At 44.9% G+C, this 71,133-nt stretch overlaps 1 protein-coding gene across 2 annotated transcripts; it reads left to right on the top strand.

Annotated features, from left to right (window-relative positions):
- Positions 1–19,528: 19,528 nt before the first annotated feature.
- Positions 19,529–66,259, top strand: IPO5 (importin 5). 2 transcript variants are annotated; one of them, XM_040991198.1, is made up of 28 exons: positions 19,529–19,608; positions 25,912–26,019; positions 30,328–30,421; positions 34,913–34,993; positions 37,146–37,338; positions 38,928–39,030; positions 40,728–40,824; positions 41,026–41,130; positions 44,492–44,614; positions 44,700–44,820; positions 47,272–47,359; positions 48,899–49,005; positions 50,210–50,334; positions 50,426–50,515; positions 50,607–50,780; positions 52,598–52,816; positions 53,357–53,440; positions 54,518–54,650; positions 54,736–54,857; positions 56,089–56,185; positions 57,959–58,131; positions 58,945–59,056; positions 59,140–59,195; positions 59,953–60,075; positions 60,894–61,113; positions 61,687–61,915; positions 63,452–63,593; positions 63,902–66,259. In XM_040991198.1, the coding sequence occupies exons 3-28, from the start codon at positions 30,332–30,334 to the stop codon at positions 63,986–63,988; spliced, it is 3,294 nt and encodes a 1,097-aa protein (XP_040847132.1). In that variant the 5' UTR covers positions 19,529–19,608; positions 25,912–26,019; positions 30,328–30,331; the 3' UTR covers positions 63,989–66,259. The 2 variants fall into 2 exon arrangements, with proteins under 2 accessions (XP_040847132.1, XP_040847133.1); XM_040991199.1 differs by lacking the exons at positions 19,529–19,608; positions 25,912–26,019; positions 38,928–39,030; positions 40,728–40,824 and having other exon boundaries at positions 30,305–30,421; positions 37,146–37,245; positions 41,108–41,130.
- Positions 66,260–71,133: the final 4,874 nt, after the last annotated feature.

Below are 71,133 nucleotides of genomic sequence, written 5' to 3'. Positions count from 1 at the left end.
GGAGCTGGATGGGAAGCAGGGCTGCCGGGATTAAAACAGCACCCATATGGGATCCTGGCGCGTTCAAGGCGAGGACTTTAACCGCTACGCTATTGCACCAGCCCGAAGACCCAAATTTTAAGCCTGAATCTGCTGCCCACCAGCTTGACGAGCTATAAAAAGTCTTAGGGCTTTATCAATAAAACTGACAAAAAGAATAAGGAGAATTTTCACAGGGGTTGTTATATTATGAGAATCACAAAATGACAATGTATCATTCACTCCATCTGTATTTAACAAGAATTGAGTAAAAGCTTGCCGGAAAACATAGCCACATAGTAGCAAAAGCAAGAGATCCCGAAAGCAAATCCATTGAGCAAGCTACTGTAAGCTCCTTGCTACTGAAACTATCCTCTGAAGGTCATTTCTGGGTGGGTAGCTTCAGTTTGGCCAAGCTGAAAAGCAGTAGCCCAGGTTTTCTATATCCTTGAAGGGGGCTCTTACTCGCTCTTCCATTCCTCCAACAAGCATTTTGTGGGGAGCATAACAGTAATAACAGGCTGTCCTGTCACGTGTAACCCTGCTTTTTGCTTTCACCATGTAGCTAAACTTAGTTCTCCAAAAAAAAAAGTGACCCCTTTTCTGGTAGCAGAAACCTTATAAAAAAGACCAAGAACAGGTGCAGGCAGACCAGCACTCCTTCCTAACCTTCTCTCCATTTTTAAAAACTTTCAAAAGATTTGTTTCACTTTTGTTTGAAAGGCAAAATTACAGAGAGATTTCATTCATCCTCTGAGTCACTCTCCAAATGGCCACAACAGCCAGAGCTGAACATATCCAAAGCCAGGAGACAGGAGCATTGTTCAGGTCCCCCATATGGGTACAGGGTCCAAGGATTAGGGTCATCCTCCACTGCACACTAGCAGGGAGCTGGATTAGAAGTGGATTAGCTGGGACATGAACCAAGGCCCATATGGGATGCTGTTGCTGCAATGGAGTATTAACAAAAATACTATACCACCACTACAGCCCCACCTGGCTGGGTCTGGGCCAGGCCCAGGTCAGCCCCACCTCCTCTCGTTTTCTTAGCTGCATTAGGATTTGCAGTAAGGCCCATGGAAACAGGGGAACCACATCTGTTCTTTGCTATTTTAAGTAGCTCTTTAGAAAAGAAAATGCAAGTGGCAAGCTTGTGTCATTTTCCTGTAGGGCACTGTACCCTTCCAATGCTGATTTCATGATTTCACAGGATCTGTGTGCTTCCCACACTTGAAAAATTAATTGGCATTTAGTACTTACATTAATTTCTTTCCAATACAATAGGTTGAATAAAGTGGCAAAGGAAAAATGGCCATGAACAGCTGAAGGCTATAAATGATCAATAAACAGACAAGAAATCAGAATCCAGCTTGCTCCCAGTAGTTAAAAAAATCCAAGGCCAATCAGAAAGGAACCTTCTTTTTCTAAATTTCTGTGAGTTAGGGTGGGACAAACCAAGAAGCAGGAAGCAGTTTTTCTGTTTCTTTCTGCTGGTTCACTGCTCACCTGGCTGCCACGGCTGGGTCTGGGCCAGGCCCGGGTCAGCAGTCAGGGGTCCCACCAGATCTCCCACATGGCACACAGTCCAACTTTCAACTGCTTTCCAACTTTCAACTGCTAAAGAAAGAGAAGTCAGATCCCATCCAACGTCCCCTCACCACACTCTTCCAAGTTTTAGCAGATGCATTATTGATTCACCATCAGAGTTTGCACTTTGTATTTTTCATTCCTCAACTGTAAAAGGAGAAATTTTGGTCTTATTCCTAGAGTCAGGATTCCTGTCTATACTGTCACTTTTCCATTGAGTTGTATTTGGCTGAGGCTGATGTTTCTTTAAGGTCTCAAAGAAGCTGTAGTGCCTGCATCTTCTGTTAGTCAAAAGATCTGGATATTGGTCTTACTTTGGGAAAAATTGTAGCTAGGTTCTCACTTTTAACAGCATCCCATAGGGACCTTCGCTCATGGGTGCCTTTCCGTAGGGTCCTAAGAACCAGAACCCCTTGTCTTCCAACATGAACACCACCACACAAGAATTAGAGGCCAGCCTGCCCTTACCTCCCACCAGTGACTAGAGCTTTCTTCCCCATCAAAACACCACGCACTCCTGTTCCATCTTTGTGGAACAGTCACTGTACCAAAAGTTTCATTGCTGTGGGCCAATCTATGTCCAACTTTTATTCAATAAAGTGGATCCTTTCAAGCTGCAGATTCATATCTTCCCCTTCTACTAAATAATTCACCCTCTGAAATCTTTTGCTTCTATTTTTCTGGAACAGGTGTACCTTCAAATCTTTCTTGACACCCGGAAACATTTCCTAAGCATTTAAATACCTTTAAATATTTTTCTATCCCATTATTTAATTTTTTAACCTTTTTTTGTTTGTTTTTTTGCTTGCTTATTTTCATTCTATATGAAAAGCCATAGAGAAAGAGAAAGATCTTGCACACACGCTGGTTCACACAGCACTCCTGAATGCCCACAATAGCCAGGGAAGGGCCAAGAGCCCAGGACTCCATCTGGGCATCCTGTACAGAGAGCAAGGACTGAGCGACTTGTGCTATGACCTGCTCCCTCCCAGATTGCAGATTAGCAGGTAGCTGGATCGGAAGCCAAGGAACCAGGACTCACACCAAGCACTCACACACGGCATGCAGAGGGCCCAAGCAGCGACTTGCGTCTCTAAGCTTCTCCTCCTCCACCACATTCAGGTTTAATGAAAATTCATTGAAATATTTTTATGTTTCATTCTTTCCTCTTTTTCATGCATGCCATGTATGTGAAACATCCTAGCTTTTCCACAGGTCTGTGCCTCCGTCATCCTTCTTAATGTGCTCATTTATGTTACATTCTGTTTGTTTTCTCAATGTGCCATCTACATGCTCCTTTGAGATGTTTTGTTGTTATTATGGTTTAAAAGATTTATTTTTATTGGAAAGGCAGAATTACAGAAAGAAAGAGAGAGAAAAAAAGATCTTCCATCCTCTGCTTCACTTCCCAAATAGTTGCAACAGCTGGAGCTGAGCCAATCTGAAGCCAGGAGTCTATTCCAGATCTCTCACATGGGTCCAGAGGCCCAAGGACTTGAGTCATCCTCTGTTGCTTTCTAAAACCATAAGCAGGGAGCTGGATCAGTAGTAGAACATCTGGGACTCAAACCGTTGCACGTATGGGATGCTGACACTTGCAGGTGGAAAATCAGCCTGTTGAGCTGTTTTTATGAGCCTATTCTTAGTAAATATGCCTTTCATCTTCCTTTAGTTTGCTGGTTTATGTTTCATTTTCTGTTGCCCTGCTTGGTTTTTCCAAAATGCACTGTGGTTTTTGAGCTCTTGATTCACAGACATAGCTGTATCAGAGATGGCTTGTTTTCCCTTTGTTCCCCTTGTAATGGTGCCATGCTTGCCACAACTGTCAGCTGCCCTTGGGGAACATTTTCCAAGAAGCCATTTGCTTTCACGACCACTTGTTTTCTTCCCTGCCCCACGTTTCCTGCTACTCTCGTTATGCAATTCCATTACCTTGTGCTATGATTTGTTACAGGTGACAAAGTAAAAATTACTAATTCTTAAATATTAGACATTGTTGGATGAGTGACTTTTCCTTCTGCCTAATAATTGCAGAAATATCAGAGAGAGGGGCCAGGATGACGCCCAGGGTATCGGGTTCACAGGTAATCGCTTTGACACATTGTGGCATAGTGAGTAAGGCCCAAGGACCTGTGCTGTGGCCAGCAGTTAAAGCTCCCTGCCGCCGGCCACCTGTGGCATAGGAATCTCATTTGAGTGCCATTCTGTGCCCTAACTGTTCCACTTCCAATCTAGCTTCCTGCTAGTGCACCTGGGAAATCAGTGGAAGATGGCTCACATGCTTGAGCCTCTGTAGCCATATGGGAGAACTGAAAAAACCTTCTGGCTCCTGGCTCCTGGCTCCCCATTCCTGGCTCCCCATTCCTGGCTCCTGGCTTTAGTCTGGTCCAACTCTAGATATCACAGCCATTTGGGGAGAGAACCAGCGAATGGAAGATCTCTCTTTCTCCCTCTCTCTCTGTAACTCCACCTTTCAAAAACACAAAATAAGCGTTTAAAAAACAGACATAGAATTTTTATTGAGATTTTGGGATTCTTCAGGATCTGGATTTTTTTTGTCATATTCTTGGTTTTTGACAGTGTCAAATTTCTCCCCCTTTGGTGCTGCATATGAAGGCATTCAAAATGTTTGCAGAATTAAAAAGTAATTGTATTTTGGCACAAAGCATTTTGAAATTTGTGCAGTTTCTTATCACAAAAGGCCTTGTCCATGAGCTTTTCAAAATTTCATATTTATCTCATTTATTTGAAAAGCAGGAAAAGGTAGAAAGAAAAAACATACTTCCATCTACCGGTTCACTCCCTGGAGACCTGCAACAGCCACAAGCAGGGCTGATCCAGACGAAAGCCAGGAGTCAGAGCTCAGCTCAGGCATCCCACAGGTGGCAGAGATTCCAGCACTTGACATCACCTGCTGCCTGCCGGGATGCACCTTAGCACAAAGCTGCATTAGAAATGGAGCTAGAGTTGGAACTTGGGAACTTCAGTATGGGATGTGAGGGTCCTAAGCAGTGTCATAACTGCTGTGTCATATGCCTCCAAGAGTTCTTTGCACTGAATGAATTTCTCTCTTTGTTCCATTTTCCAAGAAATATTTGTGCTGCTCTTATGGAAAACAGTTCCTCTCTCCCATTCCTCTTCATGGGCAAACCTTCCAGCAAACTTGCTGGGGTCCATGCGTCTTTCTCTGTCCCGGACTTCATTCCACTGATTTCCTCTCAGATCTACTGACATCTAAGTCCAGGTTTCGCCAGCACTGAGTTAAGCCACCCAACCTCATATATCGCAAGTCAGCACTACAGCTGTCCTGAGTCGAGTCAAACATGAGATTTTCTGGAATTTTCTGCTCATTTTTGTTTGGAAACCTTTTTAGAGAAGAGCAGAGAACTTTCACTGTGCCACTTTCAATACATATCACATTGCTTAAATTTTTTGTACTAAACAAAACTTACATCTATATTTAATATGAAAAAGTTTACTTATTTATTTGAAAGGCAGAGTTGCAGAGAGTGAGGTGAGGAGACACAGAGATCTTCCATCTGCTGGTTCACTTCCTAGATGGCTGCAACTGCTGGGGCTGGGCCAGGCAGGAACCAGGGGCTTCATTCCTGTCTCCCACAGGGGTGCAAAAACCCAGGCACTCGGCCATCACCTGCAGCTTTCTCAGGTACATTCGCAGGGAGGTAGATCAGAAGTGGAGTAGCCAGGACTTAAACAGCACCCATATGGGATGCCAGTATCACAGGCGGTAACTTTACCCACTGCACCACCTTGCAACCCCCATGCGCGTCAATATTTAATTCCATTTTCCATGAACACTTTAAATGAAAAGGTAATTTTATTTTGGCTCAAAATTTTGGAATCTATACATATGAAAGGTCTTCAGAGAGCTCACAGAAATACACAATACAAGCAAACTCCACGTTTACACCTTCACACCCAAATGTCATAAGACAGACTCACCACTGTGGGTACGCCTAGTCAAAAGCAAAGAATGAGAGAGACACAGAAACCACTTCTCCATGGCAATTCCAAAACACAAGGGTGCTTCAAAAATGTCATTGAAAAGTGAAAATAAAAGATGTGTTTACTTTAATGCAAAACATCTTTAAATTCATGCATACATTTTTCATAAAATGAATTTTCCGTGGAGTTTTTGAAGGCCTCCTAGGCAGCTGGACTCACGCCTCCAGACCACTCTGCACTGCAAGCAGGGATGATGGGAGCTCACTGCTGCTTCCTAGGTGCAGCTCCCAGCCCATCATGGGAGCTCACTGCTGCTTCTTGGGCTCATTCAGGGCAGCTCCCAGCCCATCATGGGAGCTCGCTGCTGCTCATTCAGGGCAGCTCCCAGCCCATCATGGGAGCTCGCTGCTGCTCATTCAGGGCAGCTCCCAGCCCATCATGGGAGCTCGCTGCTGCTCCCTGGGTGCAGCTCCCAGCCCATCATGGGAGCTCGCTGCTGCTCCCTGGGTGCAGCTCCCAGCCCATCATGGGAAATCACTGCTGCTCACTCAGGGCAGCTCCCAGCCCATCATGGGAGCTCACTGCTGCTCACTCATGGCAGCTCCAGCATATCTCCTTAGTGCCTTTTGGTTCTACACAATGGACTCCTAGCTCTACCTCTGAGACAATTGTTCTCTAGGAAATGACCCATTTCACAGGTAATGAGCCTTGTCAATCTATGCCTACCTACAGAGAACTGGGATCCCAGATAGATGGACTGACTGATTTTAGAATTACCTCTGTTTCCTTTAGTCTTAACTGGCAATGTGACTGTCAATAAAACTTTTAAATATTTTGTGGATTTCCTGTGATTCTGCCCAAGGCAGATGAGTCACATTTATCATTCTTTTTGAGACAGGTCTCCTTCCTCCTTTGTGGGACAATGGCTGTTTTGTGCACAAAGAGACTCTAGCCATCACAGCCTTGACCTTTGCACTAATCTTACTTCTGATGATGCAGTTACACACTTAATTTGGTATTTGATCCCAGTGCTCCTGTCATCTTGAGGAGCTTGCTTTGGTGTTTGAGACCAGAGATGATAAACTGTTACCTCCTGACCCAGTGCATTTTTAGAGCCTTGATATTTTCTTTAAGTTCCACTTACAAATTAAGCAGTTGCTTCTAAAAATATGTTCCATTCCTTTTTTTAAAATGAATTTTGAGGCAGGCTTCGTGGTACAGCAGGTTACATCGCTGCTTGAGACACTTGCATCCGTACCAGATGGCTGGTTTAAGTCCCAGCTTCTCCATTTCCCATCCATCCCTCTGCTAATGAGCACCCTGGGAGGTGGCTGGTGATGGTCCGTGTGATTGGGTCCCTGCCACTCACATGGCAGACCCAGTTCTAGCTGCTGCAGTCATCTGGAAGAGTGCACCAACAGATGGAAGATCTCTATTTTTCTGTTTGCATAAATAACACTCAAAATTTGTTTATTTACATATGAGAGAGAGAGACAGAGAAGAAGCTCCCATCCGTTGACTCACTCCCGAATTGCCATGATCCTACTGAATCAAAGCTAGCAGCTAGGATTTGTGGAACAGTGAGTCAAGCCACCATTTTTTGTTTAGTTTTATTTTTTGTTTTTTAATTTTTATTTTAAATGATGCTTACATAGTTGATCAGGGTGTGTGGGATCAAAGGTTAGGGAAAAGTGGGTGTAACCATTGTTTCCAGGTTACATATTTCTTTTTTCTGTATCTGTGAGGAGAAAGGAGACAAGAGACACCACACCCAACTTCTCACCCACCCCAGCACCCAGGGATGGGGACCGGTCACCCAATATTGACCCAGGTCCTAATGTGGCATATGCTCTGAGGGTTCTGCCCAGGTGGTTTCAATATTTCTGAAATGCCGATCTTGCCAACCAAGGATGAGGGAACACTTTCAGTGTTCATTGGTCAAAACACCATTTGTGACAACAGCATCCCACATAATAACATCTGTTTGAGTTACAGCTGTTCACTTTCAATCAGGTTCCTGCTAATGTGCCTGAGAAGACAACAGATCACAACCCAGAATGTTCAGGCCCCAGCCAGCCATGTGGAAGACCCAAGTGGAGTTTCTGTTTGACCAGCTTCATCCCTGGCTATTACATCCATTTAAGGGGTAAACTGGTGGATGGAGTGTGTGTGTGTGTGTGTGTGTGTGTGTGTGTGTGTGTATTTGTGTGTGTGTGTGTATTTGTGTGTGTGTATTTGTGTGCCCGTCTTTGCCACTCTCCCTTTCAAATAAATGAATAAATAAAACTTAGAGGGGAACGGGCTAGCAGCTGGAAATGAAAAGCTGATCTCATTGTGGGTGGCAGGGACCTCCAGGGTCCAGAGTGCACATTAGCAAGAAAGTGGAACTGGAAACGGGGCAGGACTATGAGTCCAGGCACTAAAATCTGACATCTTAACCAGCTTCTTAACTGCTAGAATGCCCACTTTTGGCAATGTTTCTTGACCTTGGCTCTCTCCCTATACCATACCATTTGCATCTAGGACCGGAAAACTGACACATTAAACATTTTGCCTGGTGACTTCTGTAGCCAGATCCAAAAGTAGATGAGTATCATTTGCTGCCATCCGAGTGAATTCAGACAACAGTCTAGTGAATTGTTTGGGCACTGCATCGCACAATTGTCCCTGGTCTACATTGCTGTGATTCTTGTTGCTTTGCCTGTCTCCCCTAACAGTGGCGTTGTCACTCATCCCAGTCCTGTTTGCTCCTTTCCTGGGCATTTCTCAGGCTGGTGTATTCACCGGGTGACCTGGAGAAACAAGATGGTAACTCCCTGAGATAAGGAGCAGGCAGACTTCCTGCTCGCTCTAACAGCAGCAGTGTTCCCAAGCCCTGCGCTTCTCCATTGTTTCTCAGATGCACTGAGTGGGGACCAGTCACTTGGGCCATGCCACATTGTCCTCCACCGGATTTGGAGGAAAAAAGAAGCAAAGTAAATGTTCTGATGATCATGCAGTTGCCCTGCCATGTACTCATTATAAAAGATCTTCCTTCTCTGAATCAGGAAGCATTGTCTGCCGCCTGCGTCCGGGAAACAGGAATAGACGCACTTATTAGCCTGCAAGCAGGAAAAAGCCCAACCCCAGAGCCAAACATGCCCATCTCCCGAAGACATGCCCATCAAATCTTCAGTAAACCTTGAGTTAACACAAGCATGATCCGGACATGGCTTGAAAAGCAAATCCCACTTTCCTATACATGGACTAAAATGACAATGACATTTTATTTTATTTCAAAGGCAGAGTTAACAGAGCAAAGGAGAGACACACGGAGAGAAATCTTCCATCTGCTGATTCATTCCCCGAATGACCACAACAATCAGAGCAGAGCCGATCCAAAGCCAGGAGCAGGAGCTTCTTCCAGGACTCCCACATGAGTGCAGGGGCATAAGAACGTGAGCTGCCTTCTGCTGCTTTCCCAGACTGTAAGCAAGGAGCTGGATCAGAAGTGGAGCAGTCAGGACACCATCCGACATCCTTATGAGATGCTGGCACTGCAGGCAGGAGTTCAGCCTAATGTGTCACAGCTCCATCCCGTTTTATAACAACACTCAGAAACTGTGCTTACTTTACTGTGTGAATACGGCAAGCATTGCTTGGGATCATTCAAAATGCTGTGGAATTGTAGAAAACTGTCTTTTCATCAAAGAAGTTTTGTCTTAGGGGTCATTCATCAATCTAGCAAGAAAAATTCCAGAAACTAGCCAACTCCACTGCTTGATGCATTCCTAAACAATTACAGTCACCTTTAACTCTCTGTTTCCCAGATGGTATCTGCATTACAAAATAACAAATGATAGAAAAAATAGAAATATAAGAAGGAAGAACAAACAGCACTTGCATATGATCTACCATGTGACAAAAAACTTCAGAAAGCACTTTGCTGAAATTTTACAATAATTGTTACTGTTTTAAATACACAAGCAATGGTGCTGCCTGGCACTTGGCAGCACAGATGCAGAACCAGAGAGTATAAGTTTATAGCTCAGGACACTGTTAATTAGCTCTGAGATGCAGGACAGGTTATTCTCCATGCCTTTGCTTTTTCGGCTGTGAAATACAATTGATTTATTTTGTGTTATTTGAAATAGAAGGGTTAATAGCACTGTTTAATTACAATGAATAGTGTTGACATCCAAAACACTAAAAGAGGAGGGTGAGAGAAAAAAAGAAGTGTTATCATATGCAGGAGCAAGTGACTAGTTGGAACGCACTCTGAATACCCTAAGGGCTGCATGGAGGGAGTGAACACAGCCCTTGTGGGCCTGGATTTGGGGGGGGACGGGGGGGGGGAGTAAACATTTTTCTAAATTCTGGGAATCTGATTTCCTTGATCTTGAACTTGTAGCCTCAAAACAATGAGACAACATATTTCTGTTGCTTAAGCCACCTGTCAGTGATGCTTTGTTATGGCAACCCTTGGAAACTAACACAACACATCATGCTGAATTCCCTTCTCTTTCCTGGCGTTGTCCTCTCTATTCAAATAAGTTTTAGTTGCAAAATGCTCCTACTGGGGACCAGCACTGTAGCTCAACAGGCTGATCTTCCACCTGCAAGCATGGGATTCTATATGAGCACCAGTTCATGTCCCAGTTGCTCCCCTTCTAGCCCAGCTCCCTGCTTAAGATCTGTGCCCAAGTCCTTGGGACCCTGCACTCACATGGGAGACCCAGAAGAGGCTCCTGGCTTCAGATCAACTGAACTCTGGCCATTGCTGCCATTTGGGGAATGAATCTGCAGATGGAAGATGCATTTTTCTATCTCGCTCGGTTTCTCCTTCTGTCTGTAAATATGCCTTTCAAATAAGAACAAATAAATCTTTTTTTTAAATGTTCCTAATGACAAGATTCCTAACTTTCCCCTTCCCCACCTGTTCCCAATCGCACCCAAAGGAGCTCTGGCCTGGTTCTTCGATACCCACTTTCTGAAATACCTGGAGAGTTTTTCACTCGTGACTCTAATGTGTGTGTCCCAATTGACAGGTTGTGAAATATCTGGGCAACACATGTGCATGATGCATGTTACTGTTTTCAACACTGCAGTCCACGTTGGTAAGCTTTAGAAGGAACCTTGCATTTTGAAATGAGCCTTTCCACATAGGTGCTGTCGTAGGTGGAAGTAACAGAGGCGTGTCACACTCAGGCCCACCCCCCAATGGTTACTTCATGCCTTACATGTGGTCCCCTTGTTTTTTTAAAAAAGGGTGCAGGGAGATAATACCTCAAAGTATTTTTAAAAGATTTATGTATTTTTTGAAAGAGTAACAGAAAGAGAGAGAGAGAATGAGAGAAACAGAAATTACGAGAGAGAGAGAGATCTTCCATCTGGCTCACTCTACAAATGGCCATAGCTTCAAGTTCTGGTGGCTCCACTTGCCATCAGGGCCCCAGTAATGGACCTGGCAAAGCAGCAGAAGATGATCCCAGTGCCTGAGCCTCAGTCTCCCAAGTGTGAGACCTGAAAGGAGCTCTGGGTTCCTGACTGTGGCCTGGTCCAACTCTTGCCACTATAGCCATTTGGAGAGTGAACCAGCAGATGGAAGATCTCTCTATATATAACTTCGACTTTCAAATAAATGAATACATCTCAAATAAATAGCCACCACCAAAATCAGAGGCCAGACCCGTGTCCTCTCCCCACCCATTCCTCCTTCACAGTGACACTGTAATGGTCAGTTGATGCTTCCTGTTGTATATCATCACATACACACTTGACTGACAATGCAATATTTTGTTGCCTAATTTAAGCTTTATACAGATGAAAATAATCTTTTCCATCTTTTTTTTTTTGCTAGACAGCATGTTAGTGAATTTAATCCATAGGGTGCATGGCTACAGCTCTGTATTCCATAAAATGAGAATTATATCATGTATTTGTGCACTTTCTTGCCAGTGATTTATTGGATTGATTCCAGTTTGAGGTTTTTACGACTAAAGCCGTTATGAACATTGTTGTACACTGATGCACCCAAGGATGCGTTTTACTAGAAAATTTACCCAGGAAAGAAATTGTAGACTCAGAGGATGTATTTCCTTTCAGCTTTACAAAGAGATGATAAATTATTTTGCAGAGTTCTACCACTTTTCTGTTGTTCTTCTGACTCCTTTCTGGTATTGGGAGGGAGACGTTAGACATTCTGGAGGGTGTGTATCGTTTTCATCTGCATTTTCCTGATGGCTTCTCCATGGCCTGTCATTTCATCCACTGAATGTTTTGATCTCCTCTGTTGTGAAATGTCTATTCGAGCCTTTGTCCATTTCCTGTTGGTTGCTACTTCTTTTCCTTCCAGATCTGTAAGGAGTCTTATGCAAATCCTTTGTCTTTTCTCTCTTCCCCTGTTCCTTTGCCACATCATTATGCTTAACCCTCTCCCAGCTTCAATCGAAGGCACCCTTTAACCCAGGCAAAAAGAAAAGCAGCAATAGAAATGCCAAAAAAAAAATAAATAAATAAATAAAGCCAATGTTTACATTTTGATCTCCTAAATAGATTCTTGAAAAATCCCTTAGCTACACCATGTTCCCAGCAGCCAAACTGTGGGAGCAAGCAACTCAAGGCCTCGTCCACAGATGAATAGACACATGGCACGTTGACACAACAGAAAAACATTCATCCTTAAAAGGGAAGAACATTCTAACCAAGGCTACCAGACTGACGAACCTTGAGGACGCTCTGTTAAGTGAAATGAGCGAGGCAGAAACGACAAATGCTGCGTGATACACTTGTGTGCGTCCCTGCAGGGGTCCCGCTTCGGGCAATAGAACGTGGACCGCTGGTTGCCAGAGGCTGTGGGAAGGCGTTTGGCGTTTTCGTTGGACGAGTGCAGAGCCTCCGTGCTGCAAGATGAGAAGTCTGTCTGGTGTTGCACAGTAGGAAAGGTTGCAGAACTCTGTAAATGTGCCTGCTGCTGCTGACCTGTAGCCTTAAGCATTTAAGGTGGTATATTTTATGTATATTTTATCACAATAAGAAAATCCTTATTAGTACCATCACTATTTAAAATAAACTTACAATGATATGGAAAGGAGTAAAAAAAACATGTTTTAAAAATAGATGACATACAGGAGCAAAAATGTAGAATTTTCCCGTTTCCACAACCTTCGCTGTGACGCTGCAGATCCTTCTGGATGTGGAAATGACTTCAGCCTGTACATATGTTTGGAAAGCTGTTTTGTTGTAGAGCAAAAAAAAAAAAAAAAAAAAAAAAATTCGATGTTTCCAATTAGCCCAAACAATTTAAAATCCAAATCTGGGTTTTATTTTCATGTTTGTTTTCTGTTTCGCTTTGTTTTGTTTTTTAAAAGAGTCGGGAACAAACCACTGAAGAGGCAGCTTTTGAACCGTGTCCTTAAACAAGGACTTGGAAAAGGTGAGATCGCCCCAGGGAGGAGAAGGGAACTTGGAGGAGTTGGGGAGGGAAAACAGCAGCTTTTCCAATCCCATGGGAACAAGGAGCAGCCTCAGGACTTCCAATCCCCACTCAGGGTCTCCACCTTGAGTCTCCACTCCCAGCAAGCAGGCCAGCATCTTAACCAACTGCTGTTAGTGATCATGGCTTTTGGCTGTGTTAAGAAGTCATGGTGGCTTTCTGTGTCCAGTGTGAACATCCTGAGACAGTGAACAACGCACCAGGGGATCTGCTTCAGGAGAGACACCTGTCAGTGTGACTTAGCGCAGGCCACCTGGACCCACCCATGGCCTAGAGCATGTGCCTGTGTCCCTGGATGGGGTCCCATTCCCGAGGAAAGCACCACCGATGACCGAGGGTTGCTTCAGTACCAACAGTGCACCTGACAGTGTCTGGCACCACACCGACCTCAGCTCTTCAGATGCCACTTTTCCATTCTCTTGGGTAGGCCTGTCTAAAGCCAGCCATCAGGAATGGTGCCCTTGTCACCTGTGCCCAGCATCACATTTGATGGTAATTCAACAGCTTACAGGAAAGGACAGAGGAACACCATTGCCTGCATCTGGAACTGTAAGTGATAAGGTTGATCCTCCAGAAGGGTGGCAGTCGGACTCTCAATGAAGTGCCAAACACAAGAATTCCCATGATGTTGAAAGCAAAGGTGAAATCACTGGGAACTCCATAGGGCCTCCTTGCCTTGAAATCCTTATTCATTTAGTCATGAAAACTCTGTGTTATCATGAGTTTTCTAACCCTCATTTTGATGGTGTCAACTCTTGAATATCATGAGATATTTGTCATTACTGAGGTGTCTTCAATTAGCTTGTGGGTCTCAGAAATCATCAGACCTACAACAAGTTCTACCTAAGACTGCAAACTTTTCTTTTGCCCTGTTTACATTTAGCAGTCATGGTACTCTCACTACTGGGCAACACATGGAATTAGCATGCACTAAACACCAGGTACCTGGCATTGTTACAGGCGGTGGGGCATCACAAAGGAGACATCACACATGCTCCCTTGACCTCTGAGTCTGAGTCTCGCCAGAAAGATAGGACAACCTAACAATGAGACCAACACAGACTTGAGGGAAGAGTTAAATAGAAAAACGCTTGTCAATTTTATCTCTCATAAGATCTTTTACAGAGTCAGATTCAAAAGGAAAATCACTAATTTTTTACATGTTCTTGGCTTTGGTCCTATTCATCGTGGTACCGTCAAGCTTGGATTTCTATGTTTGCTTTAAATCTTGCTATGCTTTATTCATTCCACATAAAAGGAGGTGAATGAAATGGCTCCCCATGGAGCTGCACCTCTGAGAGGAGGTCTGTGGATGGGCAGTTCCTGTGTGACAGGCAAGTCTAGCAGGACAGGCTCTCCATGGTGCCACAAAAGGTGGTGCAGAGAGAAGCCAGTGAATAAACATGCAAGAGCTCTTGGAGTCCTTGGAAATTGCGGCCTGAGGAAATCCCCCTGACTGTCGGAATGATGGGGCATCTACCTTGCAGCCCTGCTCAAGCTGCCTTGCTTCACACAGTGCAGCACGTTCTAAGAAGAGCAGGGCGGTGGGGTCTCTGTGGAGCCACATTCACGAAGGGCGCTGCCTCCGATGGGGAAAGACAGCACTGGGCTTCCCGACACTTCCATGCATCCCTGTCATGAGTTGTTATGTTGCTCCACTTAAAATATGAATGTGACGATAATATCTGAGGTTTCTTCTAAGTGTGCAAACCTAACCTTCCCAAAAATGAAAGTTGATGACGGCAGGAAGCTGTTGGAGCCATTAGGGACATAAAGCAGCAGATGAAAGATTCTCCCTCCATCATTAGTGCCTTTCAAATAAATAATGATTTTTTAAAAAGGTTGTTCATATATTTCATAATCACCTTATAATCATCCATTGATTCTTTTTTATGTCAATGAAGAATTTAATATGAGTAAAAACACTATTTTGAAAAAATGAAAGTAAAAACAGAAACGTCAAAATCCATGAGCTATGGTTTTTGCTAATCTTCGCTGGTGAAATTTTTTCTTCTGCCTCATTCATTCTGTTACGGAGACTTTCCACTGAAGTTTTAATTTTCTCTGTTACATCCTTCATTTCCAATAATTCTGTTTGATTTTGTTTCAGTGTTGCTGTTTCCTGTGTGATCCACTCCTTCCGTTCCTTGAACTCCTGTTTTATATGCCTCTCGTTGTTGTTAGAAGATTTAGAATGAGTTTTCCGAATTCTGCTATTTTCTCCATGTCTTCCTCAGTTAACTCAGAAGTTGACAAAGCCTTCTGCTCCCTTGAAGGGGAGTCTTCAGTAATATTCACTGTGCCTCTGTCTCTTCCTTTGCTCTTGGTCATTGTACTTCTGGTTACAGATTCTTAGGGCAGGTTTCTAAATAGTTTACTATTTGGTTTTACTTATTGCAGTTGGTACCTAATTCTTTGTTTGCAGTCACTTGTGCCACTCTCTCCAGTGAGTTTCAGGTCTCCATTCTTGCATTAGGCGTCTGTCATGGTCTCTGTAGGCCCAGCTCCTGACTTACCACTCCCCTCCTCCTGTGATCCCATGCTAAGGTTGACCATGTCTGTACAACCTTTCTCCCACTCCCAATCTGAGCATCCCCAAGGTTAGGGAGATGCCAGATATCCTAAAATACTAGGTTTTTGTTGGTGCTGATCTTGTTGGAACCTGCTGGCCATTGGGTCTTAGCGACACCCGGACCTATTTTGACCCATAGGGTACAAGATTGATATTCTTTTCCCTGTAGGACCAGTGCAATGCTCTGATCTGGAACTGGGTTTACTCCCAGGTCAGCACATGTGCAGCTCACTGTTAACCCTGCAGTCTTAAAGCCTTTGCCACACTGTACAACACGGGAGCCTGATGTGCCATGGTGGAGATCTGGATCTGCTGGCTGTTAGGTCTGGGAGCTACCCGGACCTAGTTTGGGTGGAACCTGTAGTTTGCTAAGTTGGTGTAATGCACTGAGCCAGAAATGAGTTCACTCCAAACTCCATGCACGCTCAGTCCTGTTCCACAATGCTTGCCTCCCAGCACAAACTGGTGACCTGATGCAGCTCTCTTGGGGGTCTGGGCTGTGAAATGCACCCTGTTTCCACACAGCCTTTGTGGGGGCTGCTACTTTCTCTCTGCTCCTGATCAAATCAAACAAACCAGCAGGACAGACAGTTCTTGGCCTGGGTTCACCTGCTGAGCTCCCAGTGAACTCTCCATCCTGACTAGCTGCCTGTGGGGTTCTGGTCACTGCTGGAGCTCAGACCGTCACTTGCTGACTGCCACTGGGGTGTCTTGTCATTGCCCCACACCGTTGTCTCCGCTACTTTCCCACGTCCGGCAGTTTCCAGGTGCCCCTCTGCCATCGGCCTGTCCTCTCCTGTCTTCTGGAATGTGCCCTCTCTGCTTCACCCTGGTTAATGCTTCTACATCTGTTTAAACGGGTCCTTATCATATCTGCCATCTTCATTTTAGCCATTCATTGATTCTTTTTTTTTTAAGATTTATTTTTATTATTTTTTCATTGGAAAGGCGGATATACAGAGAGGAGAGACAGAGAGGAAGATCTTCCGTCCGATGATTCACTCCCCAAGGGAGTGCAATGGCTGATGCTATGCCGATCCAAAGCCAGGAGCCTCTTCCGGGTCTCCCACGCGGGTGCAGGGTCCCAAAGCTTTGGGCCGTCCTTGACTGCTTTCCCAGGCCACAGGCAGGGAGCTGGAAGGGAAGCGGGGCTGCCGGGATTAGAACCAGCGCCCATATGGGATCCCGGACGTGCAAGGCGAGGACCTTTAACCACTTGCGCCACCGTGCCGGGCCCCCATTCATTGATTCTTAAACCCTGTGCATTCTTGCAAAAGTAAAATGTTATAAAGAACACTGCCCAAGAGCAAAAAGGTGACCACACAGCACAGGACGGAAGTGGAGATGAAAAAGCTAGGAGGCACGTCAGAATATAGAGGATGCGCAGAGACAGTAGAGAGGGACAGTGCTGGGCCCTGGTACTGCCAAAGAACAAGCAGGACCCACAAAAGGAGCAGTACGACTCCCACCAAACAATTTAAAGATGGAAAACATGGGGCCCGGCGGCGTGGCCTAGCGGCTAAAGTCCTCGCCTTGAAAGTGCCAGGATCCCATATGGGCAACAGTTCTAATCCCGGCAGCTCCATTTCCCATCCAGCTCCCTGCTTGTGGCCTGGGAAAGCAGTTGAGGACAGCCCAAGGCCTTGGGACCCTGCACCCGCGTGGGAGATCTGGAGGAAGTTCCTGGCTCCTGGCTTCGGATCGGCACAGCACCAGCCGTTGCGTTCACTTGGGGAGTAAAACATCAGACAGAAGATCTTCCTCTCTGTCTCTCCTCTTCTCGGTATATCTGACTTTGTAATAAAATAAAATAAATTTTTAAAAAATGGAAAACATGGGCCCGGCACAGTAGCCTAGTGACTGAAGTCCTTGCCTTACATCCGCTGGGATTCTATATGGGCACAGACAAAAGATCTTCCTCTCTGTCTCTCCTCCTCTCTGTATATCTGACTGTCCAATACAAATTCCAATACAAACATGGAATTTATTTACTCATCAGCTTAGTCAGCATCAGGTGCCTAGTGAAGCACTAGCATGTCATGGGCCCAAACTGATAGGATGTAATCTAATAGTCTTTTTTTTAAAAAAAGATTTTATTTTTATAGGAAAGGTGGTTCACTCCCCAAGCGACTGCAATGGCTAGTGCTGAGCCAATCTGAAGCCAGGAACCAGGAGCTCTTCTGGGTCTCCCACATGGGTACAGAGTCCCAGATGCCCAGGGCCATCCTCAACTGCTTTTCCCAGACCACAAGCAGGAAGCTGGATGGGAAGTGGGGCTGCCGGGACATGAATCAGTGCCCATATGGGATCCCAGTGCATGTAAGGCGAGGATGTTAGCCTCTAGGCTATCATGCCGGGCTCCCACATATAACAGAGAGCAGCCAGTGTGAATCTTTCTCGGTCTGGCTTATTTCACTCAGTGACTCCATGCTCTGCAAATGATGGATTTTCATTTTTTTCCAGTACTTGGCTAATATTCAATTGTACATGTATAAGCACATTTTGCTTTTCCGTTCCGCTGACAATGAGCACCTTAGTGGATTCAAGATTTTGGCTACGGTGGCTATGCTGCTGTGAACATGGCACGGCAGGTGGCTCTGATTCATTCTGCTCGACTTTGGGCATGTACCCAGTAGTGGGACGGCTGTTTCTAGTTTGTTTTTTAAAAAGATTTATTCTAACTGGACAGTCAGATATACAGACAGGAGGAGAGACTGAGAGGAAGATTTTCCATAGGATGATTCACTCTCCAAGCGACCGCAAGGCTGGAGCTGAACCAATCTGAAGCCAGGAACCAGGAGCCTCTTCTGGGTCTCCCATGGGTGCAGGGTCCCAAGGCTTTGAGCCATCCTCAACGGCCTTCCTAGGGCACAAGGAGGGAGCTGGATGGAAATGAAGCAGCCAAGATTAGAACTGGCAGGCATATGGGATCCCAGCACGTGCGAGGCGAGAACTTTAGCTGCTAGGCTTTCGCACCAGGCCCATTAGTTTTTGTTTTTTGTTTTTTAATCCCCACACTGTGTTCCACGGTGGTTGCACTAATTTATATTCCCACCACTAGTGTGTAATGGTTCCCCTTTCTCTACCTCCTCCCCAGCATTTGTCACTAACAGTCACATTACAAACCAGAATGCCATAAACTTAACAAGGAATTTCCCACTGCTCCCATCTAAATCTGTCTTCAGATCAGTTTTCCTTTCCAGCATTGAGCAGTGAACAGAACAGAAATCCACAGGCCGGGTGCTCATGGTTTCTAAAGTAAACTTGATGTGAGGTGTTCTAGACCAGTCTGAGCAGTCCTCAGGACATGGCTTTCAAATCTCGACAGACTTTCCCTTCTCTGGTTTAAGGGCACTTGGGTTCAGTTTGTGAGCTTAGGGTGCTGGTCAGGCTGAAGTGGCCAACAGCCTGACACTGCTGACCTGCTGCAGCGGGTCACAATTGTCCTCAGGTGTCTCCACGGTGACCTCTCTGAGCCATGAGGTCGGAACTGCGGCTTAATGACATCCACGACTGGAGTGACCAGAGTGCCGGGAACAGCTTGGACTACTGTAAGTAATTCCCCAGCCTCACACTTGGATGAAAAGGCCGAGAACGAGCACTGTGCTTGGGCACAGAGCGGCGAGCCCCTGGAGGGGCAGGTGTCTCTCTAGCAGATCCAGGTGGTCCCCGTAGTGCTGTCGGGGTCCCCGAGGCCGTTGCCTGGGAAGGAGGGCAGGTCAGAGCACATGGCTCTGAGAAGCTCCAGACAGAAACCCAGAATGAGGGAGGAGAGTGTTGCACGCTTGCCTGGGTGCTGGGCTGTAAATGAGCTGGTCTCTGAGGGCCTAGGGAGCATCACTCAATTCCATAGCCCAAGATATTGTCCACAAATCCCGAAATCCTCAGAGATGCGTTCTCATTTCCTCTAGGTGGTTCCGGGGAGAAATCTGTCCAGGACCCATGCGCGGCCACAGCTGTTTTCCCTGATCCGGGTCCTTGCAGCACCCACGTAAGTGCAGTTACTTCAGAGATCCGATTGTGTCTGACCACCACAGGTTCAGTGCCTCACTTCCTTTACAACCAAAAGCTCCTGCTCTTATCTGCTAGAGTTACAGTAACCATTTCTTGCTCATTTCACCTGTTACTGCCCAGTTCACTAAAATCCAATCTGCCGGGATTATCGACTGCCTAAAAGTACCCTGTCCTCAGTGGCCTTTCTTGCCCGTGTGTTTCAGTGTGTCCAGTTTCGAAGCCCTCCGTTAGGCTGTGTGCAGTACAGGGAGGTCCTTGGAGAGGCTGGAGATGAGTACATTTTAGCTTAGTTTTCAGCAGCCAGGAACCAAGGAAACACAGAAAAACATCATTTCATTGTGAAGAAACCCGCTGCTCTGTGATCCAAAGCCTGCCAGCGGAACGAGGCGACAGGTGACTTCTCCCCTCAGTAGGAGTGAAAAGGCCAAAATGTCATCTTACAAAGAAAAGGGCAAGATTTGCAAAGCGACAATGCCCTTGTTACATAAGTCTAATTCAGACCTTCCAAATTTTGGTTTATTCCTCGATCATTGAAAACTTCAGATACATGTAGAAACCTTAACAGCACTAGTATGGGTGGTACTTTGTGTGTGTGTGTGCGTGCGCCCGTGTATACTGTCCATTTTAAAACAAGTTTTGTTTGTTTGTTTGAAAAACAGAGCAACTGGCAGAAGAGAAAGGGACAGGGATCTTCCATTCCCTAGCTTACTCCCCGGATGCCCACCACAGCTAGGACTGGAGCAGGACTCCTGGCAGGAAGCCAGTCCCCTGAGCCATGATTGGCTGCCTGCTTCCTACCTATCAGCAGGAAGCTGGATCTGGGGCAGAACGGGCACTCAGAGTCAGGCACCTGCAGTACGGACGCCAGCATCTAAAGGGGAGTCAATCACTACAGCAAACACGTACTCCAGAGGAGTTAAACTTTTGGGACACAGTTATAAATCCTAAATGAAATAAGAAATAGGAGGGTACTTCAACACGTTCATGGGGGGGAAATGCAATTAAGAAGAAAGACCTTCCATCCATTGGTTCACTCCCAAAGTGGCCGCAACAACCAGAGCTGAGTCAATTGGAGCCAGGAGCCAGGAGTGTCTTCCGGGTCTCCCACGCAGGTGCAGGGTCCCAAGGCCCATCCCAAGCCACAAGCAGGGAGCTGGAAAGGAAATGGAGCAGCAGGATCATGAGCCAGTGCCCATATGGGACCCTGACACATGCAAGGGGAGGACTTTGACCACTAGGCTACTGCACCGGGCCCCACGCATAGTCCTTTTACAGCATGCACTTCCCATGAGGTTGGTATAGGTCTGTCATAATCCCTCCTGCCTGTGTCCCGCTCCTGTACTTCCTGCTGTGCTTGGTTACCCAGGTTCCCAAACACACAGCAAAGCAGGGGGGTGAAAGATTGACAAGTGCAGACAGCTGTCATTTTAGGTTGCAGCTACAGTGACGGCAGACAGGCAAGAGCAATGGGAAGAAAATACTTGTGAAAAACAGGCAAAGAAGGAATTCACTTGGTGCAATGCTCCACCTGAGCCCAGGATACCCACATTCTATGGGAGTGTTTGTGTTTGACTCCCAGCTCTGCTCCCAACTCCAACTTGCTGCTAAGGCTCACCCCAGGAGGCAGTAGGAGACGATAGGTGTTTGCATCCTTGCCACCCACAGAGACAACATGGAAAGAGTTCTGGTCTTCTGCCTGCGGCCTCGGCTTGGACAAGCTAGAGGAGATGTTACAGTTACCAGCACACTGGAGATCTCTCTCTCTCTTTCTCATTCTTACTCTCACTCTGCTAGCTCTAGCTCTCTCTGCCTTCCAAATGAATTTTTAAAAGCACTTTAAACCAGACACTTGAGAGCTCAGACGCAAGAGATTTAGAGTAATCTCATCACATGGAGAATGATGCGGTGTGGCTCCCAAAGTCTTCACTCTGCTGTGCTAACTGATAAGGGACCCTGTAGTGTTGGAACTGGACAGAAACCCTCAGAACCCTGTCCAGCCCCCTCAGTCTACAGCTGAGGATGCGCTTCGCGTCCCCGGTCAGGATCAGAGTGGGTGAGTGGTGACACGGCAAGGCAGCCAGGCCCTCTGGACACAAAAGGCCAGCTCATATCCTCCCCACACTACCTCAGAATTAATTGCGTGTTTCTAAAGACGATATAGAATGTACTGTTTAAGATCTTGTTATGCTATAGCAGTTGAGTTGATTATGTAAGTGAATTAGACCAGATAAAGCATAGAAGCATAAAGCATAGAAAGAGGCCCAACTTTTGTTAGCTGTCATTATGATTTTAAAAATCTGAAATGTAAAATTATTTAACACTTTAATAATAATACTTTAAAGTATTTCGCTCTGCCAGAAAATTTTTCAGGAAGCAATCAGTAGCTGGAAGCAAAGGGTGTCCTTTCATGTGTATTGTGGTCACTGTATCCTTTTTTTCTTTTTAAAAAACTTGTCATTACTGTTTTCCATGATACAGTTTTGTAGGTCTAGGGATCCCCTCGCCTTCCCCCTCCGCCGTCCCATTTGCCTCTCACCAATCCTGCCCTCTCCCGTATTATGACAGTAGCGTAGTCCTTCAGTCTGTTGTGTATCTTGCATGAAGACTGTCTTCTATCAGAGAGAACATATGGTATCTGTCCTTTTCAACTGGCTTATTTCACTGTCTAACCTCTTTTTCTTGACTTGGTATTAGAATCTATGACCATGTAAGATTCTGGATAAATATATATGATCTTTAAACATTATACAATGACTTATAACTTAACCACTTTTATTTTCTTCTAGTTTTAAATTAGAGTATTTATCATAGTTCCACAGAAATGATTTAGCGTTTACTCACTATTTTATAAGCACTAAATAGTTAATTTAATATGAACCAAGTGATTCGTGCAGCAAGATTCTGCAAACTGAGCCTAACCAGTCTGAATAATAACATAAAGGGATCCCTTTCTAGTGATGATATTTGGGAACAAGTGCTAATATTTCTATTCCATCAAGCATGTAGTTACATTTCTGGAGACAATACTTTCCTTTGAGGATAGCAGGATCCATGTACTCATGTGCATTTTAATGGGTGGATTTACCCCCAAATCACCATGATTCTACATGCTAGATGAGCCTAAAAACATTCTCTTCCTTTTCCCAATTTTTCTCCATAATTCTGAAAAGTGCAGGCTATTATATCTCTGAATAATCAAACACAAACTTAAGCATAAACAAAACTAATTAGATAAATGTTTACATTGAGAAGGGATGAAAACAGTGTCTGATATTTCAGCATTATTTTGTCATACAATTCTTTTAATGATCAACAGAATTCCATGTTGTCAACAGTTTCTAAGTGAGAAGGTGAAGAAGTAAGTTCGATGGTGGTTACTTCTTGGCACCAAGCAAAGTCTACCAGAGAAAACATAAAAACAAATTTCTTGGCTGATGATTTTTGTACAATTCACTTTTTCTTACCCTTCATGCTTGCTTGTTTAGCCAACTAACTTCACATTCACTAGTGGCTTTCCAAGTGTGACAGCAAGCTTCACAACCAGAAGAATGCCGGGAATCAGAACCTCAGTGGCTAATGTAAAGTGCAACATCCCCAGTTTCCTTTAAGATCTTTGAGTTTTATAATTATCTGGAAACCTCCTGAGTCTGATCCTAAATCACCAGTGGCCTTGGGGATAAGACCTTGACTTTCCTCTCATCCCAAAGTGTCATCCATTTCCACAACTTTCAGTGCCTTTAAAGTAATGGCTTGACTGACATTTCCAGCTCTGCCCTTTCCCTGGACTCCAGTTTTCTCTGTCTACCTGCTTGCTGGACCGCACCCTTGCACTGTGCTGGGCATCTCGAGTTATCATGAAGGAAAATCAATTCTTGTTTTTCGTCTCTCCAGACCTCCCCTTATACATCTGTACAGCATAATGCCTCACAAGTTGTCTAAAACCTCATGATTCCTCAAAATTGCCTAGAACCTCAACCCCTTCAAAGGATTTGCCAAAGAACTAATGCTGAACAGCATCAGGGCCGCTCAGTTACTCAAAAGGCATCCAAACCAAACAACTTTGAAATGTCATGGAACTTGGGTCTGCTTCTACAATCCAAGGCCAACTCCATTTTCAGAAGAAAGATATCTAAAAAGGACCACTGTGGACACCATCAGAGGCTTCCATCATAGTCCAAGCCACCATCTATTATGGAACACAGTAATGGCTTGCTACAATTCCTGCAGCTTCCTCACTTCCCCTCCTAGGTCCTGTGTCCTATATAAAGCCCAGGTGTGACCACACACATCCCAGCCTTTACTCAGCCATCCAATGGCATTGCTGGCCTCTACCCCCCAGCTCTACCCCCAAACTTGTTTGGGACTTAGAGTTTTTGTTATGTTTTCTCTGCTTGGTAGAACCTCCCCTATTTCTTCACTTGCCTCATCTTTCAGCTCAGACATCACTATCCGTCAGAAGACTGGGTTCCCTAGCAGCACTCCACGTGCACACGTCGTACTGAGCTCCTCACCCATTTTGCACTGATCACTGCGTGCAGTTATCTTCCTGGCTTCTTTGATTAGTGTCTCGCTTCTTTCAAAAGACGTAAGGTCAAGAAGACGGGAATGCTATCTGCAAGCTCATCACCGAATCCCAGAGCCCAGCAGGACTGCCAGTCACATGAATGAATGAAATGTTCGTTAAATAAATACATGTGCAGTCAAGTGCAGCAGAAAGTACTACACATAGGAGAGGAGGCATTAAAGAATACTGACCTCCATAAAGTCCTTTTTGTTTCCTTCTCAGTAACAGTATAGTCTGCTCAACATCTATGCTGCCAGTAGCTATGAATTTTTTTAAAAGATTTATTTTTATTACAAAGTCAGATATACAGAGAAGAGGAGAGACAGAGAGGAAGATCATTTGTCTGATGATTCACTCCCCAAGTGAGCACAATGGCCGGTGCTGCGCCAATCCAGAGCCAGGATCCAGGAACTTCCTCCAGGTCTCCCACGCGGGTTCAGGGCGCTCCAAGGGTCCTGCTCAAACAGTTTTGATAGTTCATCAGTTCTGGATTGCTGCCAATCTCACCGTCCCAACCGCAATGAAACCTATTCAGAGTCCACTGGCTGACAGTCTCTTGATGGTTGGGGCTCCAAGATCAGCAGTTCAGTTGGAGAGATATCCAAAGAAACTTCATCTGAGTTGATCCCAGATCTGATTCTTGTGTGAGTTTGCTAGTACAGACTCCAACACTGTTCGTCACACCAATCAGCTTATGCACATGCTGGTCATTGCAATTGCTGGGTCCATTCGGTTTCCAGCCCCGTCTTCCTCGTGAACCAATGGGTGTTGTAGTCCAGCTCGATCCTACCCACTTCATACTCGGTCTTCATGCAAACCAGTTGGAGCTGCAGCCTAGTTGGGGCGACTCCCCAAAACCCCTACCAGATCTGCTCCCTACCCTGGTTCCCATGCTTGCCAGTATGTACCGCGGGCTTGTCCAGTCTGTCCCACATCCCATTTAGCTCTTGCACACGTCAATGGACATTGAAGCCTAGTTCAACCCAACCAACCTATTATCCAGCCCATACACCTACTGGCAGGTGCCTTTCTGTCTAGCCACCCCTCCCCCTATCCCGGTTTTCGTGCTGTCCAGCCCCTCATTGTTTTCTCCCATAGTTTTACAATAATGAAGTCCTCAGCAACAGTCACAAGTCCATAATTCTGCTATTTAAGTGTATACTCACATTGTAGGGATAGACAATAGTAGAATGTCCAGCATCCTATTACCAAGATATATTTAACAGTTTCATCTGAAGTCCTCCTTTTAGTCTGGAGCAGAGATGCACACTGCAAAATATCTTCATTTCCCAGTAAGTGAAAATTATACACTTCATTTAGGTGAATATATGTATATGTGTGTTTACTTATATATCTACTTATCTTGTATTTTGCATGAAAGTTTGCTTTTATCAGAGAGAACATATGATACTGTCCTTTTGGGATTGGCTTATTTCACTGAGCATAACAGTCTCAAGTTTGGATCATTTTGTTAAAAATGGAAGCATTTTATTATTTTTTAAAAATATTAGTCGTATTCCCTGGAGTAGATGTATCACAGTTTGTTTATTCATTCCTCTTTCGGCAGGCACCTGGGCTGTCTCCATGTCTTCGTGATTATAGATTGTGCTGCTGTAAACACAGGATTGCAGGTCCTTGATTTAATGTATAAGCATTTATTCCACAAGATAAAATCTAGAGTCATAAATGTACACAATTATGTTTCTATCACACCAGCAGGGGAAGGAAATTCCCAGGCAAGGAACACTGCTCAAAAAGTACTGTACCATGTCTCCACATCCCTGAGGGTCAAGTTGAAAAACTGGAAGCCACGGAAACTGTAAGGTGAGTGATTTCTCTGGGTGCAAAGTCCCTTCCTCCATGTAAATGTGCAAAGGATGTGGGACCCCCTGTAGAGCTAGGTAGCTGTCCTTCTTTAGGAAAGCACTGTCCAATACAACACAATGTGATCCACATATGTAAATCAGATATCATTTTTAAAGTTTCTAGTAGCCATATGCCAGCAAGTAAAATAGAGAATAATATATCTTAATAACAGAGTATGTTATGAATAAAATTAATATAAATCAAATTATCTAACATCTAGTATCACTTACTTGTGATTAATAAAAAATTGGTAGCAATTTCCTATTTAGTTTTTAAAATTTAATGTGCATTTTATACTTACACATATCACTTTGAACTAGTTGTATTTCAAGTGGTTAATGGTTATCATATTGGACAGTGCAAGTATAAGTAGTTTTCAAGATAGAAGTGACCTAAAAATGTCCCCTGAAAAATAAAAGTTAATTTCCTATAATTATATATTTCTATAATAAAGGTAATAGAAGCACAAACAAAACAAAAATATAAAAATCCAACAGGTCAACATGCAATCAGATTTATGTTTACAAACTTTAGAAATTTCAGTCTACATTAGTAAAATCGGCTAACCCTTATTAAGCCTTTGCCCCATGCCAAGCCCTATGCCAGAGTTAAATAAGTGGTCAGAAATGATTCTAATATCTCTGTTTCCCAGAAATGGAAGCTGAGTCTGAGCAAGGTCAGTTTGCTTAGGCAAGGTCACACAGTATGTAAATTGTGAACTCTCAGCCTGGGGTGACTCTGGAGCCTGTACTCTTAGCCTCCAAACTTTCCTGCCCCGCTAAAATAAATTGAGCCACCTGCAGATATTCAGTGAACCCCAAATATAAAACCAGAATACAGAGAGCAAAAGGGTGTGCCTGAGTCCCAATGGCTCCTGCTTGTTCAATTCAGCAGCTGGCTGAGGGCCCACTGTGTGCGATATTAGGGTTCAGGAATGGCAGGGTCCCACATGCCAAAGGCTGCTTGATAAAAATCAGCTTAAAGATGTGAAGAGTTCAGCACGTTTATTTTCAGTTAAAAAAAAAACTTTACTAACACTTCCTTTTTTTTTCTGGTGGGAGATGACATCAACCTTAGACTTAGCAGTCACAACCTACTCCACAAAACATTTTCTCTGCAGATTAGAAAACTAAAAGATAGAAATATACTTTATACACCCTTAAATGTGAGGCACACAACTACCCCATCATGTGTAGCTTTAGGAGGACTTAAAACTTTCCTTTTATCTAACTCCTAAATTCACCTAATTACAGCTTTGCACCACACTATGTGAATTCACAGGGATTCTCCACAATCTTACAACACCCTGTGAAGAACTATTCTTCCCACTTCGCAGATGACAAAACAAAGGCAATGCTCTCTGTCCACGTGCCAGGTCAAATCCAAGTAGCTGTAAATCATACCACAGCCTCACATTGTGAACAGCTTCAGCTCATGCCTTTCATTTACATTACACCAAGTCAGGAGCTGCGATATGAACTTCCACGTGGGAGCTCCTGGCTGCGATTCAGCCCAGCCCTGGCTGTTTCGGGGATTTGGGAGAGTGAACCAGCGGATGGAAAGTCTATCCTTCCCTGCCATTCTGCCTTTCAAATGTTTTTAAAAAAATCCTCAACTACCTGGATGACGTGAACTGACCGAGAGAACTGCCAGTCTCGCTTTTCCCGGCCTCACACTTTTTGCAAGGTGTGACCTAAGCAAGCATGGCGGCAGCCTGTAGCCGAGGTCCTGCCAGGCCCCACAGGCATGCGGGAAGTTATTCTGAGCTGCCCGTTCCCTTCACCTCCCAACAGCAATGGCGGCTAGCGAGGAGCCAGGGAGACTCGTTTTCCAGCCTTGAATTCCACCCCCAATTCTACCCTAATGTTGGAATCTCTGTGGGTAATAATATTATGGTGTTTCTTATCAATCCCATTTTAGAGATGAAAAATTGAAGTTTGATGACATTTCAAAAACTGATACATCGATTCCTATGGGCTACCTTAGATAGCACTTAAGCTCTTTTTTTAGAGGAAGGTATACTCTTATCAGACAGACAGGACTCTGTCCATGGGAAATGGGCTTCTCCGCAGAGTGATTTCCCCAAACACGCTCTAGAAACCACTCCCGCACAGCCACGTCTTCAGCGCTCTTTGGCTGATCTCCACCACCAGGACATCTGCTATCTGCCTCAAGTTTAATCTGGTTTCTCCCACTGGGCGACCTCGACCTCTTTATCATCAACCTTGAAATTCTTCTCCAGAATGTTAACAAAGGGTTGAGGGATCCCAGGACCCAGCGTTGATATCAGTGCCTGAGGCAACACTGTTCTCTTGTTCTCTGATGTAATCCTAAATTGACATTCAAAAAAAACCAGCCCCCTATTTTGACAAATCCACAAGCTTCTGTCAAAATTGTATTATTTATCAAATATTAAGTGAACATAATAGACTCATGGCCAACAAGACATATCATAGCAGGTGTTAAAAAATTACTTCAATCTGCCTTCACGCGATTTATTTCACTGTTAATCTAGTATTTAAAAATCACTGTTAATCTGGTATTTAAAAATCACCCTTTCAATACAAGGATTTTGGTTTTTGGTAATAAAAAGGCAGAAACAGGCGACAGGGATCTCCTGTCCACTGGCTCACTCTCCAAACGGTGACAGCAGCCAGGGCCGGGTATGGACAAAGCCAGGAGCTTCATCCAGGTCCCCCGTGTGGGTGGCAGGAACCATCCAGGGACCATCACCTGCCGTTGCCCAGGGTGCACCTTAGCAGACAGCCCAGTGGGTCTCGAACCTAGACACTGCCTTGTGGGACACGGCCATTCCAGAGTCCATGGTAACTTCTGTATTGAAACTCACCCCTCCAAAATTAACCTTAGGAGAGAAGTCAGCATCCCAGAATCCTAGGATGCTAAGTACCCCCAAAATAACTAACAAAATCAAACCAAAAAAGCGGTCCCCAATGAAAGGTCTGCTTTAGAAGAAATCTTAAGAATGAAGTGTTAACATTCAAGAAAAATTCTGCAAATTAAAGTCTGCAGGCCTCCTGTAGGGAACTCGCTGAGGTCACAATTAAAACTGAGAAAATATTCTTTATGAATCTATCACAGTCCTTAAAAAAGGAAAAGTCTTGGATGGCATCCCAAGTGCGGGACAGCCTCGGCCCAGTTTGGACACGGTGGCCTGGGTGATTTCAGAGCGCAGCCAAAGTTTAAAGTGATTTCAGGGGAAAAGCTTAAGAAGATCTTCAAAGAACCAGGACCGCATTAGAATAGGCAGCCAGAAACTAAATTTCCTTAAAATAAAGACAGGGAGCTGCCCGGGTGTCACAATTAAACTGCCTCACCAGGACTTGCCTGGTGCTTAGGCCTGGGACACAGCGCGCTGGCTTGGACTGCCGACCGGCCCTTAGCCGCCACGGTGGTAAAGCAAGAAAGCTTGTTCTTTCCGTATAATGGGTCGCCGCCAACAGGGCCCAGGGTCCCTCGGTCCCGGGGCGCGTCTGTGAACCCCGAGAGCTCAGCCACACCAACCGGTGTGCCCCTGCATCTCAAGCCTCAGCCATTAGAGACCAGGACCCCAAGCCAGGGCCCCAGGGGGCGGTGGCGTGTGGGCTACGTGGCCGGCCCGGGATGACCGCGGGCCGGAGCTGAGTAACCCTTCTTTCCGGACGAGCCCCGGGGCCTGAGTCACCCTCCGGGGAGGCCGGGGTCTGGGGAGGCCGGGGGCGGGCCTCCACGGAGCTTCCCTTCCCAGGCGGGCGGAGGAGCCCCGGGAGCCTAGGAGGTGAGGGAGCCGCTGCTCGGGCCGGCGGCGAGGCACTCGGCGGCCCAGTCAGCCCGGCGGCGCCGAAATCTCCCGCGCTGAGGAGCAGGCCCCTCCTCCGCGGCCGGCCTCACGCCCCCTCGGCCCGGCCAGCCCCGGGCCCCGCCGGCCTCGCCGCCGCCGGCCGCCGCCCCACCCCCTCACGCCGCCGCCCGGCGCGCCCGGCCAGTGACGGCGCGGCACCGCTGCGTGGCCAATCGGCGCGGCCCCCGACCGGGCCGCCCGCGCTCCGCCCCTCGCGCCCGGCCGCCGCGGCGGGGTGAGGGGTCGCGCGGCCCCGCCCCGGCCTCCCCCCGTTCGGCTCGGCCCCGCCCCGGCCCGCGCCCGCCGCTGGTGCCGGTCGCCGCGCTGGGCCCGCCCCCGCCCCTCCCGCGGCCCGCCAGCGCGCCTCACCGCGCCCGTCTCCCCTCCCTTCTCCTCTCCCTCTCTCTCTCTCTCTCTCTCACGCCTAGCGCAATGGCGGCGGCCGCGGCGGAGCAGCAGCAGTTCTACCTGCTCCTGGGAAACCTGCTCAGCCCCGACAATGTGGTCCGGAAACAGGCAGAGGTAACGGAGCCCGCCCTCGTCCCCGCGCCCCCCGCGCCCTCGGCCTCCGCGGCCGGCCGGCCCCGCCGGGCCTCGGCTCCCCTCGGGCGGCGGCGGCGGCGCGCCAGGCCCGGCCCCGGCGGCCCCGCAGCCCACGTGGGACGGCGGCTGGCCGGGCCCTTCCGGCTCCCGGAGCCGCGGCGCCCGTTTCCCTCTGCCCGGCCGCCCCTCGCACACGTGCGGCCGCTGCTGCCACGCTGCCGCCCGCCGGCGCGCACACACGCACAGCCCGGGCGGCGGGGAGCAGGGCCCGGTCCCCCGTTCGCCCCGGAGCCCGCCGGCCCCCGGAGCGGCACCCCGCTCGCCTCCCACGCCCGCCGGCCCTGCCCGGCCGCCCGGCTCGGCGCTGCCCCGCTGCCGCCCCCCGCTGCGCCCCCGGCCCTCCTCTTCCCCCACGGCCCCCCAAAGTTGCTGTTCAGGGTTTTTTGTTTTCTAAGCAGTTTCCGTCTTAATCCTGCGGCTCCCGGAGACAGATGGTCTTTGAACTCGGTAGACCCGCGTGTCCCCTAACATCCATGGGATGTGCTGGAACTTGCGTTGTGTAACTGAGCCAGACCGTTCACTCTGACCCGGCTCAGACTCTGCGGTCATGTCTCTTAGCCACCTCTGCATGCCGGCTTTCCGCACGTGGACTGCGAATCTAATTTCCAGAAATACTATTTCCGGGCAACCTGCAGGCACTTTTACCAAGTAGCAGTTAGCGATTGAGCCCCCTACGAGATTGTCGGTGCGTTTGTCAGTGCCAGTTGTGACCGTGGGCTGTGTGGGCACTGCCCGGGAAGGGAGCCTGTGGCAACCACGTGAAGAGTCTTGTGACTCCCTGAAGGATGTGCGGCGAAGTGTTTGGGTAGAGCCGGGGTTGGTTGTGGGTGCACGGCTGAGGAGCTAAGGCACACGCCACTCGGCTGAGTGAAGGCTGGGTTCTGCAGGAAGAACTTTCAGATGCTAACCCTAGGAAGTTTCCATTCTCTTAGGTGTGTTAAAGCCAAAAATTGACAGTCCACTCTCCCCGCCCCCGCACCTTTCATTTGTCCCTGGAGGGGAACACCCCCCTTGTCATGCAGCTTTGGTTTCCAGCTCGGTGTGTGTTTCACCTGGCCACGTGAGAGTCTTGTTTGATGCTGGAGCCTGGTGGATGGTGGCAGCTCCGTGAGTGGGTGCTCAGGTCTCCTCGCAGTGTGCGCTCCGAAGCCTGGTTCTCTACATGAGTCTACCTGCTTCTGCGTGCTTCCCGGGTTTCTTTGTAGAATACTTAAAAGTCTGTGGAAGTGATAGGCAGGAGTGAGTTAGCACCAGGATATGAAGCTGCTTTTGTGGCTTTCTGTTAACTCTGTAGAGAGAATTTTGGCCAGAAATAAGTTCTAAATCCCAGCCCGTAACAGAATTCCCATGCTGTACAAAGCAGAAAGGAATTGTAATTAGAAAGTTAGTGTAATTCCCCCCCTTCCCTCAAGTCCATTGTCAAGCCTAGTGGGGAATCTCTTGACCCTAACGCCAGGGTCTGGTTCAGCCTCAGTTCCCGGTTCCGGTTGGTGCCTGCTGTAAATCGCCGCTCTGGGGGAACTGGCAGCATGCAGTGCAGTACCTTACAAAGAACCGCTGAGCTAGGTGCTGTCCCTCTCAGCGCAAACGGTCATCTACTATGTTCTTTCTTTAACTTGGGAATATATTGATTTGTAAAAGAAGTTATGTGGCAGAGAATTTTCCTAATCTGACCAGAAAACACAAGGAAGGCCCCTCTGCCATATATTGTAGCACTAAGTTGGCATAAATACATTCTTAGGTCAGAAAAATATTTGAGAAAAGAAATGGCTGCACATAAACACAACTTAATATCCCATTCCTTTCTGCGACATGAAATAAAGTATATATCAGTAACCTAAATAACATTGAGTCATTGATATACCAAGAGAATTTTTCTTTTAGCTAAAGAATTGGCAAGGACTCTGTAAATATTTTTGTAATTTACTCAGTCAAAATAAAAATAGTTGACGTATAAATACCAAACTTTATTCCACTAAACATCTCCAAGGAATTTTTTTTTTTTTAACTTCGCAGGCAGTGTTTCTCATCTTTGAATACTCCTGTGACTCAAAATATGATATAATGAATGACTGACGGACTGACATGCAGTCCAAGGTTGACTGTCCATGGTGTTCGGGACTGGCGTTCAGGACTGGTTTCATTCAAGAGGCAGAACTAGAGCTCCCGGGACTGGTTCACCCCCAGTCCTGGTGGAAGCCAGGAGCTCAGGCCGGCCCTGCCAAGGGGGGGTGGCAGGGATGCCCTGACCTGAGCCTTGTGCCTTACAAGGTCTGAGAGGCGGGAAGCTGGAATCGGGGCCTGGCAGGCCAGCCTAGGCCTGTCAAACCCTGCCCCTGTCCCGGACAGTCGCGTGAGAACTAACCCCATGCATTAATCCTGCATGGACTGTGTATTTCTTCTAGTGCTCGAACATTGATTCTGATGTAGAGCCTCATTGTTCTTTGAATTGGCAGAAAATGATGTGAGGGAAACTACCCCTGCTTGTTGAGGAGCCAGGATATTCAGGAGGGACAAGTTGCTTATCCTATTCTTTTCACACAAGTTAGGTTCACCTGCGTAGATAGGTGTGGAATGAGGGCAGAGTAGGGGACAGTCTTTCCGGCAGCTTTCCACAGCGTGAGGTGGGATCAAGCAGGATTGCCATGGCCCCTCACACTGGTGCTCACTGAGCCTCGCAGGACTGTGAGGGCTGGGACGTCTCGGCTGTACTTCATTGCGTGCTGTGTTCTTTCTGTGCAGCCTTTTTAAAGATTTATTTATTTTTATTACAAAGTCAGATATACAGAGAGGAGGAGAGACAGGAAGATCTGACGATTCACCCCCCAAGTGACCGCAACGGCCTGGGCCGAGCCGATCTGAAGCCGGGAACCAGGAGCTTCTTCCAGGTCTCCCACACGGGTGCAGGGTCCCAAGGCTTTGGGCTGCCCTGGACTGCTTTCCCAGGAGCACTAGCAGCTGGATGGGAAGTGGGGTGTTCAGGACTCCACTTGGCACCAGTAAGGGATGCCAGCACTGCAGTCTGCAGCCTAGTTTGCTGTGCCACAGTACTGGCCCCAAGAAAAAGATTTGTATTGCACTGTGAGAGACTTTAAAAAATAATAGTTATATTGTTCTTATTTAACTTTGGTAGAAATTGAGAATTCTGTCAAGGTATCTGACCGTTTTTGGAATCGGCACGTGAACATCTTTACATAAATTGTCTCATTTCTGGATGAGTAATTTCAGACCGTCTCTCAGTTGTGAACATTGCTTAGCAGTTTTCAGCACTCTTAGGATACTGTGGGATTTTTACTAGAATGGAAATGGAGAATTTGAGATCTTCAGTTTTCTCCTTTCCTCCATACCTGTTCTTTCCAGACTGAGCTGTGTTTCAGAAGCACAGTTGCTAAGTGGGGTAAAAGCCCAGCGCTCGCCATGCAGGGGGTTTGAGCGTGATTGGCTTCCAGGTGCTGCCTGCTGCTGCTTATTCCCTGTGATACTGGCAAGTCTTTCAACATGGAAGCCTTGTTACCTTGTCTGCGGGATAGCAGCGAGCACTTAGGCGTAAAAAGAGTCCTGAAGTAGCCATAGTCTTCCTCCCTTGTCGTTTTTGTCCAGGGAAGTCAGGTAGATGGCAGAATGGCAGTAATCACACAACTGCTAAGAAATTGCTGTCTGCATTGCACTGTTACAGTGGATAGCCCAGAGTGGACCAGGACTTGATAAGAGGCTGTGCAGGGAAGACAACTCCTGTGTACTTTACTTCATTCCTTTTTCGGAGCAAAGGACTGCTGTTGTTGGAGTGGCACGTGGATTTATGCTTTGCCTCAGTTTAACTGTGTCAGACAGCATACAGTTAATGTTTTGGTTTTTGGCCCATTTTAATAATCTCTTGATGTCAACTTTTTGTTGCTAATTTGTCCTAATTTTACATTATTAATGGGAAAGTGAAAATATATCCTGTCACAAAAAACTGTTAGCTAAATATATGTAGACTTTATATTGCCAAATTTCTGCCTTTTGTATTTATATATCTGTGTATTTGCTACGATTTTAATCCATGCTTGAAAAAAATGTAGCTTTAAGAATTTGAACATTTTTTTGCTACTAAATGCACCCATATTTTATATTTCCTAGCTCAACAGCTGAAACCACATTAGGTGGTTTGTTCCTCTTCCCTTGAGTTGTGTTGGCCAGGGTGTCTGCCTTGGGAAGGCAGGCACGTGCCGACTGGCCATGCAGGAGGGATGGGCACACAGGAATGGATAGCGAATGTTGCTGGAGCAGTGGTGGGAGAAGCTGCACCAGGCCCAGGCTGAGGGACTCATGTTCTCAGGCACCCGTCCCTTCTGCTTTTCATCTCTTCTGCTAGTTTACTCTTTGAGGTTTTCTGACCAACTCTAACCTCCAGTTTCCTTTATTCTGCAGGAAACCTACGAGAATATCCCAGGCCAGTCAAAGATCACGTTCCTGTTACAAGCCATCAGAAATACGGCTGCCGCTGAGGAGGTACTGCCTGGATGCGGGACGGTGGACGAGGATTGGGACGGAGACAGAGTGTGGCTTACTGCAGACATTGCCTGGCTTTGCTGCAAGCTGTGTGGGAGTTACTGTGTGGAGAATGGGAATGTTCTCCATGGAAGATGACATACCCAGAGTAGATGAACTGAGCAGTTTTATAAATAAGTTGAAGTAATTCCTAGCTTTAGAAATTATTTTTATTGACACACTGAGTTCTACCAGATGTTTTGAAAAAATACTTTTTGTTTTAAAAGTTGGTGCTTGGAGCCATCTCTGATTGAAGCGTGTGCTGGAGGTATGCTTAGGAACACACACACTCTCTAGAATCCTTTAGGAATGTGTCTTAGTGACTGGTGCTAGTGGATAAAGCTGCTGCCTCTGTTGATAGCATCCCGTAGAATCCCTGACTCCTGCCAATGGCTGGGGGAAGCAGTGAAAGATGGCCCCTGCCACCCATGTGGGAGACCTGGCTAAAGCTCCGCCTTCCATCTGTCCAGCCCCTGTCCATTGGAGCCATTTGGGGAGTAAATACTGGATGGTAAATGTCTCTGTCACTTTTTCAAATGAGTAAGTAAATCTTTTGAGTGAATTTTAGTGAATTGCTTCGATCATATTTTATTGAATTTTTAAGATTTTTCTTACCTTTTGATAAATTAGGTCTATTTTTTGAGTTTTTTTTTTTCTTAAAGATGCGTTTGTATTTTTATTTGAAATATTTCCAGAGAGAGGAGAGACAGATCTTCCGTCAGCTACCTCATTCTCCAGATGGCCACAGCAGTTGGGAGATGAGCTAGTCAGGAGCAGCTTCTAGGCCCACCATGTGGGTACAGGGACCCCAGCTGACATCATCCTCTACTGCTTTCCCAGGCACTGGGAAGTGGGAAGTGGAGCTGGGCCTTGAACAAGTGCCCTTAAAGATTTATAATTCTTTCTATTGGGAAAGCAGATTTACGGAGGAGAGACAAAGATCTTCCGTTGCTGGTTCACTTCCCGAATGGCCGCAGCAGCTTGGGTTGAGCCAGGCTGAAGCCAAGAGGCAGAAGTTACTTCCAGGTCTTCCACATAGGTACAGGGGCTCAAAAACTTGGCCCATCCTCTACTGCTTCCTTGGGCACATTTGCAGACAGCTGGATCAGAAGTGAAGCAGTGGGAATTTGAACCTGTGCCCAGACGGGATGCTGGCAATACGGGCAGCCACTTTCCCCATTATGCTGGCTCCATGTATACTTTATAAGAGAACTAGATGAAGAAGAGATGTACTAGGTAACTTCAGTAACTAAAGGTAGATGGCTAGTTTAATACTTAAAAGTTAAATTTGGTACTAAATAAATATTGAGCCTGTTTTGAAGATTAGCCTATATGAAACTTAAGTCAGTGTGGCTTAATGGGTTTTAGTATGTGTGAGAATTGCATGTGATCATTAAGCAGTTTTATAATAATTTTAACCAGTTTGAATTCTTTATATGGATCATATATTAGACTTCAAAAACTTTTGGCTACCTGCCTCAAAAGTTTCTCGGTGAAAAGTAATGGAGAACTAAGATAGCAGATTTTGTTTGTAAAGCTTCACTTAGTAGTCACAGTCCCAGAGCATGGTAATGCTGAGTGGCAGCAGCTGGCAAACTGGCACGGGAGAAATAGGATTCACTCAGAGGCTAGGCCTGACAGGAAACGTTTCTAGAATTGTACTTGTCTCAGCTTCTCTTTTGATAATCTCAAGAGATTTTAGAGTGTCAAGCCAATTTCTGACAGTATTCAGATTGGTGGACACTGTTTTGGATGGGGAACTTGTAATGTTTGCATGAAAGGGCGAAGATGGATGGATGTCATAGCCTTTTGTCTAAGATGGTCATGAAAGGGCAGTTCTATAACAGGACAGACCAGGCTCTGAGCCTGAGGTGAGGTGGTAAAGATGTGTCTTTTCTAGAATGGAAACTTTGCAAGTTTCCCTCAGATGCTCCTTGGATGGCGCTTGGCTGTACAACAGACTAGTAGAGTTGTATAGAGTTAACATTGTTGTGTAGAAATAGTGCTTGTGAAGATGAGTTATAAAGAGCAGCAGTGAAGTGCCTCAGTGGCACGGTGAACCTGGTTTGCTCCCGCCAGAGCTGAAGTGGTTGCCACTGTTGCCTGTTTCTAGGCTAGACAGATGGCTGCAGTCCTCCTCAGGCGCCTTCTGTCCTCTGCCTTCGACGAAGTCTACCCAGCTCTGCCTTCCGAGGTCCAGGCCGCCATCAAGAGTGAACTCCTGGTGATTATACAGATGGAGACGCAGTCCAGCATGAGGAAGAAGATCTGTGACATCGCCGCCGAGCTGGCCAGGAACCTGATAGGTACTCCTGTGTCCCTGTGGAAGATGCTCATGGACGCTCAAGCACCGTTCGCGTTGTTGGAGTGTTTTTGAGTTGTGTTTTTGGTGCCAAAAATTACAGATGTTTGTGAAATGTTATAATACTTAATCGATATTCCAAACATGCATATGGAAAAATAATTTGCTTGAAAGTTACCGTTAAGTTTCCTCCTTAATCTGTAGCTTTACAAGCATGGATTACTTAATGATACCACCTGCCTTGTAACTTCAGCTTGCAAAGAAATCTTTGCACATCAAGTGCTTTTGATATTATATGTGTATATGACAAATTATATGTGACTATGTTATGTCACCATGTATAAGATATACAAATTTATCTTTAAATAATGGCATAAAAGGAAAACATTTTAAAAACACATCATAATCCTTCTAGTCAACTGAAAACATTAATAATATAATCAAATGTTCTTTACACATTGCTTTGACAAGACCATATGTTTAATTGTAAACCCAGTTCATTTAGGGAACATTATTAGTAGTTAAAAAGGATGCCTCACCAATACAAGGGGTAAGTCGGGATGTTCCTCAGATTTTAAGAGGCAGGTAGGAGTTTTTATAGGTGACATTATTTCTCATTCAAAGTCACAGGGCAGGACCCACATCCCATATTGCAGTGCCTGGCTTCTGGCCTTGCTCTGCTGATCCTTCCTGCTAATGCACCCCAGGGCTAGAGGCGTTGGTCCAAGTGATCCCCGGGAGGGAGGTCTGCGCTGGTTTCCCACTTCAGTCTAGCCCGGGCCCAACTGTTACAGGTGTTTAGAGTGGACCAGCAGATGGGCACTCTCATTATCAAATAAGTGTATTTTTTTAAAAACTCGCTTAATGGAAATGTTCCCAAAAGTAATTCAAAGTGCTTTTATTTCTCCACCCGCTTTGGTAGATTATTTTTAAGCATTCTTTTAGCCCCCCTCAAGGCATTAACTGTATGTTGAAGAGACAGAGTAAAAGATGTTTAATTCTTTAAATGTCAGCTAAGCAGCATAAGTATCCTTTCTTGGAAGGTTCAGTGACTACAGGGAACATTTTAATAAAAAAAACATTATAGCTTATCTCTTAATTGCTACAATGATTTGTGACTAACCAGTGGGTCTGATAAACAGTACGGTGGATTTTGTAGCTTTGTTAAAAACTTTCTGGCCTTTTTTAAGAGAGTGGAAAGTGTAAGCAGCCTCTTTGGGTCCTGGGTTTCCTGCCCCAGTGTCTGCTCCAGTTAGAAACTAACCATCATCTTGGCTTTCAGTGGCACCTTAACCTGGTTGATAAAACTTGAATATGATAGTGTGTATCAAGGAAGCATCAGGCGCGTTTCTGTGGAGTTGAGAATGCTCGCTCTCCAGATGAGCTCACTTGTGTCTGTGCTCCTGTGACACAGATGTACAGTTTTGTTAGCTAGGTTGGGACTGAATTGTAGTTCGGAAACTTCATTTTTCCCTAATGTTTTGGAACAGAGGCAAGTGACATGTTCCATTACTGCATGTTTTGAAAGAAGTTGTCTTTGCCCTTGTGAAAGTTGCCCCCTGTAACTTATGCCCAGGTTTCTTTACTTTTTAGATGAGGACGGCAACAACCAGTGGCCTGAAGGGCTGAAGTTTCTTTTCGAGTCAGTCAGCTCTCAGAATATGGGTCTGCGTGAGGCTGCCTTGCACATTTTCTGGTAAATGCAGTGAACTGAGGCTCTGCGTTACGTTATGTTGAAATGGCGTTTCGGTGAATTGCTTTAGCATAATTTAACTTCTTAGACTACAGAATCTTGCCTTTAGGGGTCAAGACCTGAGATGCTTGCGTCCACATCTCATCCTGGGGATCAGGTCTCTGTGCACTACCTCTTCCTGTTTGTTGTTGATGGAGAGCGCTGGGAGGTGGCACATGACTCTCCGCTGCTCAAATGGGAGACCACAGCTTGGTCTGGGAGGGAACCAACAGACAGGAACTCACTCTTTCAAGTAAAAACAAGTTTTTAAATTAGTACTAAACATTATTTAGAAAGATTTCTTGAAGTAAGGTTTATATTTGTGTTGAAAAAAATTCTGAAAGCAATTTCTTACTGTGATCCAATTTCTTACTGTGAAAGTTCTTTTTGTTACTTTAGATCTGAAAATTTTAAAAATTCTTTCTTACCTTGTGTTTGGAGATTAACACGCTACCAATAATAGCTTTTAGAAAACCACTTTAGGGGCCTGTGTTGATGCAGTGGGGTAAGCCACTGCCTGCAACTCTAGTATCCCATATGGATGCAGTTGTATATGCCTGGTGCTCTGCTTCCAGTCCAGGTCCCTGCTAGTGCCCTGGGGAAAAGAGTGCAAGAGGAACCGAGCATTAGGACCCTTGGCACCCATGGAAGACCTGGGCTTCATCCTGCCACAGCCCTGGCAGTTGTGGCCATCTGGGAAGTGAAACAAATGATGGGTGATCTTTTTCTTCTTTCTCTTTTCTGGCTTGCAAATAAATGTTTTGTTGTAAGATTTATTTATTTGAAGAGTCACACAGAAAGTCACAAAGAGAAAGAAGTCTTTTGTTTGGTGTCACACTTCCCCTGCCCCAGATAGCCACAGTAGCCAGATAGCCAGGGCTAGACCAGGCTGGAGCCAGGAGCTTTGGATGTGGATGACAGGGGCCGTCTTTGGCTGCCTTCTGTGCGTTTTGAGGCGTTAGCAGGGGCTGGATTGGAAGTGCAGAAAGCCAGAACAGGAGCCAGCCCTTGAATAAGATGCCGATATTGGAAACAGCTGCCTTATCTGCTACTCTGCAGTGCCAACCCCAAGCTTTGTAATATTTTAACAAATTCCTACATATTTATAAACAAACTGGCTAGGTTTAGCATTAGATGACTGTTTTTACCTCCTGCTATATTAAAATTTTCCGTTAAATTTATAATATGGTTGATGTTGGATTTGTAACTTTTCAAGATCATATCCGTTTTAGATATTACTTGAGTCTCTGCTTTAGTTGTCAGGTGTATATCTTGTTTGTATCAGCCAACCACGATAGAGAATTTATCCAGTGCACACTTACTCTGAACTAGAGCAGAACTTCGATTCCCTGGGTCACCAGGACTAGGAACAGATCAAAAATCACGGTCATTCTTGTCCTGTCCTGTACTCCAGGTCGGTGCCCAGCAGAACTGGTGGTCAGAGTAGAGAGGGGGCCGAGAATGGGCTGCCAAGGGCCTCGGTCCTGGCCGCCTTCTCCAGTGTGCTTGTTCCCTCAGCCAGCTCAGACACAGCCTGGTTCGGAGCCAGAGCACAGGGCAGTGATGGTCATCCCAGGAACGCTTGAGCCAGGAATGTCTGTTGGCAGTGTGGATCTAGCTCTCATTTTGCTAAGATAAATTGTGCTTTGCATCATTTTCAGGAACTTTCCTGGAATTTTTGGGAACCAACAGCAGCACTATTTAGACGTCATCAAGCGAATGTTAGTTCAGTGTATGCAAGATCAGGAGCATCCATCAGTAAGTAATTTGAGCCCCATTAATTAATAGTACATGATTTAATCTGACTTGTGAAACCTGTGAGTGTATTGATTGGCTTTACTTTTGAACTTTATAATACACGTGCTACCTTTACTGATTTTAAAAATATAATGTTAAGAAAATTTAACTTGTCTCCATCAAAAATGTCTCATATTTTCCATTTTTTACTCTGCATTTTAGATCAGGACGTTATCTGCTAGAGCTACTGCTGCGTTTATACTTGCAAATGAGCATAATGTTACTCTTTTCAAACATTTTGCAGACTTGTTACCCGGATTCTTACAGGTGAGGAAACAGTATAGACCAAATCCTACTTTTCATCCTAATTGGTATAAATTCTCATGCAAATTCTGTAGTACATTTGGTTAGTAGGTGTTGTCTGTCATGTGGTGGGACTCAGGACCTGGCAGTGAACAAGGTATGCACAGCTCTTGTCTCCTGAGCACACACGTGTTACTTCAAAAAAACTTTGCTAATCTCTTGAAATATTTAGTTAGAAAATTTCCCTTTCATACAAATGGAATAAATAGTCATGCTTATCATTGAATGAATCATGGTTTATTTTCATGAAATAAACAGGATTATCATGAGGTTTAATACCCATTCTACATAAGGGGAAACTGACAAAGGATTGAGAGCCTATCCAGGATCCCAGCTTCAGGAAGTGGTGGAATCCCAGCTGGAGCTCACGTCAGGCTGCGGAGGTCTTGCCATCAGGTCCTGGCTTCTAGCTTGTATTACGGAGTGAATGGTTTATGGTTAATTGGCTGGTACTAATAGTTTCCCAAGATAAATCAGTGTTTGGAAGATGCCTGCTGGCTTACCCTTAAAGCAGTGCAGAGTTGGGCAGCTTAGAGTGGTGATTGTCAGCCTTGTGAGATGCAATTTCCTCTGTGACAGACACTTGTAACTTCCACATGCCATCCTAAAATGAAATGTAAAGTGACCTAACTCGGGTACCTGGAGATAAGTAAATATGAAGAATTGAGAAGAATGTCATATTGAAAAGGGCTGCTTTTTGCACGGGTGAAAGCTGAGCCATTCCTATAGTATAAGGCGTAGTGGAGTAGATGACTGCTGAGTGATCCAGTGCAGCAGCTAAAACTGGACGGACAAGGGCATTAGTCAGCAGCACAGCTACTCTTGGTGATGAGGTTTCCTGAACGAAGCAGATTCATATACAAGTAACATTTCCTATACGTTACTCCTGTACGAATAGGAGGCCGGGGCATCGCGGCACAGTTGTCTCCCAGCATTCAATGGAGTTTGGTTCTGGAATCCCCATGGGTACCAAAATGTGAGAGTGCTCAAATCTTTTATACTAAAATGTGTAGTGTTTACATTTAACTTTTGTTGTATCATCCTGTGTGCATTCAGTATTCTTTAGGTTACTTCTCATACCTAGTACATTGTAAATGCTATATAAGTGATTGCTAAACTGTATTTTTTAGGGAATACTGACAAGAAAAAAAACAATGGTCTATATTTAATGCAGCATTTTTATTCATATATTTTCACCTCCCCATTATTTTACAGATAATAAGGAAGGCCAACTGTACATTAAAACCAGACAATAAATAATCTGTGGCTTAAGTTTAAATTATTCATAAGTTTTTCCATGTTTACTGACATTGGTTATACAAAGCACATGCTGATAAGATTGTGTGAGTTCCTGGGAAAATGCCTGTGTCGGACGCAGGACATCTGGACCCATTGGCCTCTGCCCACTCAGCCACGTGACAGCCAAAAGAGATTTGAGGAGCTGAAATTGGTTTCTTTGTGTGATAAAAAGTTTGTCAGGATTTGGTGAATCCTCTCTCCTGCTGTCATTCTGAAAAGATAGTTTAGGTAACTGTGACATGCTGTCATTTTAGCTGTTACCAAAAATCTCAAATTATTGTTCAAATCTAACCCTACATATTTTTTTCTTTCTCTAGATTTTTTTTAAAGATTTATTTTATTTTTTTTTTAATTGGAAAGGCGGGGATGTGAGGGCGATCTGGCTGCGACATCTGTCACCCCATTGATCGCCAGGGTTGATTCGGCTGATCTGGCTGGCTAGGCGGGTGTCCCCTTCCTCCCTCACCGCTCCATGTGCGTCCCTCCCGACCATCCCCGCTAGAGGAGGACCAGTCTTCGGTCAAGGGTATATGAGTAGCTGCGCTCCCCTGCTAGAACCTCCAAACAAGCTCTCAAGGAAAGGCGGATATACAGAGAGGAGAGACAGGAAGATCTTCCATCCGATGATTCACTCCCCAGGCGGCCGCAAGGGCTAGAGCTGAGCCAATCCGGAGCCAGGATCCTCCTCTGGGTCTCCCACATAGGGGCAGGGTCCCAAAGCTTTGGGCCGTCCTCGACTGCTTTCCCAGGCCACAGGCAGGGAACTGGATAGGAAGCAGGGCTGCCAGGATTAGAACCAGCGCCCATATGGGATCCCGGGCATGCAAGGCAAGGACATTAACCACTGCGCCATCGCCCCGGGCCCTCTTCCTCTAGATTTTTAGAGTGAATTAAAATGTTCAAGACTCCCTCGCATGTGTTGTTCTGGAGTAAACATTGGTAGTTTAAAAATGCTTCCACCTGGCCTGGGCCTGGCAGAGCAACCAGCTGGAGAGAGAGGCAGGGGGAGGCACCGTGGCAGGCTAAGCCGCTGCCTGTGGCTCCGCTTCCGCTCCAGCTCCCTGCTGATGTCCATGGATGGCAGCGGAGGATAGCCCAAGTTCTTGGTACTCTGCACCCACGTGGGAGACCCTGAAAAAACTCCTGACTTTGGACTGACTCGACTCTGGCCATTGTAGTCATTTGGGGAGTGAGACAGTGGATGAAAGATCTCATCCTGTTCTCCAGCTCTCTGCTTCAAATAAAAAATAATCTTTAAAAAGAAGTGCAGCAGATGGTGGATCAGGCCACCAAGATCTGTATCTCTGGTCTTTCTTTCAAATAAAATAAGTCCATTTTTGAAAAGGGAAAAAAGTGAGTAATATTGCTGTGTGTGGAAAAGAAAAACCTACAACATAGAGAAAGATAAGGGATTCTTTGTGGTTACAGCAAAAAATTCCTTGACAGCCTTAACTTTTGTTGTGGGTATCAATTTTGACTTGGAATTCTGGTGGGGTTTTTTTTGTTTTTTTGTTTGTTTTTTTTTTTTAAGATTTATTTATTTATTGGAAAGTCAGATATACAGAGAGGAGGAGAGACAGAAAGATCCTCCGTCCGATGATTCATTTCCCAAGTGAGTGCAATGGCCAGTGCTATGCCGATCCGAAGCCAGGATCAAGGAACTTCCTCCAGGTCTCCCACATGGGTGCAGGGTCCCAAGGTTTTGGGCCATCCTTGACTGCTTTCCCAGGCCACAAGCAGGGAGCTGGATGGGAAGTCGGCCTGCCGGGATTAGAACTGGCAGGCATATGGGATCCCGGCGTGTTCAAGGCGAGGACTTTAGCTGCTAGGCCACTGCGCCAGGCCCCTGTTTTTTGTTTCTAATTAACATTCATCAAAAGACAGTACATAAGGCTGTAGGTAGAACGTTTGCATAATGTAGATTGCTGAGTAAGAAAAAAAAAATAGTAAGACTGTTGAGTCTGCCTCCAAAGAGTGTTTTTACTGTCCTAGTGTGGGTCTCACACACTTGTGTTTTTTCTGCTAGGCTGTAAATGACTCGTGCTACCAGAATGACGATTCAGTCCTCAAGTCCCTTGTGGAGATTGCAGACACCGTTCCGAAGTACCTGCGTCCTCACCTGGAAGCCACTCTGCAGCTGAGTCTGAAGGTGCGGGAAGTGCGCTGTGCAGCTCTGTCTGTGGCTTGCAGAGAATTCACACTATTAAATGCAGACAAATCTGTCTGTCTTGCAGTTGTGTGGAGACACCAGCCTCAATAACATGCAACGCCAGCTCGCTCTTGAAGTCATCGTGACCCTGTCCGAGACTGCAGCTGCCATGTTAAGGAAGCACACTAATATTGTTGCGCAAACTAGTAAGTCGGGGTCGTGCTGCTATGGGAATGTAGTACCACTGGAGTAAACTCCGAGGATTGTGTCATTTCCCGGATTGGTTAAGAATAGGAGTATCCTCAGAAGCAGAGCAATCAATCTCCATGCACGGGTAGACGTCCAACACTTTATGCTTTCAAAGCCTCAGAAGCCTGGTGTTTAAAGTGTTCTGTGGATTAAAATTGTGTTCTATTATTCAGGTCAAATACTGAGCGAAGTAATTCTCAGGTACTTTATAGACATCCAGGAACAAACTGAAGACTGGGATAACGTGACTGGCACGTAGTGGTCAGGATGGTTCAGAACACAGCTCTGCGTGCCTGGGCTCACCTCGCTGTGCTCTGCTGCTTTGTCTTGCTCTCTGCAGGAGCTCGGTGTTTAGTGTGCTAGAGAAATACTGTAAGGCTTGCTGCGGGGGTTTATCGCAGAGAAAGTGGTGTGCCCGTGTTGTGTCCTGGCCATTTCTTTATGTATTAGTGCACATTTGAACAAAATATGTACTGTGTAGTATGTAGTGGCACCTACAACTTACACTGAGATGTGGCTAGCATTTTAGAAACTTTCCTGTTAAAACTCAGGGGGCAAGAAAAATATTCCTGCTAATATCGTACTGATAGTCCCACACAATACACTGAGATAAAATGTGAATGAAGAGATTCAAGCAAAAATTACTCCTTATTTGTAGGCTCTGTCGTTTTCTGTTAAAAAGAAAATAATCCACAGATAAATTTTTAGGGTCAAAGGGTTTAGCAAGTTTGTTAGCTTTGAAATCATAATAGAATTTTACCAGGGGGAAAAAAAAACCTGTGCTAGGCATGGCCTGTGATGTCTAGGGGTAAACCAAGCAGTGTGGAGGAGCTTTATGGAAGCAGTTAAGCAGTACTGATTAACTAATGGAAGAACCAAGTTTCCCTCAGATGCTTAAAGTCAGAGCCATTTCAGTCAGAACTCCAGAGCCTCATGACAGAGCTGACTGTGAAGTTCTTGATAGAACATGGGCCTGGCCTAGAGTAACTAAAGCAACTTTGGTGCACAGAGTAGAACTATTGCCCTATAAGCTGTGAGGATAATTTGTGAAATGTTACTGAAACATTCAGTTATTTCTATGCAAAAAAAAAAGCATGTTCCAGTCTCAGATGTCCTATTTTTAAAAAAAAACAGTACTCTGTTATGAATGTATTTCACAAGTAAAGCTTAATAGTATACAGTTGTTTTAAAGACTGACTCACAAACCATTTGGATATTGCTAAATTTGCAAAAACTAAAAATTGCCAGCCAAAAATATCATAAGTGAAATTAAAAGATAAACCACAAGCTGAGATAAAGTAATTAAAGGACATACTATAAACAAAATTTTGGTACCTAGGAAATAGAGGCTTTGAAAAAGAAATTAACAGATGTAAAATAACTAGCAAGTGTGATTGTGGGTACAAGTTGTCAGCAACTTCGGCTGTAGAAGGTGTTGGTGGTAGGTGCTGGTGTCCAAGAAATCTGATTCTAGCTGCAGGTCCCTTCACACAGTGCTGGGAACAAAGGCACTTCTTCTAAGAGTAGATTACTCAAGAATGGTAGGGAGCAGTTTGGGGATTTTTATATAATATTGAACATACTTGTCATGATTTCATGTCCAGACTCAGGCTTGTCAAGATGTGTAATTGTTTCATCAGACCAAATACAGGAGGGATAAATTTGGCGTCACTGTTGCAGGACCAAAGGGTTCCTTAGGACAGCAGCAGATATGTCTATATTTTGGAATGATAGGAAGTAATTATTGGAATCTGTATGTGTTAAAAAAACAAATTGCCAAAGGTACAGACATATGGTTGTGAATGCAGAAATCTATAGTTGAAGGGTTGGAAGTGTTTTTGGAACGATGACCACTAATCTGTGGTGCTGACTGTCTGAGGAAGGGAAAGAGAGTAGTGGGATTTGGGATTAGTTCAGCTAATTTGGGAAGAGTTCAGCTCTTTAATGTTTGTTTTAAGCGATACTAAAGCAATTATAGCACAAGGTTAAAATATGACAAACCGTGTTTTAGGTGCATGGGCAAATGTAGTCTTCCCAGGGAACCCTTAAGGATTGGTTCTAGGAAACCCCCCACCAGGAAAATAAACCTCAGATGCTCAAGGCTTTGACATGAAATGACATACAGAGCACTGCATGTAACCTGTGTGTGTAGCCCACTTCAGTTGTGTCTGGATTGCAGCGTCAGTGTTCTGTGTGTAGTATTACACTGCTGATTGGGGGACTAAGGGAAAGGGGGACGGTCTGCACCTACTGAGTACATAGCTTGTTTCCCATCATGCATTTGAAATGTGGGCTGCACATACAGACAGCTGACTAATGGTTTTGTCTCTTTTGGAGGCAAGATGTAGCATACTGTAAAATTCTTGTTTGTGAGTGGTCCTCAGGTGTGAAATAATTACTTATTTTAGTTCCCCAGATGTTAGCAATGATGGTTGACCTGGAAGAAGATGAGGACTGGGCAAATGCTGATGAACTAGAAGATGACGATTTTGACAGGTAACCCCATGTCTGCTGCTGTGTGGCTATGTGTGTTTGATGGATAGGGTGTGCCTAAGGAGGCGGAGGGTGCTTCAGGGCTGTGAGGCCGGTGCTCCACCATGGTTCCCTGAGAGCTGAGCTTCCATTTGAAACGTGGAACATTTTGCTTTTTGTGAGTTTAAAAATGCATATGTGTATTTATTTTCATGGAAGACAGAGTGAAAGGGAGAACGAGAGAGTTTTTCCATCCTGGTGGTTCAGTCCCCAAATGAGCACAGCAGCCAGGGCTGGGCTAATTGAAACTGTGAGCCTAGGATTCAATCAGGTCTCCCACATGCATAGTAGGAGCCCAGGCCATCATCCCATTGCCTTCCCAAGCACCTTACTAGGATGTTGGATTGGGGACAAAGCATCTGATATTGGAACCCAATATGAGATGCTAATGTCACAGCAGCTAACCTGCTATGTTATGGCATCAGTGTCTTTCTGTGGCAGAGGTTTTTAACCGATTACGTCAGGGCATCCACCAGCCCCTGACTGTCAGAATATATATATGAAAGTGATCCTTCAGGGCGGGCATGATGGCTTAATTGACTAATCCTTCACCTGCAAGATCTGGCATCCTATATGGGCCACAGTTTGTGTGCAGTTTCTCTACTTCCATCCAGCTCCCTGTTTGTAACCCAGGAAAGCAGCTGAGGATGGCCAAAACCTAGGAATCCTGCACCTGCGTAGGAGACCTTAAAGCAACTCCTGGCTTTGGATTGGCTCAGCACTAGTCATTGTGGCCATTTGTGAGGTCAACCAGCAGATGGAAGAGCTTTCCCTGTGTCTTTCTGTACATCTGTCCTTCAAGATCAGGTTCTCTTTTTTCTTTTTCTGTGTAGACTGGGGCTCCCCCCAAACTCCCACCCCCCGACAGTTTCCCCATTTTACTACAGTGATATAGTCCTTCATAAGGAATCATAACTCCATGAGTCTGTTATTTAAGTGTACCCCGACATTGCTGGTACAGACAATGCAAAATCAGGTTTTCAGGGCCAACAACGTGCTGCAGGATTATTCTTCACTTTTGTAGTTGTGTCCCAAGGAGTTATAAATTGTGTCCATGGCAAATGTAATCTTCTATTGCCGAGTCAAAATAAATACATATTTTTAGTTTTATTGGAAAAGCAGATTGGATTTACAGGGAGAAAGACCAAGAGAGAGTGCATGGGTGGCGTCTCTGGTACCTCCAGTCCGGCTTCCTGCGAGTATCCTAGGAGGCAGCAGGTCATGGCTCAAGTCCTTGGACCTGAGACCCTGGTGAGGTTCCTGGCTCCTAGTTTCAAACTGGCCTAGCTGTAGCTGTTGTAAGCATTTGGGGGAATAAAGTAGTGGAAGAAAGATCTCTCCACATCTCTTGTCTGTGATTCTACTGGTAAAAAAAATGAACAAATATTTGTTTTAAAGACTAAGCTTTTTCCTTAATGCTAATTTAATATTTTTTTAAAACTGTGCAGTGTAATTTTTGGCAAATTTTAATATATTAAATATGTTCCTTTGTTCTGTGCTTAGCAACGCAGTTGCTGGTGAGAGTGCTTTAGACCGAATGGCATGTGGACTTGGTGGGAAGCTCGTTCTGCCAATGATTAAGGAACACATTATGCAAATGCTGCAAAATCGTAAGCAACATGTCCTTCAGATCATGGAACTCTAACGTACTTAGACTGCTTGAAAAATGTCTTTGCCTTTTTCAATCAATATTTAACCAAATTCTTAGGTTGTCTTGATAAAATGCCATTTAATCATCTTTGGGGCCTTTTAGTCTTAGGCTAGAAAGAATGTTTTTGATTACTGCCGAAGTATACTTGACTCATATACTCTTCCTTGAATCAATCTTTAGTGAGGAGCCACTTTGTTTCTTTACTAATAATTTCCTAGTAAATATTTGACAATAATCATAAACCTTTGACCCTGTTGTCTGGATCAGTAGCAAAGATTACTACACATTTTTATTTTAATTATAAAATTAATGTGTTGATCATTCTTAAAATATACAAGTGTATCAGTCCCTTTATTTGTTCTGATAGGGAGTCACTGTGAACCTGTTGCTGAGATTTTTCTCCAACCTCTTACATGCATGATAGAGACACTGTGTAAGCTTTTACTCAGCAGGGTCTCATTTCACTGTGAGAATCCTTGCTTTTTCATGTCTGGGTCTTGAATGGCCTGAACTTTTCAGGCATCTGAATAAAGGCAGATTCCAAGGCCTTTAAGACCTGGAAAACCTTGTTTTGACGTTCCGTTTTTAAGGTGATGCTAGTGAGGCCCAGAGCCGCTGGGCGATTAGAGCAGCTCAGTTAGCAGTTAGTCTCCGCAGCAGTGCATGTCACTCTGCAGAGCTGCTGGAAGTGGCTGTGATTTGTACTTGGAGACTTCAGCTGGTCCAGCTCACTGCAGAGCTGTTCGTGAGTGTGAGGACGCTTGTTGCTGAGCAGATGGCTTAGCGTAAGTGCTGCACCTCTGTCTCCTCAGTTTTAAAGTAGAAAAATGATGTGTGCCCTACCCCCAGCATGGGAGTTCCGACCCAGAAGTGTATTCACTGTGTTTGGAGCTCTTATATGGCGGTGAAGGATACAGATTTACTCTGTTGCAACTTTTATGCCTAAAATAGTCTTGTTTCTATACAGCTGACTGCTTTTTCAGTCTAAGAAACCAAGTTTGTTTTTTTGTTTTCTTTTACTATTTATTTGAAAAAGATTTTTAAAGATATTCATCTGTTGGAATTATTTTCTGATATTTTTAAAAGTAAAAGCTCTTTGACACGTGTCGCTACCGGAATGGCATGTCTCTCAGCTGTCCTTCATGTGTCGATCTTTGTTGTAGCTGACTGGAAGTACCGGCATGCAGGACTCATGGCTTTGTCTGCCATCGGTGAAGGCTGTCACCAGCAGATGGAAGGAATTCTAAACGAAATTGTAAATTTTGTTCTGCTTTTCCTTCAGGATCCTGTAAGTATCAGTAGATGCTTGATTTACAGTTACTGCCCTAGTTTCACTTGGTCACCCATGCCCTGAACTAATAAAAGGAACTCTATTCCAGCATCCCAGAGTAAGGTATGCAGCCTGTAATGCTGTGGGACAGATGGCCACCGATTTTGCCCCTTGTTTCCAAAAGAAATTTCATGAGAAGGTAAGTGGCAAATCCCTGGGCTGTCATATCTTCATGCTGGGGAGGAATGTTTGAGCTGCAAGATCCTCACGTATTTGGTGTCACTTGCCAGGTGATTGCAGCCCTGCTGCAGACGATGGAAGACCAAGGCAACCAGCGGGTTCAGGCCCACGCCGCCGCGGCCCTCATCAACTTCACTGAAGACTGTCCCAAGTCGCTGCTTATTCCGTACCTAGACAACTTGGTGAAGCACCTGCATTCTATTATGGTCCTTAAGCTTCAAGAGGTGAGCCATAAGATCTTTTCTCTCCATATTTAGAGGTTAATTTGCGCTGATTTGATAGGTGAGAACTGGAAGAAAAGGCAGTGAGCAAGGTCATAAAGAGTAGAAAATTCAAGAGGGACATTGCAGGATGCTTTTAGCAGAGTGACTCAGGTTAGCCCCACAGCTGGAGCAGCTACGGGTTAAATAAGATCACTGAATGAATTGCCTTGAAAACATGGCAGAGAAGTTTCTCAATTCTGGCTTGTGTAAATGTAGAACTGTCCTGTGCTCGCGTATACCATTGGAAATGATAAAATGGTTAAGGTGATATGTGTGGCAGCGTTGTAACAGGTAAACAGAAGAGGAAGCACATTTATGGATTGCTGTCCAAGTAGCTTAGATAATGATAATGGGAATGTGGGGAAAAGATGAAATTGTAAGACATTTCACAGTAATCATTAACAATTTCTCTCTGCCAATTTGAGTTTTACACAATGAAAAGAAGTGATCATCTAAACCAAGTGACAGAAATAGGATAGAAGGAACAGTATCTGGTTTTGTTTTCCGTGTTTTTTCTTTTGTTCTATTTTCTTAAGATTTTATTTTTATTTTTGTTAGAAAGTCAGATTTTACAAAAATCTTCCATCCATTGATTCACTCCCCAAGTTGTTGCAACGTCCAGAGCTGGGCTGATCCAAAGCCAGGAGCTTCTTCAGGGTCTCTCACACGGGTGCAAGGTCCCAAGGCGTTGGCCCATCCTCAGCTGCTTTAATAGGCCCCAAGCAGGGAGTTGGAAGGGAAGTAGAACAGCTGGGATATGAACGGGCGCCCACATGGGATCTCAGCGTGTAAGGCGAGGACTTTAGCCACTAGACTGCCATATTGGGCCCTGGATGTTGAATTTTAAAACAAGGACTAAGTAGCCAGGTAGAGGATGGTTTATAGTTACAGTTTGTGTATTGGATGCAGCCTGGAAACAATTGAAGGATGTGAGTGCCACCGTTTGGGAGAAATGAGGGTGAGAATGCAAGGGTTGGGGCCCAGCTTGATGTCAGATAATGAGATGAGATTGCAGTCATCACAGTGAAGTGAGTATTAAGGAACGTGTGCAGAAAGGGCCTCTTTTGGCACTATTGGATTCAGCAGACACACCTGCTGTCATTTTGTTATGATTCTTCTGTTTGACTCATTGTGGACTATAACAGTTTACAGACATAGTGACTGGTCAGAGTAGAGGAGAGCAAGAAATGAAATGTCTGAAAAGCCAAGGAAAAAGGAGTTCCAAACAGGGACCCACAGGGTTCAATCTCAGATTTCAGCAAACTGAGAATCAGATTAAGGAAAATACCTGTGTCTGAAGACAGGTGACCCATGTTCATGCAATTACATTGGGAATAGATGGATCCAGCACACCCTGGGCTCTGATTGGGTGTCAAGATTCAGGAAGGAGTTGCTGAGATGGTTTGGAGGAAGGTTATGTTTGTGAACAGGGTTTGCACCAAGAAGGGTGACCTTGTGGAGGAGGAAGGACACTGCTGTGAGATCAGCAGCAAGGATGGGAACATCGGCCATCCCAGGAGAGGAGTGGGCTGGCCAAGTGTTAGGGTGTGTGATGCACGACCAAGAGCTCCGTTGAGAAGACTAATCAGTGATAGGAGGAGTCCAGGGCTGTGGTTCACAGCTGGCTGTGCATTGATAGAGCAGCAGTGAGTAGGGAGGGCTGTGTTCAAGGGAAGAAAGCCAATTCCACATAAATCGTTGAACATGGATTATTTTTATAGAAATGTTTCTTCTGGCTTATCATCTTAAGTAATTTATTTTGTGTTTCTTCTTCCTAGTTGATTCAGAAAGGCACCAAGTTAGTTTTGGAGCAAGTTGTAACATCCATTGCATCAGTTGCAGATACTGCAGAAGAAAAATTTGTTCCCTACTATGATTTGTTTATGCCATCACTGAAGCACATTGTTGAAAATGCAGTTCAAAAGGAGCTCCGACTTCTGAGAGGAAAGACAATCGAGTGTATCAGCCTCATTGGCCTGGCTGTTGGCAAGGAGAAAGTGAGTGAGCAGAACGTTGTTGCGTTGAATGCATGTTGTGGTCATGAGAGCACTGAGGCCCCAGACACATGACTTCCTGAAAAGCTGCTTTTTTCCTTCATCTGACCGTCCCTTCTTTCACATTACTTCTGTTTTGTATGTAAACCAATTGTTGCCTTCATTTTTTCACTGTTAAGGTTTGTTTTTAAATCAAGTATGGTCTTGGTGCCTCCTTTCTTTACCCCACATACAATCTCTCTTCCATGACACATGTAGAATTCAGTATCTGTACATTTAGTTCCATTTGGAAACATTCCACTTGCTTTCCTGTTGATGGAAAAGGGATTAAGTGTCCTGAGAAGGGTATCCTGTGCTTGGTCTGCGAGCACCGCTGATCCAAAGGGAGTTGCTCCCTCCTAGACCCCCCTCATGTTCTGAGCCTCAAAACTCGACCAGAACCATTTGCAAATACTCAGGAACAAAATTTTGGTAGCAGCAGATACCTTTCTGATAACGACTGTGATAATACTGGTGTTGCTTTTTCCTCCTATTTTCCTCTAGTTCATGCAGGACGCGTCGGATGTGATGCAGCTGTTGTTAAAGACTCAGACAGACTTCAACGATATGGAAGATGACGATCCTCAGGTAAGTGGTCTCAGTACATTGGCCTCGATCTGTTCATAAGTTGTGGGCATTACGTGGTTTCATGTACTTAAAAAATAGGGCATAGCTTTCTTGAGCTATTGTCAGCTGCTGGTTTCAGAGACTTCCTCTAGAGTTTTCCTTCTGGAGTTATTTCTCCCTCTCCACACTTCTGGCTTCAGATGTTTGCCTTGTGCCTGTGACTTCCAGACCTTTATTCTGAATTGAGGTTTCCCAGGCTTCCTCCGCACTGAACTGTCATTTGAGCACGCTTGGGCCTGGCTGTATCCCTCTTGTCACAGACTCGTGCGATTACGCTTTTCCTGATAGGTTGGTCTCGATGTTGCTTAAATATCTCTCATCCTAATAGTACTGTTCACGGGGTCTGATGTAACAGTACACTCAAAGCTTACGTAAGAAAATATTTTGTAAAGAAACTTTTTTCTGCTTTCTTTGGGAAATGTCGTATAAATGTACACATATCGTTGCATGTAGGGGTAACAGATAAATGATTGGGGGAACATTTATCAGATTGCTGACTGGGGGGAGACTCAGGACTGTAAGCTTAAAGAGGGATAATAAGCACTGTGGCTGCTGCTCACCTTTGCATCAGCAAATACTCAAGTGCCTTGCAAGCATAAAGCCTAGTTGTGGAACCCAGCCATTTAACACAGAAAACCTTTACAGCTGTTAGGGGTATTCTTGGTGGGTTTTCATAATGCTTAATGAATAGAATGCCAGACATCAAGGTTAACAAGTTAGACACAGAAGGCAAGGCAAATTAGTGTCTCAGAGTTGACATGTTGCTAGAGAAAGCTACTTGTATTTGCTTCTTGGGCAGAAATGAGCACAGCCTGGTTTGGTTTTGGGAGTGGGAGGGCATTGTTCTTGCCTCACCTGCTTTCCATTTCTTAATAGTGTTCACAGGGGATTCCTAGTTGAGTCTGAACATTTTAAGTGTATGCCCATGTATGCCATGGACATACCAGTAAAATGCTGTTTTGTAAAGGGGAAGAGAGCTTTCTTTATCATGCCTTACCCATTGTTTTAAAATAATTTTAATTTAAAATTTTCCCCCAGATCTCTTACATGATCTCAGCCTGGGCCAGAATGTGCAAAATCCTTGGAAAAGAATTTCAGCAGTACCTTCCTGTGGTTATGGGGCCCTTGATGAAGACAGCTTCAATCAAGCCCGAAGTAGCCCTTTTAGATAGTAGGTGTCTTCATGAGGATGTGCCGGTTGTGCGGTTTCATCTTAGTTGGTATATCATGTATGCAATTTTCTTTTCTTCTCATAGCACAAGACATGGAGAATATGAGTGATGATGATGGTTGGGAATTTGTAAACCTTGGAGATCAGCAGAGTTTTGGTATTAAAACTGCAGGACTAGAAGAAAAATCCACTGCTTGTCAGATGTTGGTAAGAGATCATACTTTTTTTTTGAGATTTATTTTATTTTCATTACAAAGTCAGATACACAGAGAGGAGGAGAGATAGAGGAAGATCTTCCTTCTGATGATTCACTCCCCAAGTGACCACAACGGCCAGTGCTGTGCCAATCCAAAGCTAGGATCCAGGAACTTCTTCCAGGTCTCCCACATGGGTGCAGGGTCCCAAGGCTTTGGGCTGTCCTCAACTGCTTTCCCAGGCCACAGGCAGGGAGCTGGATGGGAAGTGGAGCTACCGGGATTAGAACTGGCAGGCATACGGGATCCCAGCACATTCAAGGCAAGGACTTTAGCCTCTAGGCCATGCCACCTGGCCCAAGAAGCCATACTTTTACCAGTCGTTTAGTTTATGTCCTCATTTAGTTCAATACAATGTGTGCATGTGCATGATGTTAAAGGTAAAACGAAAAAGGTATAATTTTAGTTGTGCAAAAGAAAAAAAGCCCAGTGGGAAAACCAAAGTGTTATAATTGTCAGGAGAAGTATGTGGTTTATATTCTTTTCCAGTTTTCTTTTTTTGCTGTGTACTTGAGTCAAAGTGATTTATGTTTTAGAATTGAGAAATGTTAGTAATTACAAATGTATTAACTAAACTTAAGTAAAAGTTCCTTAAATTATGTTTTTCCTTATAATGGGTTACTGTTTTCATTAGCATTTAAAAGTGCCTCTCTTGTAATTTTTCTAATATTGTACTCTTAATACCTGTAATCCATAAACATTTTGAACTTCTGTAGTGTCTTTTTTCTCAGCCAGAAAGCAAATAAAGCTATAACATTTATAGACAGTTATCTATTACTGTACTAAAAGAGAATGAAGAAGTAATTGTTGAAAAACTGCACTATCTTTTTCATTCACGGTTGATTATTTATAAAAACAAAATAATACAAGTGTTGGTAGATGAATACAATTAACTGAAATTTTCATTTTTAACTATAACATTTTGTTTAAAATATTTTTATGGTGCTGAAACTTTGATTAAATTCTGCTACAAGCAAGAAATAAAAATAATTCTAGCTTTTGAATGGCTGTATATTATATAGTCACTTAATGCCCCTGCTCATTTGAAAAAGTTCTCTGGAGGATTAATTTGATAAACTTTTACGTACTTTAACTGCAGCTAAATTAGTTTTATGATTTTGCTATTAAAAAGTAACATGAATCTTGTTTGTCTCTTCCCTCTCACCCCAATACTTTGTTTTCAGGTTTGCTATGCTAAGGAATTAAAGGAAGGCTTTGTGGAATATACCGAACAGGTTGTCAAGCTGATGGTCCCATTACTGAAGTTCTATTTCCATGATGATATCCTGCAACTCGGGTTTTGTTGGTTTACTTGTTAGAGATCAGTGCCCACAAATGGCCAGTTCTGGGCTTAAGCTGGAAGCACCTTCCAGGTCTCAATTCCAAGAGAGATGCGTGCTTTCGCAGGGCACGCTCACATTGGACGTGACCATTTGAACCACTGTACCGAGCACCTGCCCCTCCTGCAGCTGCCAAGCGTAGAACTGCTCCTGGATGTTCTTTAGGTGTCCAACTTTATGTTAACTGGAGTATGTTTTACTTTCACTATATATGGTTCTAGTTATGGACTGTAAACTCTGTGTGCCCTTGGCACCTGTGCCAGTAATACGAAGGAGTAGTGTTTCCTGTCTTGTCAGCTTTCTGTCATGCCTTCAGATTTGTAAGGGTTAATGTTCTAGTGGATTTTTACAACTCTAGACAGTTGCTGCTTTAACTTTCCTAGGTTATGCTTTCATAATGAGTTGAGAACTTAACATCCTATAGTGCAAAGATAATCCTGTGTTTCAAATATAATAGCAGCTTTAGCAGATCAGCATCTGAGATCTGCATCTTGAAATGTCCGTAGGTGCATTCTTAAGCCCTTGTACGTGAACGCAGCTTCATGGGTGGGCAAAATAGAGATAAGCCAGAGGAGTGATAGAACCTGGAGCCAAACCTACCTGTACCTGTCTTGCAAGCTCTGTTGTCGCTGCTACTGTAACATTCTCTATCTGTGGGCTTCCTGAAGCCAGCCCACTTCATCCAACATGTGCATGCCATGGTGCCACAGGCAGGTCAGAGTGCTTCCTTGAGGAAATGAATCAGGCCCTTGTTAAATTGGTGTTAGAGCGAGGGATGCAACTTAATGCTCGTTGAAAACCGTCAAAGCTAGGGCCCGGCGCGGTGGCGCAAGTGGTTAAGGTCCTCACCTTGCACGCCCGGGATCCCATATGGGCGCCGGTTCTAATCCCGGCAGCCCCACTTCCCTTCCAGCTCCCTGCCTGTGGCCCAGGAAAGCAGCAGAGGACGGCCCAAGGCTTTGGGACCCTGCTCCCGAGTGGGAAACCCAGAGGAGGCTCCTGGCTTCGGATCGACATAGCATCAGCCCGTTGCGCTCACTTGGAGAGTGAATCATCGGATGGAAGATCTTCCTCTCTGTCTCTCCTCTCTATATCCGCCTTTCCAATAAAAATAAAAATAAATCTTTAAAAAAAAAAAAAGGAAACCGTCAAAGCTAGGCTAGGAAGAGATCAGTAGTCTCAGGAAATTCATAGCTCTGGTTGCATTGTTTGAAACATTACCCGAAGTTTCAGTACTTGTCTTTGAGAAGTGCTCCTCTGCCCTTTCACAGTTTCTTTCCGTTTATTGATTGATTGATTGAAAAGGCAGGATGATGGAGAGATCTTCCAGCTACTCTTTCAATCCCCAAAATGTTACGATACTCGGGTTAGGGTCAGGCAGAAGTCCGGAGCCAGAAACCCCATCCTCATCTGGTGCTCCATGTGGGTGCCAGAACCCCAGTGTGAGGTGCTGGCACGCAAGCAGCATTTTATCCCCGACCTCCCCGCCGGGCATTCTGTGTTGGTACATGTGAGCTGCCAAACTATTCCTGCTGTGTTGTAGGTGATGGGCAGGGAGTGTATTCCAGGGGAAGCAGACTTTACACTTTGATGCCTACTTTATATTTAACAAACTCTTACCTAGCACTTCTGTTAACTTAGTGAACAAACCAGGTAACAAAAAGAAAAAAAGTCTTGAGCCTCCATGATGATTGCATTTCCTTAACAATCAAACGTGTCCGTGTAGCAGCCGCAGAATCCATGCCCCTTCTCCTGGAGTGTGCCCGGGTCCGAGGGCCGGAGTATCTCACCCAGATGTGGCATTTCATGTGTGATGCTCTCATCAAGGCCATTGGCACAGAACCAGACTCGGATGTCCTCTCGGAGATTATGCATTCATTTGCAAAGGTAAATGGTTGCCTCTTAGAAAGTAAGTGAAAAGCTGTGTTATTTAAGAGAAGACCCTGACTACAGGGTCAGTCTGCCCGGGCAGTTGGTATTAGATAGATGGAGGGCGTGGTTGGCTCTCTGCCCATCTCACTGGCTTCAGTCGTCAGTCACCTGCGGTCCAGCCACCGCAGCCTGAGGCCCATCACCAGTTCAAGTCTCCCTCCTGAACTGTGTTTCCCACTCCTACTCCCAGTTAGCTTTTCTCCTGTCTGCTGTGGAAATGTCCCCACCACACTCCAAAAATCTCTCTTCCTCCTCATTCATCCTCCTTTTCCAAGCTTGAACTTGCTCTCTTGGAGTCGCATTCCTTCCCAGTCCGTTCCCCCCACCCACCCTCTTGGCACGTTGTGTAGCTTGTTCCACACAGGTAGAAGGGCTCTTCCCCTGCCTTCGTTTGTGCTTCCTTTCACACCTAGGCTCATTCTCTCTACACTGACCCTTCAGTGCTCTGTATTTATTTATTTGCAGTCATGACTGGGAGAGAACAAATGCAGACTGTCTATCAGCTGTTTCACTCCCGAATAGCTGCAGTGGCCAGGGCTGTGCCAGGCCACAACCAGGAGTCGGGAACTCCTCTGTATGTGTCAGAGGCCCGTCAGAAAGAGAGCAGCCAGGACTCTAAGACTGGCCCTGACTGGGGATACTGGTGTTGCAGAAGAAAGCAGCTTAATGCACTGGGCCACAGCTAGTCCCCCAGTTGACACCTAATAAAGCTTACCTTCTGGCTGTTCAGACCCCTTAGAGATTGCCTTGTTTCCTCTGCCTCATTAGTGCGTTGAAGTAATGGGAGATGGCTGCCTTAATAATGAACACTTTGAAGAACTGGGAGGAATACTGAAAGCAAAACTTGAAGAACATTTTAAAAACCAAGAATTGCGGCAAGGTATGTTGTTCTTGCTTGTTTCTGAATGCGATCCTGCGCCAGTTTGGCGATCTTTCTAAAACGTTTCTTTGGGTACATTTTAGTGAAAAGACAAGATGAAGACTATGACGAGCAGGTGGAAGAGTCACTACAAGATGAGGTAAAGCTTCCTTCCTGAGCTCAGTGTGTGCATCCTCAGGGCTTCCGTGTCTGCGGCATCACAGTGATCATTACAAGGGTTTGCATAAGTAACTTGAAATTAACTCGTAGGCTTTTTTTGTTTTGGGGGATTGGTTTTGTGGGGTTTTTTTTGTTTTTGTTTTTGTTTTTTTTTTTTTAATTCTCTGCCTTTTGTTGTATTCCCTGCACCTCAGCTTGGAAGTTTACCCAGTGTTTTTCTTTGCATGTTGTATCTGGTGGTGCATTCAAAATCATCTTGAGGGTAAATCACCTCAAGCCTTAGTTAAATAGTTGTCCAAAGTCTACATGGTAGCCCCAGACTTGTGGACTGTGTCACATCCGGTACCTGTGGCCTGTTCCTGGAAAGGCCAGTGCTGCCCAGGACTGGCTCCCAGGTCTTGGCAGGTGCTCTCCTGCTAGGCCCAAACTGGCACCAACCGCGAGACCCCAGTCTCCCATCCAGGAGAAGGTTCTGCCGAAAACAAAAAGTAAGGGTCATATAAGAACATTTGGGTTTCAGAAGGTAGCAGTGTTCAAGGAAAACTTTTGCAGTGAGTACAGTACTTGCCACGTGGGCAGGTAGGAGGCACCATACCCAATCTTAAGGTTGCTACCATCTTTAGTTTCTGAAAAACCCTTAAGATAGGAATGAGAAATTTATCTACCTCTCTTGTACTTTGTATAAATGTTGCATTGTTAATAGATGAATTTTTAATCCATATGGATTTTTTTTTTAGGATGATAATGATGTCTATATTCTGACCAAAGTGTCAGATATTTTACATTCAATATTCAGTAGCTACAAGGAAAAGGTGTTACCATGGTTTGAACAGCTGCTCCCGTTAATTGTCAACCTGATTGTAAGTGATAACTCTTTAGTGGTTATTTTGGGTAGTTTACCTCCAAGTCTTCCACTGAGTATCTTAAAATGTCATCAAGGTTGCTGTGTTGCTAGTGAAAATTTTCCATGGGCCAATCATAAAGGCTTACAAGTGATCTTCATTATTTCAGGTTATCTATGCCCTGCCAAATTAATAAATGAAAACAGTGATTACATTTTTTTCAGTGGACCATGGAAGATTCACTTAAGACCCTTGTTAATGAAATGGCCACAAGTCAGGAATTGTGGATAAAGGCCTCTTGTGTTTTTATAGACATTATAGTTTAGTCTCAGATTCACAACCAACATGAGCAGATCATGCAAAGAGTACCTACTCATTCATTAATTTCCTTTAGGATCAGTAGCTTCTATGAGAAAAGTATTTGTTTCATGATGGATGAAAGATTGTACACACAGGACTTGGCTTATGGAGTCATTGTTACAGAGTTAAAATATTCGCAGACTCATATCTTTTACATGCAATATTACCGTTTTCTGTTGTACAAAGTAAATGCATATCTTGATATATAGGGTTGTATAATAAATGGTGTGTCTTGTACACTTGATCTTAGCCAAAAGACAAGTTAAAACTGCATATACTGTAAAACCTGAATTTCATTATGTCTGGATATTAATGTGAATATTGTTAGTATCAGGAAGTGGGTGTTACTGTGGTTTGTTTTTTCTTGCTCATATCGGGAATAACAATGAAGCAACTAGACTACAGTGAGCATAAATTTCTTTATATTTCCTGCTCAATGGTAGTAGTGATTAAACAAGAAATTTTTCTTTTTGTAGTGTCCACATCGGCCTTGGCCAGATAGACAGTGGGGACTGTGCATCTTTGATGATGTCATCGAGCACTGTAGTCCAGCCTCATTTAAGTATGCAGAATATTTCCTGAGGCCGATGCTGCAGTACGTGTGTGACAGCAGCCCGGAAGTCAGGCAGGCAGCTGCCTACGGCCTGGGCGTCATGGCGCAGTACGGGGGAGATAACTACCGCCCCTTCTGTACAGGTACCGGGGGTGATTACGTGCTTCTCCTTCAAGGCGTCCTTTTATCCCTATCTCCTCTGCCACACCCAAGACACTCTGCCTGTTTCTGGTTTGTTCTCTTCCCCTTTTTCTAAACCCTTCATCCATAGCATTTAGAAGTTTACTGTCTTCTCATAGAAGTGGAAATAAAATGAATGATTAAAAAGTAATAATAGTAATAAAGTAAAATGAGAGAGTGATCAAAGCTTTGCCCTGCCCAGCCTTCCAGGTGTGTTTAATTGAAACCTGGGGGGCATACACCCCAGCCTTGGGGGTGGGGGTCAGCTGCTTTGGAAGCTCCTTCTCCTCCCAGGTGGGCAAGGTGTGTGAGGTCTCTGAGGCAGCAGTGTAAAGTGCTGCCTATGCCTGTGACCGCTGAACGATGGTGGGGCAGGAAGGTAAAAACTGCATGTTTTCTGAAATGCCAAAATGAGATTCATTGACTGACTAAAATGAACCACTGTGATCAGTAACTGAACAAAAAGTAAAAGTATCTGGTCATTTACATGCATTCGTGAGGTTTCAACTGACCTCATTTTCCACATGGTGTTTCAGAGGCCCTTCCACTGCTTGTAAGAGTTATTCAGTCTGCAGATTCTAAGACCAAAGAAAATGTCAATGCTACCGAGAATTGCATCTCCGCCGTGGGCAAAATCATGAAGTTCAAACCCGATTGTGTGAATGTGGAGGAAGTGCTACCGCACTGGCTGTCTTGGCTGCCACTGCATGAAGACAAAGAAGAAGCTGTTCAGACTTTCAATTACCTGTGTGACCTGATTGAAAGGTAAGCAACCCCACGCTGGCCTCATTTCCTTCCCTGGATGGAAAACAGTGCTTCCTAGCTTACCTTGGCCACCCCTGGCCATCCCCTAAAATCTGATGAACTCTGCAATCTCTGTATGCCCTGTAGCTTTACAGGTTTATATTGAGGCTATCTTTACAAATCATGTTAACAGACTGTAGTTGAGGACCCAGCACAATGGCTCAGTGACTAAATCCTCACCCTACACTCAGTGGAACCCCATACGGCACCAGCTGATATTCCAACTGCTCCACTTCCCATCCAGCTCTCTGCTTGTGGCCTGGGAAAGCAGTGGAGGATAGCCATGGAACTTAGGACCCTGCATCCAGGTGGGAGCCCTTGAGGAGACTCCTAGCTCCTGGCTTCAGAACAGCTTAGCTCAGGCATTGCAGCTGCTTGGGAGTGAACCAGCTCTCTCTCGTCTCTTGCCTTTCCAGTGGGAGTAAATAAATCTTAAAGGAAGAAAAGAAACTGTAGTTGAGATTATATTATAATACCTAATTTTTAGGGTTTTTTATTGGAATGAAACTGAATGGATTCTGGAGACATTATTTTGAGAAAATCTGTTTTACGGTTATTGTCATGATTCTGACAATACTCATTGTTTCATTTGAATGCATCATGTTTGTTTCATTGAGTGTACAGTTTTTAGGATAAGATCAGCATACACTGCTAGTGTCATTTAATACTAAAAAAATAGTTTTTCTTTGGATTCAAAAGTCAGTGGGAAGAGGGAACCACTGTGCTGGCCAAGCGATGAAGATCCGGAATTTTGTTTTCCTGAGTCCACGTTTCCCTAAATATTAGTCATAGGTGGGTTCTCCTGTTGACTAGTATTTCTGCTGTTTGTAAATAAACCCAAGCTCTTGAACCTCTGGAGTTTGAGCAGGAGGCCCACAGGCATAGATGCTTTCCCACCTGTTGAAGTTCCAGTTCATGAGATGCTTGTATTTTGTGTCCTTCCATTGAGAACATCATGAAAGAACGTAACAGCCATCCCACAGGCCACACTTCTTCCTGCTCCTGCGTCTGAAATGGCCAGCTTTCCAGCATGCTGTTGGAGTGTCTCCTTTGGAGATGACTCTTACGAAATTCTCTTAATGATAAAACCAAGAACTCTACTCAGTTCACTGTTAGACTTTCTTACATTAAACCTGCCTGCTTACTCTGGAAATGCCCATATAGTCTCTTTGAACATCAGATTTACTTTAGAAATTGTTTTAAAATAGCAAAGTTAAATTTGTATTAAGAAATTGTTCTTGGTAAATACTGTATTTTTATAGCACATTGCAAAACCATTTCTCAAGTAATTCATTCAGTTGATTCTTCCTACTTTAATCCAAAAAGATGAACCAGGATTGTTTTTCTAATTCAAATAGGAAAAAGCTAAAGGCCTTTGATTTTACTGAATATATAATCATTTGTAGAGACCTTAGAACAAAATGCACTGTGTATAAATATAAAAACTTCAATAATTTCTCCCTATAAGCTTGACTTATAAAAGTTTTCTTTTGTCAGTAATCACCCAATTGTTCTTGGCCCGAACAATACCAATCTGCCCAAGATATTCAGTATAATTGCAGAGGGAGAGATGCACGAAGCAATTAAACATGCAGACCCTTGTGCCAAGCGCCTGGCTAATGTGGTTCGCCAAGTCCAGGTAAGCTGACTGGGAAAGTCCGAAAAAATTGTCAGCTATAAAAAGGTTACTTAAATTGTTTTTGCTTTCTAAATTCCCGTGATGTGTAGGTGACTTTAAGTCGCCATCTTCCAGTGGAAGTTATGTCAGTGCAGAAATGAAGGAAAACTCGCGTGCCAGTGAGTGAATGGAGCTTTAAGAAATCGGCAGATTTCTTGCTTTTCCTGATGTTCATCAAGCTGTTGGTCGTTGCGAGTGCCCATGTGGGTGACGACGCCCCCCGTGGGTCCCCGCCCTGAGTCCGTGCCCGTGTTTGTGTTCTCTTGTAGACTTCTGGAGGACTGTGGGCCGAGTGCATCGCGCAGCTCAGCCCGGAGCAGCAGGCCGCCATCCAGGAGCTCCTCCACTCGGCCTGAAGGGCTTGGCACCCACCGCGAAACTAACTCCAAATAAACGTTGACCCTTTTGTTTAGGTTTCTTTGTTTTGTTTTTGAGCAAAGGAGAGCGGTAGAGTTGTGTAGGCCATTCTTCCGGGGAGCCGCAGCAGGTGGAGCAGCGCTATGTTGCCCAGTGAGCCCGCGGATTCCTCTCACACCACTCAAGAGTTCCCTGTCAGCCCTGCAGTAGTGCTGAAGACTATTTTTCTATTGGTGTAAGCTACTCGAGTGAAGGGAAAGCGAAAGAAAATTAATTTTTCTCATTAGTCATAAGGAATTTTAAGAAAAAACAGCTTTAAGATCAGTTGCTCAGTGCAGATGTGTGTTGAAACCAGTTGCTCTACACCTAGTGTTCATTCCATAATTGGAGATGAGTTCTTTGGTAGGGTAGGAAGAAACCTACCCAGCAAAGCAGTAGACCCAAAAGTTGAAAGACCTAGTGACAAAGAGCAAGCATGAGGATGTCCTATTTGATGCCACTTTTCGGTTCTTTTTCCCGAAAGACTAAGTGCAGTGACTCGGCGTGGAGGCCGTTGAGCTTCCAGCCCTTGAATGTGAAGTGTCGTTGGCATGTCTGGCAGTAGTCTCATTCACTCCTCAATAAACAAAGTTGAAACACAAGAGTAATGTGTAAAAGTTCAGTACTGTCTGGCCTTGATTCATTTAATGTTTTTTCTCTAAGAATGATCTAGTATTTTTTTAAAGTAGTCCTATGGCTCTGAATGGTCCCCTGGCCCTCTCCCATCCCTCCCGTTTTCCCTATACAGTTCAAGCAAGGACATCTTGTTTTTATCATCTTCTGCTTTGGCTTAAGCTAGGTTATGATATACCTTTCCATTTGCAGTTGATATCCTTTTTAAAGTCTGCGAATTTTCCAACCGATATTTGTTTTTCCTGCAATTGTTTTGGTTAAATGAGAAAAACAATTTGGATTTGGAATTTTCATTGCAAATTGTAATTGCTATAGGGTCACATACAGCCTTTGAACTCTAATTTTATGATGTGTAATGGCTGGCATTATTTAAAATTTCAGTACAATCTGAGTGTTTTTATGTGTTCACCTCATAACAGTACATGACTTGCTATTGTTTTCCTTAAGTATATTTTTTTTTCTAAGGGATCTTAACTAGATTTCTGTTGAAAATTTCAGTGTTAACATTTTTATAGTTTGTACTAAATTTAACCGTGATATGAAAATGAATTTTATGCATAGGTCAGAATTTAAAATTAAAGATTTGTTTTCTTTAAATGATTTGTATTACTTTATTAAGACTCAGTCTGAAATTTAAGAGAAGGTAGAGTGGACTGTGTTGGGATGGTTCGCTTGGAGCAGACACCCTTCAGTGAGGTAGGCCTCACTAGTGAGTGGCGTGACCGTGCAATTCCGACGTTTGGGGGACGTTTGGGACCCCTGTGGTGTGTGGGGATGGTTGCAGCTGCTTTATTCCTGTGTTCCTGTGGGAGGGAGAGGGACATGTGTCAGAGCACCCCGAGCAGTCAGCAGGAGCGCTGTGGTTTTTGTTTTGCACTGAAAGTACTGTAGCCCTAGGAGAAAAGAAATGGAAAAGTGACAAGCATGCCTGAGTTGAGCTGTCACGGTGGTTGGAAGACTAGGGTGTTTTTGGAGAGCCCTTGTGGAAACAAGAATTCCGCCTACTTTCACATTTACGCGCTGATGGGCTGATGAGATGTACGTGTAGCAAGTCTAAGGCCTTTGAAAAGAAGTACTTCGGTGGTCACGGGGTCTGTGCGGACCAAGCTGACGAGCAGAGGAGCGAGAGGAACTGAGTCAAGTTCCTAGAGAGGGGAATGTCCACGATCCCAAAGCCCAGGGCTCGGAACTAGAAGATGTTGCTCCGTGAACTGATACTCCACTGAAGTCACCTGGAGACGCATTCTCAATACCTCATTCTGTCTATGCAAGATGACACTTCATGCTGTTTTCCTTGGCCTTTGTACCAGGTGTAGTGACCTTGCATGTTGTTTATGAATCCAAGCTATTTGTGGAAGGAGAAATAAATATGTGTGGCCCTTACACTTTCCAGAAATTTTGTAACAAGTTACACGCACAAGTGTTAGAAATTTTTAGCAAAATTCAACTTGGAGTATTTTTTTAATGCTGTAAGTTCAAAGTAAAATTGTCTTAAGGCTGATGTGACATTTCTGTAATGAGGCCATTTTATCATAACTGTGGAGTTGTAGTTTGACACAGCCATCAGTAAATCCATGAGCAAATAAATCTTGTTGATGCACTTGGTGTTGAAATAAATGGGGGGGGGGGTGCATAGATGTTATCAACACTATTTTTTGTGATCTGATGGCGGTGGACACTCGCCTGGAGTCAGAAAGACTGCAGAAGTGGCTGGAACTTGACTTCATGCATCCTGCCTCCTGCTTTCCAGGATCTTGCTGTGTTGTTTGTGTTTTGTAGAAATCGTTCTGCCCCTTAGTAGTGTTTGGCACAAAGGAGGAAGTAGCCCAGAACAGCCGACTCTTCCTCTTTCAGCTCTGGAAACCTGATCAACACTGTGGCAGAAGGTGAACTGCCCTGGAAGGAACGCGTGTCCAGCGCCTGGAAGTTCTGAGATGGAGTTGGGAGAGGAGGAGTGAAAAGACATCCCCATGTTGTGATACACAACTCTATTGAAGGATGAACAATGCTTGATTTATTTTCACACACACAAAAAATTTGAATAGAAACATTTTGAAGCTAAGTTCAGACAAACAAGTTTGAAGCTAAATTATTCATATCAAAATCCATCCAAAAGTAGAGCAGTATTTTGCTGCTGATTCCAAGGGCTCAGTGGCTCACAATTCCAGTTGAGGCAGCAGAGTATCATTGGGAATGTGCTAGATCTTGTTCTCTTAACATGGCCTGTGGATCAGAATTAAGTCTTCCCCAACATGCTCCTAATTCCAGAACAAATGAGTAGAAAATACAAAAATTGGCCTTTGCCACCTGACAGCATGGTCCTGTAGTCCCAAAGTAGGCCTTGAGCAACCTGTTTGGTAAAAGACAGGACCGTTAACACTGCAGGCTTGTCAGCCCTGGAGTTGCCAGAGCAGCCGGGCTGCAGCCAGTGTCAGCCAGTAGGCGTGGCTGTCCCACTGGGATTACACAGCCCAGGCTGGCTGCTTGTTGACAGCCAGTTAAGACCATTGGCTACATGTGAACTGGTATTTGAGGATACTTGATGTTAAAATGACATTGTCCTCTAAGCACACCAGCCTTACCTGGATCTTCATAATCACAGGGTACTTTGACCCTGTTGGGAGAGGACACTGACAAAGCTGATTCTGGACGCAGCTCAGTGTCACTGGGGACTTTCACCCTTGTGCTGACTTGAATGTGCTATCTGTGTAGGATGAGTCACTGTCAAGGCCATCCTGAGGGTGGAAACCTTGTTCCCTGAGTACATTCCCTACTCAGCCCTGAATCCCTGGCAAAGTTAACAGCCACCCGCATGTTTGAGAGGTTTGAGATGGTATAGAAAACAGGAGCGGTGCCTAGCAGTAGGCCTGCATTGTAAGGGTACAATTACTTGGAAAGATAGAAGGGGGTTCATATAGTATCTGTTTTCATAAATCAATTGTCATAAGATATAAACAGCTTGGAAAATACAGGTAGTTAGCAATAATTTGAGTATTATATGACCAAAGCAGCCTGTCAATCTTGCTGATAGGGGACTCAATGAAGACTACAAGATAAAGTAGAGGGTTCCTAGGATGTGAAATAAATCATGGCAAACCACAGTAAGAAGTGGGCACCTGGCAGGCATTGGCGTGCAGTCATCGCTTGCGACACCGTGGGAGTGCTTGCATGTCGGCTCTGGTTCAGTTCCCAGCTCCAGGTTTCTGCTCGTCACTCCCTGTGGGCCTGCACGCTCCTCTGTTGCTATCACTATGTCTTGAAATTGTTCATTTTGTTTTTTCATCTCATGCATTTTCCATAAACTTTAGAAGACTACATTTCTAAATTTTTGACAAGTTTCTTTAAATTTTGCTTTTGTAGACTTTCAAAGTACTCTAGTAACATCTGCCCAGTTCTGTGGACAGAGTGCCTGTCCAGTAGCTTCAAGTGAGGCACCGTAGCAAACTGCACCCGAGGCAGGTACACACCCTCCTGGTCACTGAGAAAGCCTTCCAAGGGGAGGTGAACCAGCCTTACCACCCACATTTGGGGTTGCCCTCATAGCCCATTGAGAAAGTCAGCTCCAACTTTCATTCCATCCAGACCTACAAGTCTGATTGCTGTTTGCTTTTGCTACACCCCTAGCCACTCAATTTCACACTCCAAGATTTTGGCATCAGCCAACATGCTGCATGATGTCTTAGGAATAATTTGATTTTTCCTAAGATTATTTGAAAGCAGGGAAGACGAGAGAGGGATCTTCATCCACTGTTTCATTATCCAAATGGCCACAATAGCTGGGGGCTGAGCCAAGCCAAAACCAGGAGCCAAGAACCAGGAATTTTGCCTGGGTCTCCCACATGCGTAGTAAGTATCAGGCAGCTAGGTCAGAAGCAGAGCAGTCTGAACTTGAACCAGTACTTTGATATGGGATTCCAGTGTTTTGAACAGCTGTGTAACATGCTGTGCCACACACCAGCCCTGAGAATGAAGTTACAGGTCTGGTGTTGGACAGTGACATCCCTTGTGGATGCTGGTTCAAGTCCCAGCTCCCTGCTAAGCAGAAGATGGCACCAGTGCCTGGGCCCCTGGTTCCTAGCTTCAGCCCCACCCATGCCAGGCCATTGCATCCACTGGGGGAGTGAGCCAGCAGACGGGAGACCTCTGCTTCTCCGTCTGCAACTCTGCCTTTCAAACAGATCTTAAAAGCTTCCATTGATCAAGAAATGGTGAAAGTGGAAATACTCTGTTATGGGACGCATTTTTTTTTAGATTAAAAAAATCCTACAATCTTGCTAAAGGATTGAAAGAGATCTGTAGTGAGAAATACAACCTACCAAAGGAATTGTAGATGGTTTATCATGGGAAAGGCTTTTCACTACCACAGATGATCAAAAGACAAAAATTGTGGCCGGTGTTTTGAGAGGAAACGTGAAGCAGCTACAGGATGTGGAGCTGCAGTGCTGGGCGTGATGGCTGCAGCTGCTTCTGTAGGATCGCTGGCTGTGCGAGCAGCAGCGAGGAAGGACCCTGCCCAACCACAGGCATGCGGGACACCAGGACACCGAAGCTTTCTTCTTCCACAAAAGGTAGTACCCCTGGCTGCGCTGCAGGCACGTTAAGCTGACTAGACCGGTGGAGCTGGGCTTGTGGACTGTCCCCAGCACTGAGGTCGTCTGTCCAGCTAACCTGGAGGGAGTGGCAAGTGGAGGGTCCACGCTGACCTCCAGTGGTACCACTCGTCCCACAGTCATTGTGTTCATCCAGCAATGTCCCCAACCCCAATGCAGTGGCAAATTCTGGCAAGTCATTTCCCAAGAGGCTGCAAAGCTGGGGGACTGACCAGTAAGCTGGATCCTTTGTCATTCTTTCTCCTCTTCCTCTCACAGTTCTCAGTACCCCAGGACTTGTTGCCCACCTGATAAAGGAGCCAGCAACTTTGGTCCATTTGGAGGCCTTCTGCTGAAAGCATCAGGTAAGAGAATCTTTTCTTTTACCTGTCCCGGGTGTGGCCTGTGATGTTGGGAGGCCGACTGCATCTTCCTGGTTTCTGTTGCAGACTGCCATTTCTGCAGCAGTGCAAGCCGTCTGGAAGAGGTTGCATTCCAAATAGTCTTACGTGGATACTCCAAGGCTTTTCTCTCATTTGTGTGTGGTGCAGCATGCTGGGGAGGATTCAGTGGAAGCGTTACTCAGGTACCCATGGCAGTGCCTGCTCTGGCTCTGCCCGTGGCTCCTGTGATGGCCGCAGCGGAGTCCTGACTGCCAGCCCCCTGTAGCTCCCTTGCTTAGAATCCCAGAAATCAATCCATATGAACAAGGCACTAGAAACCTCAGTTTTCTATTTCTGAACTCATCTAGGAAGTTTGCTGGAAATATTTGAGATATTTACAAAAAACACGTGATGTACTTCCTCAAGTCAAATGGCAGGGGTCAGTAGAGAGCCGGTAGGCTTTCTGCCTTCCGTTATCATAAGACGGTAGTGTGAGGTGCACACTTTCTAAAGAGCCTTGGTTTCTTTCTTTAAAAAAAAGAAGCAAAAAGATTTATTTGTTTGAAAGTGTGACAGACAGCAGGGAACCCAGATGGTCACAACAGCCAGCACACCAGGTCGGGCCGAATCCAGGGTTTTCTGTGTGGGTGCAAGGGTCCAAGCATTTGGGCCAGCTTTCACCGCATACCCAGGTGTGTTAGCAGGAAGTGAAGCAGCTGGGACACAAAGCGACACACCATATGGGATGCTGGCATTGCAGGTGGGCACTGTAGCTCCCATGCCACAATGCCCGCCACCTTAAATTCTTTTACACAATGAGCCACCTGAACCTGGTTCAAAGCTCAGTGTTTCTAACGCAGTATTACCAATGGAGAATCTTCTCACGCTGCCCCTCGTCTCATGAAGGAGAAATTCCTGGTAGAACCTTCTGGAAGGAAAGTTAGCATTCCTGATGAAATTCCTGTGTGTCTTTATGAGTCCAGATGAGAACTGTTCTGAGACTGCCCGCCTGCTCACACCAGCCACACCCACAGCCAGGTACCATACACTTTATCCAGAAGTCAATAGAGAGTATCAAACAGTTCTTTTTGCCTCAGAATGTCTCTACTATGAAAGAAATCTTTGAACTTGACCTCTCCAAGATGACTCACAGTAAATTTTAACAAACATAATGAAATTGAAAAGCAGCTTGTCCCAGCACCTCCCAGAAAGAAAATTTGTTCTTACGCCTCTTTCGAGGGGTCTGATTTTTCCAACAAGTGTTTTTACTTAATGTTGGCTAAGAATTAACTTTTCAGTGCTCAACCCTGTTAAAGAGAAAAAACTAACTAACTTTAGCCATCTCAGTAAGCTGCTGGTGTGCTGGGTGCTGCGTAACAGCCAAATAGTAAAAATATGCTGATTCCAGACCTCGTTCCATCTTGAACTAAACGGCCTCAGGCTCAGTGTTGTTTCATTAAGAAGCTTAGGATGTTCCATCCGCGGTAGGGAGCGCATGTT

This window comes from Ochotona curzoniae, unplaced genomic scaffold, assembly GCF_017591425.1.
Source record: "Ochotona curzoniae isolate NIBS_2020 unplaced genomic scaffold, NIBS_Ocur_1.0 contig_64, whole genome shotgun sequence".
NCBI classification, from domain to species: Eukaryota; Metazoa; Chordata; class Mammalia; order Lagomorpha; family Ochotonidae; genus Ochotona; species Ochotona curzoniae.
This window is presented reverse-complemented; position numbering and strand designations above follow the sequence as displayed.

Excerpts from the sequence above, each read along its gene's own strand:
- IPO5 (XM_040991198.1), top strand. The coding sequence starts at position 30,332 with ATGGCGGCGGCCGCGGCGGAGCAGCAGCAGTTCTACCTGCTCCTGGGA. Across the intron at positions 54,651-54,735 it reads CGAAGTAGCCCTTTTAGATA|CACAAGACATGGAGAATATG; the intron begins GTAGGTGTCTTC and ends TTCTTCTCATAG. Across the intron at positions 58,132-58,944 it reads TTATGCATTCATTTGCAAAG|TGCGTTGAAGTAATGGGAGA; the intron begins GTAAATGGTTGC and ends CTGCCTCATTAG.